The sequence below is a fragment of the Suricata suricatta genome, chromosome 5 (assembly GCF_006229205.1).
Source record: "Suricata suricatta isolate VVHF042 chromosome 5, meerkat_22Aug2017_6uvM2_HiC, whole genome shotgun sequence".
NCBI classification, from domain to species: Eukaryota; Metazoa; Chordata; class Mammalia; order Carnivora; family Herpestidae; genus Suricata; species Suricata suricatta.
The window spans coordinates 88,246,190-88,311,659 of NC_043704.1; the positions used below are offsets into that span (position 1 = coordinate 88,246,190).

Sequence of the window (65,470 nt, forward strand, 5' to 3'; positions counted from 1 at the left end):
AAAGCTACCACTTCTAGATGCCAGGTACACTTCGTAAATTACCTGTGACAGCGCAGCATCTTGCCATGCTAAGTCATCTGCTCTGGTTCTTGAATAACAAGCAAAGTAGCTAGCCAGAAAAGAGTCAGGGCTAAATATGGAAGGGAGTGGGTATAGAAAGGGAGAGAGCCGGAGAATATGTGACTGTGTGTTTGGCTGTGAATACATTTTTTTCTTGATTTCCTTGTTTGTATTAATAACATTCTATTCAACTGAAATTAGTGTTTAGTGAATGATAATCACGGGTCAACCGCTTGGGTAGTTTCTCGAAATGAAATGATAAACAAGGTTGCCATGGTCTCAGCTTTCAAAGAACACAGAAGGTTTCAGAGACAATACAGTGAAGCTTATAAATACCATAGGCATGTTCAGCCTTAAAGGCAGAATCCAAGAGGGGCACCCAACTCAGACATGGGAAATAGGGAGGGGCCAAGCCCAGAAGAAGGGTCATCTCTTGGTGGGGGGGTGGGGGTGTTGCTACCCAGTTGCAATGTTTTAATGGTAGTTGAATGATAGGAGGTTGATGGGCCATAATTTGCTTAAACACTCTCATTGGAGAGCTCTGGTGGAATAAGCTCTGGTGGAAAATTTAGGTTCCTCTCTCCCTCTTTCTCTTTCTCTCTCTCTCCTCTATTATAAAAAATAATGTTATTAACTAACCCTAGCAAGTCATGTGTCACTATAGTGACCTCATTTTTTGCTATCAAATGAGTGGGGCTCATGCTGGCATTGTTTATCTAGGAGGAGAGCTCTTCCATCACTAAAGTAATATGAAATGCAACTTCATGTACGTGATTTCACTTTGCAGATTGTAGACAGGCAAAAACACATCTCTGGACCACTTCTGACACATAGGTATTTCTTTCCTCCAGTAATCATCATATATACAAGGAGACCGAATTCATTGTAGATTCCATTTATGTAAAGCACAATGATGGCAGTATATTGTCATATAGTTTTATTTTAAAAATTATATAATGCATTCTAAGATCAAATATAAATGATTTGGGATTAGCTGCATTTTTAAAAGCATCTTTGCCATTGTTCATTGAGTAGAAATGGTTTGGGTATTATCTGTGGTTTGTATTATCTGTGCTTTTCTTCCACTGGGACATACAGTAATTGAAAGTTAGTACAGACTTTATGACTATGTTTTTGACTTGATCAAATCATCTTACAGTTGCTTTGTAAAGCTTAATTAATCCTTCTTAAATGCTTTAAGATCTTATTAAAAGCGTAGAAAGAAAGTTGTATTATGAATTCAAAAATATTAGGCTTCCACATTATATCTACAAAGAATATGAGGTTTCTTTTATGTCAAAATCTGCTAAAGCAAAGTAGGAAAGGAAAGAATTGAGGAGATGATCCTGTCCAAAATAAAACATAAATGATGACATTTTCACTCTGCTCCTTTGTACAATGCATTGCCTAGGAGAATCATTCCTATCTTCAAAGCTCCTGTAATTTACATCTTAGAATTCATAATGCCTGGATTCATTGTGTGCCATGCTTACCAAAAGATGACCTCCAACACTCAATCAGAGAAGTTTCCTATGCAATTTACTCAAAGCCTATAAGCATAAAGGGAAAAGAAAGTATGCTAAAATACTCTTCCTAAATCCTTATGTACAGTTTCCGCTTGTATGAAAAATGTGAAATAAAGAGATTCCAATTTCTTTGTTAATAATAGTTTCTTTAAGCCAATGAGATGCATATTCTTCAACAACAAATTAAATCGGCTAGATTTGATTATCAATTATGAAGAAGAAACTATTTAATTTTTTAAATTATTTGAAAAATAGACCATTCTTCTACCTGGAATGGGTAAAAAATCATAATAATAACAATTCCTTTTATTCATCCTATTCAAGATAAAGGTCTTTGTTGAAATGTTAGGCAACTATTTTGTTTTTGTCATATTCTTCTTTTATATGTAAGGCATTCAACAGAATAGTTGTTTAAAGAAATGACAAGAACATAATCTTTTGTAAAAAAAAAAAATCCTGGCTCATAACCATTTTGCTATGTAGATGTGTATGTAGTAAAGGCTTTTAAAAAGTTAATTAAAAACTGAATTGCTAAAAGGAATTCAAAAGCATGATGGTGATTCAGGAATATTAAATGGGAACATTTTCAATAGAGAAAACAATTAGTACCCAAAGGATCTTCACAGATCAAACTGTTTCTTATTTAAAATGCCATCCCCCCACCACTCACCAACACCCTAATATCCTCTCCAAGACAGGTCTAAGATATCCCTTTTGCTCCATAATTTTTTTTCAGACCTAAAGTTGGTCACTCCCTTCTGAGAGCCAGGCATGGACTGAGATACCAAGACCAATAGGGAACAGTCTCTGTTCTGCCCCTGAAATGGAGAAGGAAACCATAATTGGATAGGTACAGCTGAACAAAGAAAGTGATATTAGAACAGTATGATCAAGTGGGCTCTAGGCAAAAACAGGAACAAAAACAGGGTTTCCACAAAACCCTCTCTATACTTCTACTGTATCCATTTACTGTATTCAGATCAATGTGAAAACTACCCATTTAGTTTCTATGGATGAGGCACACCAAGCATCACCCTGATTCTGACCCAAAGTTAACCCTCTGCTATTATGTATGCAGAACCCAGCACAGGCCCAACAAACATAGTAGGAGCTTGATGAATTCTTATTGAATAAACCACAAATAATGAATTACTGACAAACAGGAGAGGCTTTGAAAAGTGGAATGCAAAAGCATATTCATTTGGATTTAACTGACACGGCTCAGGAAGCTGATACATACCTGGATGTAACGAATATGTGTTTTGGCCTTTCTCAATACCATGCCTGTACCTATAACTTAGTAGTCATTTGGGAAAATGTAACTTTTTAACGCTCTTTAATCTTGGTAACAATTGCAGAAAATCAAAGCAAAGTGAAAGAACCAGGAAACAGTTTGTAGGAGTTACTGCTCTCAGAGATTTAGCCTGAAATATGAGAATTTAAACATAAATTTTAATAATTTCAGGAAAATGTGTATAGCAGCCTTAACCATAATAGTTGAAGACAAGAAACATCTCAAATATCTACCAATAGGACGATGGACAAGCAAATTGTCATATCTTTATACCAAAATAAAATAAATAAGAATAAAATAAAAATAAAAAATAAAATAGAATAAGCTTCAGATGCAATGTAGCAATGCGCATGAACCTCAGATGCATTAACTGAAAAATGCCAGACACACAAAAAGGACATATTGATTGATCACATCTGTATGAAGTTCAAGAAAAGGCAAAAATAATCTCTTTTGATAAAATCATGGTTGCCAGGGAGGGTAGTGGAGAAACTTACTGGCAAAGAGCAAAGGTTACTTTCTGGGATAATGGAAATGTTTTATATCTTATATTGAGTGGTGATTACATGGCTACATACAACTGTCAAAATCCATTGAACCAAATCGTTAAGACCAGTGCATTGCATATAAATTATAACACAATAGAAAAAAAATCTTAGGAACATTGTACATGTTCTAATTATGGTTTCCTTTTCAGAATTTTTATTTAAATGTAGTCTTAGAATCCTCACCTTTATTTTGCAAAATTTTAAACATGCTTCTTAATATCTGTATCATTTTTGTAAATTACACCACACTATATACATATAATATGTAAAATGTTTCGGCAGATATGGCGCTAAGCCAACTAATGATAGAGCTTTTTGCCATATCAGATTCTGTTCAGAAACTAGAGGAATTGGTTTGATAGATTTCTCTTTCGTGAATTAGTTCAGATGGCAGCGGCGTGTTCTCTCCTTTATAAGCACTCAGGCAGATTACAGGGATATCTACAGGACAGTGAGTTTCTGCTCTTGGACACAGCAAGGCTTTGTGTGCTGACTCTTTCACACCCTCTCACCTGACCTCCCAGAACCCAGCACACCTATTTGTAAGGCAGTCGGTGAGGGTTAGGGATTTAATCTGTGGTAACTAGAGCTGAAGTTCTTGCTCACTAAGTGTATTTCACTGTATGGAAATGAGAGCCCTGACCTTGGCCTCATTAGCATTCTCTTCCAAACAGCTAAGTGAACCAGCCACTGACACATGCCAATAATAAGCTGAAAACATATTGGGTTGATGATGATATTAAGGTGCACATAAGGCCATCCTTTTCCCTTCAAGTCCTTGGTGATAGAAAGCAGATTCTCAAGCTCTCTAATACCCAGGGCCATAGTCCTATCATCACCACGGCCCTGCTTTTCACTTCTGTGCCCCAAAACAAATACACAAGTAGGAGGTGTGACTTTTACTCCACAAAGCTTTATGAGACATGTCACAATACTTCATTTTGTTCCAAAATCAAAATACATCTCAGTAGAAGCCTTCATCTTACTGAGCATCCCCAGGTTATACAAAAGCCCCTGGGAACTTACCTAGCTCACATCACTTGGACCAAGCCCTCTTGTTTTCAACCCATACCAATCATGTGTTCATTGTCTGAGCACTTCCAGTCCCTTCAGTTCAGAAAGCTGTGCTGATTCTGTGCAAGTTTGGCACAGAACTCTTTGCTAGAGCTGAAAGGCCCAGAGCCTAAAGTTCAGGCTCTCCAACTACACCACACAGCCATTCCCCTCCAAGCTCTTCCTCAGGATCCTTCAAGGAATCTGGATGTGGATCTCTGCTATGCAAAGAAGAACCTTTAGACATCCATTCTTTCTCAGTCTTAAAAAGTCTCTTCTATTCCCCCTTGTGATAGGGATTGAAAAGGAGAAAAAGGAGAAAGAAAAATTAGACAAAATATTTAAATTAAGATTTAAGATTAGGAGACATAAACTTATGTACATCTCCTAACCATATCACCTGTTTTGGTATACCAATCCATACAGCTGGTTTTGATTTGAAACTCTGTTGTAGATTAGCTGTGATAAATCAGACAAGTTACCTGATTACACAAAACCTCACTGTCTTCATCTGCACAATGGGCATGCACCTTAGATGTGTAAAATAGTGTATGGCCTTGCACCACTTACAGAATCTTCTTTCCATTATTAATTCATGTATCTTCTACATAATTCTTTTTTTTCTTCCATATAATTCTTAAAAGATGTGACCGTGTTGGGGTGCCTGAGTGGCTCTGACTTCAGCTTAGTCATGATGTCACAGTTCATGGGTTCAAGCCCCACATCAGGCTCACTGCTATCAATAGATCCTGCTTTGGATCCTCTGTCCCCCTCTCTCTGTGTCCCTTCCCCACTTGTGCTCACTGTCTTTCTATCTATCTCTCAAAAATAAATAAACATTAGAAACTTTTAAAATAATATGTGACAGTGTTTTATCATGAGCAAAGAATGATGTCCTTTTTAAATGAAGACCCCAATAATCCTATCTTAATATATTTTTGAAAGTTTCTTCCATGTCTGCTCCCAGCCACCATATTATATGCCCACATTTTATTAATTGTGAAGAACTTTACTCAAATTATGCTTCCATTATCTCCCAGGCCGAATATTCTGGATCATACTGGGACATTCTCTCCAAAGTGAAATATGTACCATCTATAACCAAAAACAGTTTTCACTATCTGGTTGGCCTCTGTATTTTGGAAGCAACACATAACATATTCTAAGCATGCTTCTCTGACCAGTTCAGTGTTTAACCCTTATGCAGCCAGAGTTGAGCACTGACAAAGTAAAAGAACTCTCAACTAGTCCAGTGTGTAGACTGTAGACTAATCCAGTGCAAGCTATGCTGCTACATGGGACTTAGGACTCAGAAGATCCAGTAGCTGGGTGTTTCTATGGTAAATAGGGATGCAGTATGGAGCCCATGACAAACCCCCAAAATGAAGACCAGGGTACATACCCTGAGGCTTTGAAGTAAAGTGGTGCCCACTTTTACAGATAACTATTCTCATTTTGAAAAACTGTTCCTGACTTTCTAATTGGACATTGTAGAGAACAAAACTCTGGCCTTGTGACTTGAGCTGCCCATGACTGACTTGGTACTGCCTGATTCATTAGGCCACATGATTTGGCATGCACAGCAACCCTCCATCACCAAGTAGAAATGACATGTGTAATATAGACCCAAGCATCTCAAAGGAACAAGAAAGCCACATGTGCTGATGGCTCAGGCTTCTAGCACACCCTTCTACTGTTTATCTATCGTCCCTTCATCCAATGTTAGAATTTTATGGAGATGTCCCATATGACGGAGAAATGGTCTGGATTACAGATGTTTTTACCTCAATATAGCAGCATATGAAGAATAGAGCTTTATAGCCATCATAAGGAATATGCGAGAAAAAACAAACAAACAAAAAATACTCAGGGAGAAAAATCTCTCAGTGGGTAGAACTTAAAGCAATATATCTTAATGTCTACTTTGACTGGACTGAGTGATGGTGCAAAATATGGATGAGCCTACATTGCTTCATGGGTAATAAATAATGGTTTAGCTAGATCATCAGGGACTTGGAAAGAAAGGATCAGAAGATTGTCTGCAAAGCAGTATGTAGGTGGACCTCTCGAAGTGGCATAAAGAATGAAGATATTTATGTGAATTTTAATTATGTGACTGTCCACAAAGGTATCTGCTGCAGACAAAGTTCTCAATAATCTGGTAGAAAACAGAATCTATCTGTCAGTTTCTTTCTCCAAACACTCAGGTTGTTGGTCAATAGGTTCATGTACATAAAACATGGCAGCAGGAATGGAGGCCGCATTTGGGCCCAACAACATGGACTTCCCGTTACCAGTTGTGATCTGGTAACCACCACTACTAAGTGCTCAAGCTGATAATAGCAGAAGTCAGTTCTGGCTCTAATTATGGCACCACTTGTGGGGGAAGGGGGACAATTCAGCCACCCACTACACAATGGTCTTCACTGGCATAGGCACTTGTTCCAAATACTGATTTGTCTTCTCTGCTTGCAATACTTTTGTGAACACAGTATCTCTGTTCTTATGGATTGCCTTTTCTACCTTCATGATATCACATACAAATTGCTTCAAACTCAGCAACTCATTTCATAGCCAAAAAAAAAAAAATGTAGAGCAATGGGTTCACACCCATGGAAGTCACTGGCCTTACCACTAACACTGAGAAGCAGCTGGCTTAAGAGAAAGATGACATGGCCTCCTAATGATTCAGCTATGGCTCTAGTTGAGGGAGCATCCTCTGAAGTGGCATCCCTCTTCTACAGGATGTAGTATATGCTTTAAGCCAATGACCAATATATGGTATTTTTCTCCCACAATTATAATCTATGAATCTGGAAATAAAGAAGTAAAAATCACCACAGTTCCTCTGTTATCCCTAATAATTCACTTACAAAATTTTTGCTTCCTATTCCCACAAGTGTGTGTAATGAACACTTGTTAGAGAGCTTAGTTCCAAAAGGAAGAAGGACAAGTTGAATTGGCAATTAGGAGAGCTACCTGGCAGTTTGGGTTCCTCCATATCACTGAACCAATAGATAAAGGAAGGAGTCACTATACATGGTTGGAGAGATACTGACCTCTCTTGCTTCCTGCACAATGCTGGCAGGGAAGACGAGGTTTAGACTTGAGAGGATTCTTTAAGGTATCTCTTAGTAATTTATTATGTCCAAAAAAGATAGGAGGTGCTAGGGGCAAGGGAGTGTGGAGAGACTAGAAGAAAGAAGAGATTTGTTTCTTCCTCCAGCAACTGTCAGCATCTCTCAGCACAGATCTCAGGACAGATGGCAAAGACCAGAGCATCTGTGGGCACCCATGACATCCACAGAGAACCCCCTCAGGGGCCTGGATGCCAGCCATGAGATGTCCTCTCAGAAGTCCCCGCAGCCCCAGCATTAGTCAGGAGATGCCCCCTTAGAGGCCTGAGCCAGCTGAGAGATGCCCTCAGCAGTCTGAGCTGCTGGGTGCAGCTAAGTGGTGACTCCTTCCCACACTCCACTCTGAGGTGGCAGCTCCTCAGCTCAGCTCCCTGGTTCTGGTATCTCTGCCTATTCCTTTTTGTTCTCTCATCTAAAGGGTGATGGCTCTTTCCAACTTAATAATTTCCAGATTAGCTCACCATCCTGGCTTTTTATTTTTTTCCCCTTCCTTCCAGGCTATTAATTCCTTGTATTGAATCCCCTCTGTTTAAAATACCTAGTGTGGTTTCTGTTTTCCTAACTGGACCTTTACAGACACTACCACATATTTTATAAGTTGCTTAATAAAGTACCTTAAAACACAGCCAAAATAAAAATATTCCATGTTTTTGAACATCTTTTACTAATCTGAGTTTTAAAGAATTTTAAATCTCCTCCAAAATCCAAGCTGTTTCTGTCCCTGGATAGTATGAAGCTTCAGTTTCCCTTGGGGTCACAGAACTATATGTCAGTCTACAGAGGCATTTTGCCCAGCTTCTAGTCTTCTTCCCCCAAACACAGAAACAGGATAGAGAGTCCCTCCTAGAGGCTGAGAGCAGAGATAAAACACATTATTTAGATGTCAATGTCAGGAAATTAAAAAAATGGCTTTTTACAAAAATTGCAGTCTCAGCATGTGCCCATTACACAGAATGTTTTCTACTTCTTGGTTCATGTGCGATAAAAACATAGTGATCCACTTCCTGTCTTTAGGCGGAGGGGTCATGTGGGTCAATCTTTAGGCTGACGTGAACTTCCTAGTTCTATCAAATGTCATAACGAGAACGAAGACTTAATGTGTGCCAGTGGGGACATTTTTAAAAGGACTGGCTCCTAGGAAAACAATCTCTGGGAACATGACATTTACAGGTTACCTAAACATTTTGTACAAGTGAGGTAGTTTCAATATAAGACAGTGAGCAGAACAACAATGTGTTCCTCCTTTGCTTTCCATTTTATTTCTGTGACCCACCCCCTGCAATCAGTGTCTGTATATAGGACATGTAGTAAGTTTCCATTTGGGATTCTTTGTAAGCTGAGGTGAAAGAGGGTCTCTAGAATAAAGTGAGGGCTACCACTACCACAAGGCATTGAAATTCTTATAATAATCAAGGGGTGACCTTTCTAGAAATATGCTTTTCTTTTTTTATTATTAAATTTTTTTTTAGTTTCTACCTATTTTTTTTGAGGAAGAGTGTGTGTGTGTGTGTGTGTGTGTGTGTGTGTGAGCAGCATAGGAGCAGAGAGAGAGAGAGAGAGAGAGAGAGAGAGAGAGAGAGAGAGAAAGAAAGAAAGAAAGAAAGAAAGAAAGAAAGAAAGAAAGAAAGAAAGAAAGAGAAAGAGAGAGAGAGAGAGAGAGAGAGAGAGAGAGAGGAGAGAGAGAGAATCCCAAGCAGGCTCCACTCCGTCAACACAGAGCCTGAACTGTGAGATCATGACCTGAGCTGAAATCAAAAGTTGGATGCTTAACTGACTGAGCCACCCAGGTGCCCCTAGAAATATGGTTTTCTATCACTCATTCAGTTCATCTTACAGAGGCAGAGAAGACAACTTGCCATTGCACTGGGAGACCAGGACTTGGGTTTAGTGTCATCCTAGCTTCTACAGATGGGCAAAAAGCACATACACGATGATGCGTTCTTTCACCCAGCCATCATGGGTCTACTGTGAACCTCTTCCCACCCAATTCTTAGGTTAAAGAGGTTCTGAGCCTCATCTACTTTGAGTCATATCACTTGTCATACCAGCTTGAATAATTGTCAGGCTGTAGGAAAAAGAGAGGACAGGGGAAAAATTCAGCCATTTAAAAATATTTTTTTATAAGCAAACAAAAGGAGACAATGGTATCATTCTGAATGTGAATTACTGTTTATTATAAAAATAGTCATTTTGGTTGTTGCCCTACAGATGAGATAGAAGAGGAAACCACACGGGAATATGGAGAAAGGGTTCTATTGTTTCTTGAAGGGCTAGTCTTTCTAGAAGTGCTTCACCTAAATCTTCTTGATCCAGACCACAGGGACATAATACACTGACCCACTGAGAGTGGAAATTTATAACTGGAGAAAACTAAAAGAATCTTTGGACCCAATAGAAATATCACCTATTCCAGGGAGAATTAATTTCTCCTTCTCTGTACTCTGATGTTCACATTGGTTGTAATTATTTGCTTAGATCTGTCTCTTTGCTGGAAGGCAGGAAACATGTCTTACTCACCTTGCTGTCTGCCCAAATCAGCCAGTGGCCGGCACCGAAGGTTCAGTGAATGTTTGTAGTCATGATTGAGTAAAGGAGGCATGCTTGGAAAGCACGTCTAACATTAGCCTCAATAATGAAATGCCAGATATTCAGAATGAAATTGTTGACAGAGATTGGTTTAAAATATTCTTAAAGCACATTTCCCCAAGTGTCAGGATTTTAGCAATGAGGTAAGGAATGATAAAGGACATGGAGGCCCCAGATCAAGAACATGATGAAGGAAGGGGGAAAGCAGTGGGAACGGTTTCCTGCTGACCTGATATGTCCCATGTGCCCAAGACCTTACCTCCAGAAGCCATCTTTCACCTCCCTCCTTCGGAGCCTTAGAATGTCAACCTCAAAGATAATCTCAAGTATGATTCTTTGTGCACACACACACATATTTGCACATTTTTTTGTGTGTGCCAAATATAATGCCTTTGTGTCAAGGAGTCAGTCTTCTGGCAATGAAAAATATTTCTTAATGTAGCTACCAACAAAGAAAACAACAAAACAGAACAAAACTCCAAGAAGCAAACAGTTGGGGGAGGGGGGAAGGTGAGTAGTTGAAATCTTGAAGCAACACCGATTCAAAATGACTGACTCTTGTCTAGAAAAAAAGAAACACTCTTTAGGCCGGAGGCTGCTTTTCTGCACTATTCCCTTCAGTCTCGTGATACTAACTAGGCCTGGGACTCAAGGCCCCAGGGACCAGCAGGAGACTGCAGTGCTACCTGAATATTTGAGATCACCCCAGATCATGTTCCCTTGTCTCAGGGCAGGCTCTGCTTTAGCTGTGATCATACTCTTGCCAGCTTCTCCCTCAGGCATTAGAGCGCGTGCCTACCTCAGACAGGCGATTAGAGCCTTCTGAGACGGTAACCAGGCTGCCTGACATCAAAGCACCATCCTCTCTGGAGTCTCCATTCTTTCATCCTGCTGCCTGTACCTGTCAAAGATAAGGCACAGAAGAAATCAAGAGAACTGGCCCACTAATGAACAGCAGATTAAACAAACAAACAAACAGACAAAAAGCCTAAATAAGATGGCAGCCAATCAAATCTAGCACTGGATTGAAAAGATACACAAAAGATGAGAAACTGTAAAATGGATGCCCTATACTGCAACACCAGAAACCACTGATCAGTCCTGCCATCACTAAAAAAGTAGGACAAGAGTTTGTATGCCTCCTACTATGGTACAAGAATCAAGGATACAGCACCACCTCTGAAATAGTCTCGCCTTAAAATTTGAACTTTAGTCTAAACAAGCCTCCAGGTCTAACTCCAAGGGAAATGCAGGGGAGACTTGTCAAATATCTTACTGGAATTAAATCCCATAGCGTTGGGGCACCTGGGTGGCTCAGTCGGTTAAGCACCCAACTTTGGCTCAGGTCATGATATCATGATTCATGGGAGTCCTACATTGGGCTCTGTGCTGACAGCTCAGAGACTGGAGCCTGCTTAGGATTCTGTGTCTCCCTCTCTCTCTCTGTCCCTGCCCCACTCATGCTGTCTGTCTGTCTGTCTGTCTGTCTCTTTCTCTCTCTCAAAAATAAATAAACATTTTAAAAAAACAGTGTTCCCAGTGTTCCCAGTACACTAATGATCTCAGAATAAAAATCAGAGGCTTTATTGAAAACAGTGTTTATATTAAACATCTTGAACTGCCCTAAGATAATTAAGTTATAGCAATTGCATTTTTATATAATTTCTATTTTACAACTCTACATATATATGTCACAAAGTCTGAGAAAATACAAAAATGGAAGCAGCTTTTACATGGTAGGAGCTTCAGGAATGTATTCTTTTCAGTGTTTGTGGTGATGTTATAAAAAATAAGAAACTATGTAGTACATTTTAGAATAATTTGTATCCAAAGCAAATTAAATTGTTAAAATTTCAGTAAAAGGGGTGGCTCCAGTTTTCCATACACACAGGTAGTCACAAATGCAGTGCTTCATGATACTATTTTCATGAAAGAATGAGAGATAAACCCATAATTTTCTTAATCAAATATTAAACAAATTATTAGGAAATGGGATTAAGTTTTATTCTAATTGTACTCTGTACTCATACTTCTAATGTACCCTGTACCGATAGTTCTGAAGTACTAAAAAGGCAAAAAAAAAAAAAAATTTTTTTTTAAAGAAAAAAAAGAAACACTAAAAGGATCTGGATTCTACAAACAACCTTCTAAATTGCATGTTCTCTGAAATTCTGTCATTGAGCCTGACACTTCAGTTCCATTTGTAAATCAGATTGAGCTTCTCTCCTCGAGTAGATTTGGTTTATTTTCAGCCTAATTATTAAATTTGCATGGTAGATATAAATGTGCCTACAAAAGGGCATTCCCTAAGAAAAGTTAAAGTTTTATAATTAACCTTTAAAAATAAGCCCCAGAGATAGCTAGAGGCACAGTGCCCAGGCATTCACACTAGCACACCCAATTAGCACGAAGACCACTGTGACTTCAGAGGGAGCTTGGCCTAATGAAGGTCAGTGGGACTGCATGGTAAATGAAGTGCAGGAATATTATTCAGCATTTAGGATGATTGACCTTCCTCCTACACTCAGTTTCCTGCATCCTTGAAAATACAAAACTATCTTTAAAATGCTTATTTTCCAAGTGACCAGGGTAGACTCAATACAAGACGATCTTTGACTAGTGTGAACTGACAGTTGTATGATACTGTGTTCTACATTCTTCTAATAATAGAATGCAGGGGTTCGAGTTCTCATATAATCTAAATTAACATATCTAATTTCTGCATAAGCTGTTGCACTGCTGTTTTAGAAGAATAGGTTTTACCCAATGTTTTCTCATCTCTTTGACATAGGTCCCAAACCACTGACTGAAGAAATATATAATACTGAAAGTAAAATTTATAATACTGAAAGTTTCAACTTGAGCCAAGTTTTGAAATACCATAAGACCTACATTAATAATAGTATCGTTTATTCATTTAATTCCAGTTAATTCAAGAGCTACATGATATATCAAAGAGCCTAACAAACTGCCATTTTTTAAGTATTCTTACAAAATGTTTGATACATGTTACATTGGTATGCAAATATACAATTTTAGAAACTCAAAGAAAAGCACAACATTTAGCCTGTACTTCTGTGTTTTATTTTTTTCTGTAAGAAAAATCTAAAGTAGAGGGGGAGTTGCTACCCTAAATGATAGGATGTTCTTTCAGTTGTTTTAGGAACTTTTGGTTTCCTGCCAATCTAAAATTTATTAGAGGTGGAAAAAATGGACACAAACTACAGTGAATGGAACCCAGTGTTAATATCAATAAATTCTTTTAGAGTGGAATGATTATATCTATTACCAGGGTGTTCACATTTAATTTCTAGTCACAAAACTTGAGATAAATAGTCCTTTCCAATTGGGTACCAACCTTCCTAGAAGGATTTTTCCAGAATCTATGGTTGTATCCATGTTCCTTCTTTCCTGAGCTCCAGATCCATATTTCCACCTACCTGATCATTTCCATCTGAATTACCTAAATCTCATGTACAAACCTAGCACTCACTTTCCCAGCCCTACAGCTAACCACTTCTTCCCCTGAACTCCTGTAAACTCAGAAAACAGCATTGCCATCCACACAGTCATAAGGTCATGAGGGATAGAAATTTCCTCTGGTTACCCATGCTTATTTAATTAGACACCAAGTCCCATGACACATTCTTCACATTGCCAATGGCTTTGTCCTATTCAGGTTATCCTTTCCTCCCAAGAATAATATTTTAAAGGACTCTAAACAGACTTCTGTTTCTGGCTAACATGAAATAACAATAAATGAATTTATCCTCCCTCTGGAAACAACTACACAACTGAACAGATACATGAAACAATGGTTCACAAAACCCTAGTCATCAGGCAACAAAAGACAGTGATTCTTGAGAGATGGGAAACAAATAAGGTTAGCCCCATGATTGCCTTAGCTTTGTGCCTAGAAAAGGTTTCCAGGTTTGGCATAGGACAGGGAAAATCAAGCAGAGCCTGACTCTCTCCCTGAGTTGCAGACAGAAATGTGAGCGTGAGAAAGCCAAAGCATCTAGAATTCACAGGGCAGATTACCAGAGGGAAAAGAACTGGGCACCTATAGAGTGACCGTTGGTGGTTAGCTGAGGGCTAATCAATGCATTCAGGTGTGGAGACTACCTGAGGCCAGGTGGGAAAAAAAAATAAAACTGAAAATATTAAAAGGAACAAAACCCTAATCTCATGGGGAATGAAAAAATTGCCTATTCCTGTTAGCCAAACTAGAAAACCTTATGATTCAAGAGGGCTTCAGTTAGATTACTAAAAAAAGGTGAGCACCAGTAAAGGGGAGAAACTAGTCCTAGATGAAACATTGTTTTGGAACTGCTTAACAAAGGTTTAAAGCCAGACAGAAAAGGAGCTACTGTTGGGGCCTCTGGGTGGCTCAGTCAATTAAGTGTCAGACTTCAGCTCAGGTCATGATCTCGCAATTTGTGAGTTCAAGCCCTACATCGGGCTCTGTGCTGACAGCTCAGAGCCTGGAGACTGCTTCAGATTCTGTCTCCCACTCTTTCTGCCCCTCCCCTGCTTGCTCGCTCTCTCACTCTCTCTGCCTCAAAAATAAACACAAAAAAATTTTTTAAAAAAGAATATTTATAGGAATATAAAAATATCCAAGATAAAAATCACATGTCTGGCTCCCAACAAAAGTTTACAAGGCAAAAAGTGAAGAAGGAAAACGTGACCCATAATAACTAGGACAGTTGATCAAAATTGACCTGTAATTTACATAGCGATATGTACAGATGATATATTTAGTGAATAAGGATAATAAAACAGTTACTATGCCTGTATTCTATATGCACAAGAAGCTATAGGAAAGATTAAATGTGTTCACTAGAGACGGGGAATATACAGACTCCAGCTGAAGCTCTAGAGATAGAAACTGAAGTGTCTAAGATGAAGAATGTTCTAGATGGAGCTGATGGCAGATTACACACTGCAGAAGAACATATTGATGAATTTGAATACAAAACAAAAAACTGTCCAAAATAAAACAGAGGGAGATTTTTTTTTATTTGAAAAAATAAAAAGAGCTTCAGCGAGCTGTGGGGCACCTTCAAGAGGTCTAACATGCCTGCAACTGGAATTCCCAAAGGAAAGGAGAAGGGGCAGAAAATATCTGAAGTCATATTATAATAATGGGTATAATTTTTCCAAATTTGATGAAAACTATCTACCCACAGATCCAAAAACTGAAAAGACCCATGAATAGGACTACAATTTTTATACTCCAATCACTTAAAACCAGCGATAATTAGAAAATCTTAAAAACAGCCAGTGACAAAAGACACATTTCATGCAGAAAAACAAAATACATAGGAAAGCAGATTTCTTGTTGGAGACAATACAATCTAGAAGCTAAAGTACTGGAAGAAAAAAAATGCCAACTTAGAATACTTAAGCAGTGAAAATACCTTTCAAAAAAACGAAGACAAATAGAGACTTTTTCAAACTCAAAAAAAGAGGTTCAAAAATTCATTCTCAGCAGACTTGCACTACCACAAATGTTAAGAGAGGCATTGCAACAAGAAAGAAACTAATAGTATATGGAAATAAATGTCTGCACAAAGAAATGAAGAGCACCAGAAATGGAAACTATGAAGTATAAAGAAATTTTTGTCACATTTTAAAAGTATCTCTAAAAGATAACTGATCGCTTAAGGCAAAAACAATCGCACAGTGTACTCTGAGTCTAAATACATGGAGGTCTTACATGTCTGACACCAAAGCGGGGAGGCTGGGAAGGGAGAAGGGGGGTGCGCGCACTCTATGGGAAGCGGGATAACACCACCTGAAGGTAGGTGATGATAAGTTATGTGTACTACACTACCCATAAAGAAATCACTTAAATAACAACAGAGGAATACAGCCAACAAGCCAATAAAAGAGAGAAAATGAAGCCATAAAAAATCCTCAATGAATTCAAAGAAGGCAGCAAAAAGGGAACCAAAAAAGGATAACAGTGGGTTTCAAGTTTTGTTAATTTTTCTTCTCAGCAAACCCTCGTGTGTGTGTGTGTGTGTGTGTGTGTGTGTGTGTGTGTGTGTGTGTGTGTGTATAGTGAACCGTATGTCTATAGCTAAGCAGAATAGAATGAGCAGATACCAGTAAGCCCTCCCTGCGCATGCCCCGTGTGGCTCCTGAGGAAGAGCAGCCCCCGGACCCCTGTGTGTTGCGTGCTCCCGCCTTGGAAAGCCTCCTTCCCCAGACGGAGCCCTGAGGACAAAAGGACTAAGCGACACACACAGTTACTGACTTGGGACTGAACACTAGGTGTTTTTCCTCACAATTAACTCCACCATGCTGCTGAGGATAGAGAAACAGGAGAAAGACAGGCACATTGTCAACTGTTAACACAGAGTGTGGAAATTTAGAAAAGCATATTATGTATATCTTGACAAACCTAACCATTAATTCTTTTTTTTTAACCTAAGATGAAAGCATGTATTAGGTATTTGATCTGGTATTTGCACTAATGCTCATTAGTATTTGTTTTCCTCAATCCCAGTGGGCCTTCTTTAGGTCTATATGTGAAGACAACCCAGGCCGCTAAAGGCTGAGGGGATATATCATTCTTTTGAAGGGGGTCTTTCTCCCTTTAATTTTTCTAGTGGTGCAAAGATGGTATAATTAATTCTGAAACAATGACCTTCCTCATAGCATATCGAAATCCGATGTTCCATTTTCAATGTTTCAGGTTTTAAAAAATAGTAAAGAAAACCGAATGATACAAAGGACACACTTTCAAATAACATGATAGATGTATTTCAATATGACAGGAGTCCTAAAAATAAACACAGCCAAATGTACTGCAGAACTCTGCTATAAGTTTCAGTGGATGGTTCCCTAAACTATAGCAGCAGGAATCATGTCTCTCAGGTAAACATTTAAGTGTTGAGCTGAAAGAACCATTCTGTGAACACAGGTACAGTTTAGGATGGCAGCAGAGCCACACCTGTGGGTAGATAGGGAAGCTGTCATTCTCCAAGGACAAGGACAGGCGTGGGTTCTGACCAGTGTCAACATTTCCCCCCAAGCCAGTGCTTGCAAATGGTCAGGCCCCTATTTGGTGTCTTACTGCTTCATTTCTGTGGCTCTCATTGAGTTCTACGGTTATGCAGCAGGGAATATTGCATAGATTTCTTTATTAGAGTAGGCTAAATGAATGTAAAAGCAATATTATCAACTTTTTAAATTAAAATTAAAAATTATAGTCACTATATAAAGGGTTTCATTTAAAACTCTTCAGTCTAGGGGTGCCTGGGTGGCTCAGTCAGTTGAGCGTCCAGCTTCGGCTCAGGTCATGATCTCATGGTGCATGGGTTCCAGCCCCGCATTGGGCTCTGTGCTGACAGCTCAGAGCCTGGAACCTGCTTCAGATTCTGTATCTCCCTCTCTCTCTGACCCTCCTCTGCTCACACTGTCTCTTTCTGTCTCTCAAAAATAAATAAAAACCATAAAAAATTTTTAAAAACACTCTTCAATCCAATATTGCTTATGCCCAAACCAAGATTATTTTGAAAGCATGAATAAAGTGGAATGCAAAATCAATGATGTCAATGGGCTTATTTTGCTTTCCAGCATGTGTGAGGGTATGAAACCTAGTCCTGTGTATAAATTTTTTTTTTTTGAGAGACAGAGAGAGACAGTACGAGCAGGGGAGGGTCAGAGAGAAGAAGATATAGAATCTGAAGCAGGCTCCAGGCTCTGAGCTAGCTGTCAGCACAGAGCCCGACGTGGGGCTGGAACCCACAAACTGTGAGATCATGACCTGAGTCGAAGCCAGATGCTTAACTGACTGAACCACCCAGGTGCCCCTAAATTACTTTTTTAAAAATGCATAATAAGGGAAAATACTTAAGAATCAGTAATATTAAAGTGGAAAAAATAAAACGTTAGTTTTCAAAATAAAGCTGTAAGCAAATAAATCATTTATGTGATTCAGGTTTAGTATTATTAGAAACGAGGTTTATTACTCAACTCTTTATGGGCAAAGCTTTCCTAGCTCTTCTCCCTAAATCAGTAGAGAACATACTTCTCATGCCTATGATTTGAAAAGAATCATTACAAAAATTTTTTTTAATGTTAATATTTCAGTGAGAGAGAAAGACTACAAGTGGGGATGGACAGACAGAGAGGGAGACACATATTCCAAAGCAGCTCCAGGTTCTGAGTGTCAGCACAGAGCCCAACACCAGGCTCAAACCCACAAACTGTGAGATCATGACCTGAGCTGAAGTCGGATGCTTAACTGACTGAGCCGCCCAGGCACCCCTGTTTTGAAAAGAATCTTAATCAAAATTTAAAAGAATGCAAGTCTCTTGAAATCCATAAAGTACCATAAAAAGCATTAAAGTATGATTAAAGCTATTAACTTTAATATAAGGATTGCTTGGACATCCTATCAATATTCAGGAAAACATGGAGCTATAAGAAAAACTTAGTCACCTATCTTCAGGTGAGTAAATGTCTAAACTTCTTACCTCTCAGTAGAGATGAGAGATGGAATACAGAATAAGCTCAAAACATCCTTTAAAGTCTGCACATTCCCTCTTTCTATCAGGAGAGGAACAGGGGAAATGTGAACGCTTGGAAACACTCCCTGGCTTAATCAGAATGTCAATTCCCTGACCCTGTTAAATCCATTCCAAAGAACTCTGGTCTAACCGTCTTTACTATGATCTCTGCAAATAAAGTTTCAATAACAATAATGCTAACAACAAAATAATGGCAATGTCTTATACAAAATGCCACTTTGCTATTTATAAGACCCTTTCATTTAATTAACTCATTTAAGCTTCACAACAGCTCTATGAAGTAGTCATGGTTGACATTATCACTCCATTTTACAGCTGACAAAAATGAGAGCCAAAGAAGTGAGGTGCTTTCCCCAGTTTCAGCTGTCTATGCTTGAGCTAGACATTGAAGGTTTTCTGATGCTTGGTTTGGCTCTCTTTCCCTGCACAATGCAATTTCCTATGCAGTAATGAGATGATGCTCCCTAAATTAAAAAAGAAAAAATGCTCTGACTTAAATGCAGGTTCACTTTTTCATTTAGTTCCTTCTCCTATCATTCCAACTTGACAGAATTTCTCTCTCCTACCACAAAATGTGAACAAAATATAGATTTAAGAACACTGTTAGACAACCAAGCAAAGAAAGGGGTGTGACCTGATGCCATTTTTCAAAATTTGATGGCTGGGGAAAGAAAGAGAAGATTCTGAGAGAAACAAGAGAGAGCTGGTCTAACTCAGTTATTAACCCTAAGATCAGTCCTTCAAAGTTATATGAGCATCATAAAGTAAATAAAAGAGAAAGTACTTAGCTTCAAACCCTTCCTCAGAGAGAAAATCACATTGGGTTCAGTGGGAATCAAGTTAAGAAGTCTTCCACACCATAACAGAGGCAGGATGGGATAGAACTGGCCAAGAACAGGAAGAAAATAAATGCCATGAAAACTCTGAAAATATAACATAGGGGAAGAAGAAAGAATGAGAGGGAAGGAAAAAGGACAAAAAATCCTAGGAAGAAACCATTAACATTTGCTTCATGCCATAGCATAAATTAAGGAGAATATGAACTCAATATTTTTAAAAAATATTTTTTAATGTTTATTTTTGAGAGACAGAGCACAAGCAGGGGAAGGGCAGAGAGCAAGAGGGAGACACAGAGTCAGAAGCAGGCTCCAGGCTCTGAGCTGTCGGCACAGAGCGCGACACAGGGCTTAACCCCATGCACCATGAGATCATGACCTGAGTCAAAGTTGGACACTTAACCCAGGTACCCCCTTAATAATTTATTAAGCATGAGCACAAAGATGATGAGACAATAGAATAAGAGTAAAAGGCAGACTTGACCAAACATTATCATCATAGGACTAACTGATAGAGATAGCAAGGAAGCCTAGACACCATTGAATATGAAATTGTAAGATAAACCATGAATCCATCTAGAATAACGCTGATGTAGAGAAAGAAATATTAAAATTTCAAATAATGGTAATTGGTATTTCCATGCTATAGCAACTACAAAGGAAACAGAAGGTGTAATGAAAGATCAAGTAGCAAAAAATCCCCAATTCCTACACCCCAGGTGAAGGAAAAAACCTGGATATGCAAATCAGTTTCGAGAAAATTTGAAACAGAAGGCTCAATACAGACATTACCTAGGTTAGCTATTGAACATCAAAAACAAAGAAAGAATGACTTAGATGTCTAGGAAAGCATATCACCACTATGATGGTTAATTTTATGTATCAACTTGACTGAACCATGGTGCATCCAGATATTTGGCTAAACATTGCTCTGGTTGTGTCTGTGTTTCTGGATGAGATTAACAGTTGAATTGGTAGATTGCCACATCCAGTCAACTGAAGACCAGAATTAAAAGGCTGAGTAAGAGGGAACTCCTGCCTGGCCACTGAGAGGAAACATTCATCTTTTCCAACATGCAGACTTCGGCTCTTCTTGGATCTTGAGACCACTGACTTTCAGACTGGACTATACCATCAGCTCTTCTACTTCTCAGGTTTTCAGCCTCAGACTGGAACTACACTTCTGCTCTTGTGGGTCTCCAGCTAGCTGACTATAGATCTCGAGATTTCTCAGTCTCCATAATCACATCAGCTAATTCCTTATATTAAATCTCTGTGTAAATATCCTGCATGTAGGAATGTAGGATGATGAACACACACACACACACACACACATACACACACACACACACACACACAATTGGTTCTGTTTCTCTGAAACTCTAACACATCTATAAAGATGAAAAATATTAGATTGGCCTCATCTCATATGTCTTCACAATAACATGCAATAGCAGGAAACTAGAGAAATAGCCACAAAATTCTAGTGAAAAGAAACTGACTCAGGAGCATTGATTCAGTCATGATACCTTTCTAGTATAAAAACAACAGATTTTTTTCAACATGAAAGAACCAGGGAATATGGTGCCAATGTGCTCCTTTTGAAAAAAATATCTGACAATGAAATTCAAACAAATAAGAGATGAATCAAAGTAAAGATCAAAGAAACTATAGTACAAAGACTGGTGGGGAACAACACTTTCTTTTAAACAAAGTTATACTAATATAACAGAATTATAATTACAGAATATAGACATTATAAATCTGAATAGTTTTAAATTAACAATTGCAGTTGAGAGACGGGCAAAAGGGAGATGGAATAGTGACATTGTTAATTTTCTCATTTTATACCATCTAAAATGGTTGGGTGGGGTTGTCAATGTTCTTTACAACTTCTTTTATAACCTTAGAGGGATTAGGAAATATACTTAGTGAAGAAGAAATATTTACTTCAAGTTCGACAATTCCTCTAGTTGTGTTTTATTTGATTTTTCATCTATTAAATTCAAAATCTTCACTGAGAAATAGTGCCTGTATCAGGATGCCATCTTTATATAAAGTCTACCCGTAGAAAGGCACATGCCCATCCAGTACTAACAGTGCTCACAGTGGCAATTTCTGCAATGGATTCTGGGTGAGTCACTTTTACTTTTCACTTTTGCTTTCCTACATAGTTTGAATTATTTTTAAAACAATAAAAAGTTTCTCTTTAAAAGAAAATATTAAAAAATTAATATGCAAAGATCTTAACCATAATTCTTTACATTTTTAAAATAAACTTTTAATTTCTAAAAATTACAAGTCATTCCCTAGCCATTGTCTTGCTATTCAAAAGTTGACACAGGGGCGCCTGGGTGGTGCAGTTGGTATAGTAGTCTGTATGCAGACTCCCTCATTCTCTAGTTGTGTGCCTTTGGCAGGTCACTCTTTCTGATTCTCTGGTGATAATACTACTGAGCGTGGTATGTGATGGAAAGAATTAAACACAGTGTGTGTAGACAAATTGGCACACCTTAGGTCGTCAGTAAATGGTAGCTATTACTACTTTCAAGATAATTAATTATTCCATTTAATCAAAAGGGAGAACTGGAAGAAGGAGCAAATTGGGAGACACTCTAGAAACCTCTAGAAAGACAGCTTTTCCCATCATGACTCCTAGTACAGGAGCAACTCGTGTCTTTGGTGGGAGAGTGAGGGACCTTCCAGGGGGGTTGAGCATGGCAATTGCAACAAGGAAAAGTAGTAGAAGAGCCTCTTTCCTCCTCGGCACACCTTAGCCCACCCTGATCTCATCGCAAAAGGGGATCTCTACTCATTCTCTCATTTCGTGGTATCAGCTCTATAGCACATATCTGGACTAATTTTTATGAGGCCTTAGAATATATCACTTATCAAGTTGCAAAGTGCAATCAGGCTGCCTGACCTCTCAGAAACCAGGTCTGTGAGATAGTGCTGAGCATTGCCCGGCGAACGAGTGATCGAAATGAACACCCCTCCTGGCCCTTCACTGAACCATGGCCTCCAGGGTGTAACTCTGCTTACATCGCTAGGTCACAGAAATGCTTTACAGGCCAGGTCTCAGAGGGTGCGCATTCCTCCTCGTCTGTCTCCTTTTGGAGGAGGGCGTTTATAGGGCTCACAGCTGTCCAAAGAGGAATAAATCCTTAATAAAATAGGCAGTGTGCCTTAGGCGTGGCTTTGTGAGAGAAGGATAAACACATGCTTCGTGGAGATTAAAGATAAGAAAATACTGTTTTCTGGCTACAGGTCCAAGTCCAATCTTTTATGTTCACAGAGTCCATCCTCTGAATCATATGCACAGAGTTTACCAGGCATAAGGGCATTCTCTCCAGCTCTGAGCCTAATCCTGAGTCAGCCTAGACAGCAAACTCTCTTCCCCTGAGGAGCTGACAAGATATATTTATATCAGGTTCATAATTACCGGAATTGTTTCTCCCCCTTCAACTTGGACTTTTGTTTTCTGTTACCACGAGACAGTGTATGAGCAAGGTACAAAAGTAGTTTGTACCACTCTATTAGGTACCATGAAAAAACTTTGAACTCTGAATTCTGTGTCGAAACCAATGCGGGCCAGTCCACAGGCATAAATACTAAAGACCAGGAAATACTTTCACAGGCATCTGCTTACATTTCTTCCACAATCTACATCTCTCTACAGAATTGTGGACTCTTCAGAGACACAGTCACCATTTTATTTCTCTTTAAGCTGTACAACGCCCAGCACTAGCAGGGGATCCATAAATGTCTGGTGGATAAAAGAATAAAGGAATTTATATGGAGATAATTATAATAACTTTCCAAATGAATTCCTTATTCCCAGTCTTTTCCTTCCAAGTTATTCAATATTGCATTGCCTGCTTCCTCTCTTCCAAATTCTTGACTCCCTCATTCAGAAGTCCTCACTGGATTCTACATGTATAGAAGAGACCTAACTCCTTAGGATGGCAATCAAAGGCCAAACCTTTTCCAACATAATATTTCTATAATTCCCTTGATGTTTCCTGGGTACTTACCCCTCTCGCCCACTCCCTCCCACATCCCTATATACCTCTATGTGCTCCCAGCACAAGTTGCTCTTATTAACCAGAACCCCCTTCACTCTCATCCCTACATATCCGAATTCCACCTCACTGGGCTTTAAGGCTTGGCAGAAAGAGGCCTCTCAACAAATAATGAACAGTGACTGAAATTTGTGAAATTAACTTCCCTCTTATTACACTCTTCGAGGATAGGGCTATGTACAGCAACAGCTTCCATGATTTAAGAAGAGCTCTAAGTGGGCAATCTCTGTGTAAAGTTTCGTTGTAGGAATAGCTTCTATATTAATTAGGGTTCTCCACAGAAACAGATTTGACAGGACATATGTATGTATGTGTATATATAGATAGAGAAAGAGATTTATTTTAAGGAATTAGCTCATGAAGTTGTGGAAGTTTGGTAAACCCAAAATCTGTAGGACTGGCCAAAGACCCAGGAAAGAGTCCAAAGGCAGTCTGCTGGTATAATTTCTTGTAGCTCAGGGGAGGCCAGTCTTTGTTCTAGTCAGGCTTTCAAACAATTGGATGAGGCCCACCCACATTAGAGAGGGTAATCTGCTTTACTCAAAGTCCACCAATTTAAATGTTAATGTCATCCCAAAAGACCTTTACAGAAACTTCCAGAATGATGTTTTACCAACCCTCTGGACACCGTGGCCAGCCTAGTTGATATATAAGATTAATCATCACAGTTTCTAAACACTAGTATAGCTTCCTCCCAGTATCATCATTACTAACCGCAAAAGAGGGGAATTTCTCTGGGCCCTTGGAATTTTCTCACTTTTATTCCAGAGCCACCTTGAAACTAACTCCATAGATGTCAGGCTCCTCCCATAAAGTATGGACACAGAAAGTCAGAGGGTTTGAGGGCATGTGGGATGCACTGGAAGTTTCTTCCAACACAGTTGAAATATGCCCTTGCCTTAGAGAAAAAAAAATTTTGTGTGTTTATTTATTTTTGAGAGAGAGAGCATGGAGGAGAGGCAGAAAGAAAGGGACAGAGAATCTGAAACAGGCTCTGTGCTGACAGCAGAGAGCCCCATGTGGGGCTCAAACTCATGAACTGTGAGATCATGACCCGAGCCAAAGTCAACGCTTAACCAACTGAGCCATCCAGGTGCCCTGAAAATATTAAGAGAAATAAAAGGAAATGATCACAGAAAGCTGCGACAGCACAAGTTGCTAAGTTCCCAAAGAACCTATCTGTGGTTTAGCATTGTACACTCCTTCACAGTTGTCTAGGCCTGGCCGCACCTGACCCGTGCCTGGGAATCAAACAATTCTCACCCAAACAGTCCCTTTTTTTTTAATTCCTAGAGTTGTCGGGGCGGGGGGAGCAGCTTTTTCTCTGCCTCTCCCCCTTGGAAGAAAGGCTAAAACATCTGTAGACAGATTTTCCTGGGAAGGCTAAGTAGTTGGGGTTTCAAGTCCAGCCAAAACTCTCCTCCTTGTCTCACTGAGACTTGTCATATAAGGAAATAGTCCAGGCAAAGAGATGGCCTCTCCTCCTCCAGGTTATCAGTTATTTTCTCATAGCTCTTTTCTAACCAGTATTACCCTTAAAGTAGGAGCTCCTGTTGACCCCAGGCTTGAACAGACAGACCATCGCTTACATTCTCTGTGGTGTGAGATGGGAAAGATCTGGCCTCCTCGAAGGTAATGGCTCAATGGAGTTTCCATTAATGTGCAATCACTCTTGTGATGGAGTTGAGTAAACCTTCAGCTACTGTGGGCTTGAGGGTTCTGTTGACAGACCACCAGTGCATAAAACAGAGTACGAACCTATAGGGTTTTCTGCCCAGCACAACTTTTCCAAGAATCGGTCCCCTCCCTACCTATATTCTCATAACCCCTCCACACATACATTTTGCCACAGGAGCCACCATATGTATACATTAGGGCCCAGCTCCCTGGCTAGTATTCATCCAACCACAGGCCAGCACCAGACTTAAGCTGAGCCACAGTCCTTCTTTGCAGCTTGTGGCCTTCCTATGAAGTACAGGTTTAGATTACAAGTACTTATCTCTCTCCAATAGCTCCACATTTAAATATAAAACTCAGGTACTTCTGGCAAGCATGTCTTCCACAAAATGGAGAAAGCTAGTCTGAAATGAGACAGAATGAAGTCAACATCCAGAGAGGCCCATGAGACTGAGAAGAATCCTGACTGACTTCTTGCCCCTGGCTTGAAGTATTTATAACACACTTGTACCTCTGGCTCTCCCTGTGTCTTGATTATTCAATGCTTTCTAGAAGTCTGTGGAAGAAAACAGCAACAACGATAGAAAAAAACACACCATTATTCTTCCAATAAATTGCCTTTCCTACATAAGGTAGTTTAGGGTTTTTCACATTTGCAACCAAGATGTCCCAAACATTATGTAATGTGGAAGTCTTCAGGGCCACATTGTCTACTGGAAACAGTAGTATCTGACTGCTGAGAGAATTAGGTGATATGATTAACGTAGAAGTGCTCTATCATCTATAAAACACAGTGCATGAAGGTGATTCTTCTGAAGTCCTTATAGTCAATTAACTGGGAATTAAAATTTCTGCTTATAGAGTAGACAGTTGCTCAGGCTTCATGATTTTCTAACTTTCTGATAGTTTTTGTAATCTATTATCATTCTGTGTGATCTTGAGGGTTACCTGACATAAAGTTGTCTTTAGATTAATAGAACTTTGAATACAAAGGCAATGTATATATTTAAACACAATAATAGCATCTGTAAAATGGCCTATTATACATCTCAGTTTTATAATACCTGAATGCTTTGGGATCTGTGAAGTTAGCAAGACACCCTGGTGTTATTTTATATATTTTCAGGCTTCTAAATATAATTTTACATGTACCATATATTTATTTATACAAGTTAATTATAACATCTGATTTCTTTGCTTTGGCCTAAAATTATGTCAATTCAGTCTGGTAACTGACTAAGTCATGTTGCTCAAAAATTCTGATTGCCTCTTGATGATACCATATGCATTTGTCTGATGAAATCAGGGGGTCAGACCATTAAAGTGCCATTGAAATGTCGTTTCTTTGGTTCTTGAATACTTTTTGCTATCACCAATACAGATGCTCCTGAGAAGAGAAACAAATTAGGCCAAATTTCCTGAAGCACTTCCAGGAAAACACCTCTAATAGCAGAGCAGGGTGAACTGACCCTGGGGATCTGAGTGAATTAAGCCTGAAGCACCTCAAAGCCCAACATTTAAATCAAGTATCCTGTTGGATTTGGCATTCATACAAATTATACACCTTACCCCATCATATATCCAGGTTTGCTTTCATATAAAACTGTCCTGAATTGCTTAGAAGCAAATAGAACCAATACTGTAAGAAGATGCATTACATTATATCCTATGGCTGTAGGTGACCCTGTATCACTCAGTCCCACCAGATGAGGAATGAGCCCTGGGGAAGAGACCCTGGTAAGACCCCAGGGAGGAAGTCAGAAGAGGAAAGGCATTGAAACTGTGGTAGGTGAGTACCAATGTAATTGTACAAGTCCAGGGGATATGCTTGTAACTGTGGGCAGGCTCATTCAAGCAGCTGTCCCCACATGCTGCAGGGAGTGGGAGGGGCAGAGCTGGGGAAGTGGGGCTGTGGGAGCCTGTACTTGATGAGGCAGAGTGGTTCTTCCTCAGGAGGCTCTTGCTCCCTCCACTTCCTCTTTCCTTTCCTGTTCCTTAACCTCATTTTCATTACCCCTTCCACTCATTTTCTTTATTTCCTCCACCACCTTCCCTTTAATCCAAATGTAGGGTTTACTATTGTCTGTGTGTTTGTGGGAGTGTGGGGGGGAGGGGAAGGACCGGGATCAACATTATATCCTCTCTCCATGAAGAAGGAAACATTTACAGTTCCTTTAATTTTATGCCAAAAGATCTAAATGGTTATGAGCACAATGGGGAAGGGGGGCGGGGGGGAGAACATTCTGCCACATTTTTTCCACTCTGTACTAACTGGTATTGATGCCAGTGTTGGAAGTGGCTTTCAACATTATTAACCATTAGAGATTCTCAAGCTTTTGGAATTGAAGAACTCTTTTTCAAATCAATTTATTGGGGAAAACAAAAAAATAGTATTATTTTTAGTGTATAAATTTAACCATTATGTTCAATATTCAGGGCCCATGAAAAGTGACAGAAAATAACTTTATTTCTTTCTCCCTGCTGCTCCTGCATGCCATGTCCATTCTTTGGGGCTAATGTTCCTTTTCCTTTTCCTTTGGATGCGATATAGAGCCAGTCTTTTCTGGTCCTTCCCAGAGTTAACCAAAAAAAAAAAAAAAAAAAAAAAAGGAAAAGAAAACAAAAGAAAGTCTTTTGCTCACTGTATTCCTCCAAACCATTTCAGGTCAGTAGTTAGTCTGATGAGTCCAGTCTAACCAAAATTCTGAATGCCTTCCAAAGTTTATGCTTTTCCCTCCTGCTCTAAGCTGGGCTCCAATAGCAGGGGAGGAAATTTGGGTAGGCTAATTCTTTAGCTTCCAATCTGCCTGCCTTCTTCTATCTGGCCCCCAGCTATTTAATGAAGTTTCTGACATTTCCAGTATTAAAGGGTCAAGAGAAAGGGGAGAGGCCAAGAAGCAAGAAAAGTTTTACTCAACAGGTGCCCAGATGGGCCTAGTAATTATGTAAAGTTGCCTCTTTCTCTCCTGGGGTGTTGTCATAAGTTCTTGGGAGACTCTTACTTCTATGAACTTTCATTTGCTGTTCCCGTGACAAAGGTAAGTCAATGTCTCTCTCTTTTTTTTTTATGTGTATTTATTGTTGAGAGAGAGAGAGAGAGAAAGACAGAGTGTGAGTTGAAGAGGGGCAGCGAGAGGGAAATACAGAATCTGAAGCAGGCTCCAAGGCTCCAAGCTGTCAGCACAGAGCCTGATGCAAGGCTGGAACTAACAAACTGTGAGATCATGACCTGAGCCGAAGTTGAGGGCTTACCAGACTGAGACACCCAGGCACCCCTAATGTCTTTATTTTTTTCACTTTATTTACTTATTTGTGTGGCGGGGGGAGAGTCAAAGAGAGAGGGAGAGAGAGTGAGAGAGAAGGAGAGAGAGAATCCCATGCAGGCTCCATGCCATCAGTGAAGAGCCCAAGGCAGGGCTTGAACCGTAAGATCATGACCTGAGCCCAAATCAAGAGTAGGACACTTAGCTGACTGAGCCATCCAGGTGCCCCAAGTCAATGTCTTTAAATTTTTTTTAATGTTTATTTATTTTTGAGAAAGACAGAGAGCAAGTGTGTGGGTTGGGGAGTGCAGAGAGGGAGACACAGAATCCAAAGCAGCTCCAGACTCTGAGCTGTCAGCACAGAGCCTGACATGGGGCTTGAACTCATGAACCATAAGATCATGATCTGAGCTGAAGTCGAACACTCAACAGGCTGAGTCCCCAGGCCCCAAGTCAATGTCTTTGGACTGGTAACTAATGAGTCTTCCATAATCCCTACCACCAGGCTCTTCTACTGAAGTTGCCTTGCTATCCTAGGTAGCTTTTTCATGCAGAATCTAAGGCAACCCCAAGCTAGCTCTTTCTTTCTTACCTTCATCTGGTCCACAACAAGATGCACCTCTTGTGTTTCATTCAAGGAAGTGCAGCCACATCCTAACCTGTAGCCTCCACTCTACCTGAAGTACCTCAGCCAGCTACAGCGCTAGGTCTCTGAGGGTGAATAGAGGTCCAGGGGGTCTCCTCAAACTTCAGGAGATACAAATCAAGTACTCCAAGTGATCTCCCTGAAACCCTGCTCACTGATCATGGGGTGAGGAAAAAGCACCCACCTTTACCCACTCTATGGGTAAAGAATATTAACAGCATACTGACAACTCTCTCTAAAAAAAAAAAATCTTTCAACTCCCATCCATCTTTGGCCTCTTCAACTTTGTTTTGTGTTCCAAATCAAATGAGGGATAAATTTTGCAGAACCAGTGTTTAACATCTCTTTGTTGGTTCTATATAGCAGTCTGGTTTCTCCAACAATACATTTTAAGTTCACACTTACCACAGTTGAACTAAGATGCTCTTTACGTGAACTCAGAAACTTGAAAACTGGAGTTAAGAATGGTCACAGATCAGCCTTTGCCTCCGTGCCATCAGTCAGGCACCTGCAGAACCTTTGAAATGCCTACATGAAGCCATCTTGCTGACAAACACTGGTCTGGTCAAGCTCTTTCTATTAGAAATGAGGAACCTGAGGCCCAGATGAGTTAAGAAATTCTCAGGATCACACAATTACAGGCAGCAAAATTACAACCAAATCACAGTCCCTTGATGTCCACTCTGGTAAGTGTATCATCACACAGTCTTGACTGGCTCTTGTGTCTCTTGGAGAAGCATTGGAAACTTGTTCGGGTTGGGCAGCCCCATAGCTCTACAGTCAGAAGCCTGGGCTCACATCCTGGCTCCTCATGGACGCCCTGGTGATCCTGGGCAAATGTCTTATCTTCTCCTCAGGGTTTCTATCCATAAAATGACATTGACAATGGTATGAGGAACATAATGGATAATTTATGGGAAAGTACTTTCTAAACTGCTATGCCTTGAGTCAGTGTCAGCTGTCATTATTATGATGCGAGGGAGGTGGTAATCATAGTTCGTTCAGGATAAACTTAGTCTTAAAATTATTACAAGATTTGTAATTCATGACAGTGGTTAGTCATAAGAAATGCCTGATCCCTAAACAAGTTCCAAAAGCTTTTCTTATAACCTTTATGCAACTATAAGGCTATCTATTATCTAGCCTATTAAAAATATACATATTTTTAAAGAGAGTAGTACCCATGTTATACTAATAGTGTTAAAGAACAAACAGCAAATGACAAATACATTTAGTCTCTATCCAAGAGCCATAAAAACACAGCTAGATAAACAAATGAAGGGAGATTACAGAACACCATAGACAAAGGCACAGGCAACCACAAAGCCATGGGTAACACCTGTCCAGAGCAAGAAGACTTTTCCTCCCAAGTCTATGAAAAAGGAAATGGTCTTTCCCTGAGGAATCGTTTAGTAACATAGCACAAGGCACCCACTTCAACACTACGTGCTGCCTGATAGTCTTTCTAACACACAGAGGAAAAACACACACAAAGGGCCTCCCTCAGTAGGAGTCACTGGACCAAATCAAAGTCAATGGCACAGAAAATGTCAGGAGACCTCAAGGAGTGTTTTATGGAGGCTCAGAGGGAAGGCTGTTGGCACTGGAGGGTTCCCCAAGCAGGAAACTCCACCCTTTGTCCTTGCTTGATCTCTTTGGATTGCAAAATATGTGCAATGCTCTTGTATGACCTAAGAACCCTTCAGAAAGAGGAAAGGGGGCAGGGAGAGAAACACTTGGCAGAGAAATGAACTATCATCTTCACTGTCACTGTGTTCTAAGAGAAGGGAAACGTTAAAAAGAAAAGGGTTACACTCAGACAGGACTACTCCAGTACAATTTCAGCCTTCTTATGAGGAATTATAAGGCCAAATTTACCTTTGTTTTTATTGACATTTATTGAAAGCAAGAAAAGCAAGTTTGGGATTAGCCATGTGTAAGCAAAGCACTGAGCTACATGATCTGTAATTGGGAGACTAATGCCTGAGTGCATCATGATATAAGGTGACACAGGGAAACCAAAGGTCACGGTGACCTAGTTAACTCCAACAGGCAGCTCGGATCCATCCATGTCTGATACCTAAAACTATATCATCTTGCATCTGTTCTCAACATAACCATACATGTACATGCTAAATCGCTTGTGTTTTCTACTACTATTTAAAAGAACATATTCAATGGAGGCACACCAGCTTTATTCCTTTACTTCAAAGGTCATTTTTCCTTTAATTTTAGGGGATAAGGGCTCTGGGGACCATCACTCTACTGGTCTATGGGCCTAGTCATCCCACGGTGAAAGGCCAAATTGGGCTCAGCCCTGAAGAGATACTGTGCAATTTACACAGGGCACTTGGGAGACTCTTGATCATCCAGGCAAGATATTCCTAAGTGCGTTTACATGGGGAATGGGAAGAGATGGGAAGAGCAATAAACATTTTGGAAAGTGGCCTTAAAATGAAAATCTCTTAAGTTACAATATAGGTTCAGTCAACATTCACTTGCCAAGTTGGGGGCCAGTTATGGATGCCCTCTGGGTTTTTCAGACTTACTGAGCCACAATCTGCCTTCCGTGATCTTGTGACACAAAGTTTTAAAAGGGTATGTTCCCACAGGAAGGAACACAATACTAGCTCAAAGGACATTGAACTGTATGATCATCAAACCCTAAATGTATTTTTTACCTAACCATGCCCTCTTCGTTTATTTCTTATCTCCCACAGGGGTTGATGCTGTACAGGCAGGAACTAGTGAGTGAGTGAATGAATGAATGAATGAATAGGTGCATTAATTAACGCATGTCATCTGATTATACATGAAAGCATTTGTCTAGCTTGTGAACATAATAGTATTTTCTTCTCCAGTGCTGTTTGCTTGAAAGTGGTGTCATTATTTATTATGATAAATGCACTTTTATATTTCTAAGACTTTGCGCTAGTTACAAAATGCTTTCGTATGCATTATCTTATTTAATCCTCATAATGCTGCGAAGTAGACGTTATTATCCCCCACTTTAGAGAAGACAGGTGATCTTGTTCAAGGTGCACAGTGAGCACAGAGCTGGACTTGAATTCAAATTTTGCCACATATAATTAGTAGTCTTTTCCCCTGGGTTGAAGCGTGAGTAGGAAGGCACAAGTTATATTCATTTGTAAACAGACACCTGTTTCTGAAGATGTACTAGTATGTAAAGCCCAGATAGGGGAAGTGGCATCTCTAAACTCTGGCAAAGCTCTCCCACAAGGCATCTGGCTTGCTGCTGCCTACGTCTGTTTTGGAAAGCACAGCAATCAAGTGCCGGGCCACTCAACACAGCTTACATTGGATTGTAACTACTTGCTTCTAAAATAACTAGTGCAAAGGGAGGAAATTTAGACAATTAACCAGTTATTATTTTGTTTACATATTGATAAACAATCTTCAGGGTAGATATCTGTCTTTGTGTTGAGTTGCTACATTCACGGAGATAACCACAATTGTTTCCTCTCCAGTTAAATGTCAGCCCACAACAGAGAAGGGGGCTTGTACAGCAGGAGTCAATATTAAACCAAAAAAACGAACAAACAAAAACAACAACTAGGCCTGCATCCTAAGTCCCTGGTACTCTTTTCTGTGCTAATAATCTATGTTACTGGCATTGCTGCTACATAAATGTTTTCTATCCTAGAGCTGTAAGGACCTTAGAAATCATTTAGTGTGGCAGTTTTCAAACATTGAAAAGACAGTACTTAATACTTTATTTAAATGAAATGCAGTATGGAAGCCCAGTGAGTAAATCAAATCCAAGTAGAGCTGCTTTGGTTGAAGAGGAGACTGTGATGAGCCTAAGGGTCTCCTCCCAACAGAACTCTTAAAGGAGGGTAGCCCTTGTTTTACATATGAGGAAAAGAAACCAAGAAAGCAAAACGTCAAAGGTGAAAAACTAAGAAACCCACTCACGTGGTTCTACTACATTCAGATTTCTCCATTCCCCATCTCCATTTAGCTTTCATTTCTCTGCCTGGTTTCCAGTCTCCTCTCACACCCCACCCACTTACACCCACTGACTGTGCCCAGAACCACCTCAAGAGTCTACATGTGCCGCCAACACTGAGAGAACGCCCTCCTTCCCAAATGTGCCTGGTCACACACCCTTGTTAAAAATGCAGATCCTGGGGCGCCTGGGTGGCTCAGTCAGTTAAGCATCTGACTTCGGCTCAGGTCAGGTCTCACATTCGTGGGTTCGAGCCCCACGTCAGGCTCTGTGCTGACAGCTGGCTCAGAGCCTGGAGCCTGCTTCCGGTTCTGTGTCCTTCTCTCTCTGCTCCTTCCCCTCTCATGCTCTGTCTCTCTCTGTATCAAAAAATAAATAAAACATTAAAAAAAAATTTTTTTAATGCAGATCCTTAGGGGTCCCAGGGTAGCTTAGTTGGTTAAGCATCTGACTCTTGCTTTTGGCTCAGATCATGATTTCACAGTTTGTGAGTTCAAGCCCTCCATCAGTCTCCTCACTGACAGTGCAGAGCCTGCTGTGGATTCTCTCTGTCTCTCTGTCTCTGTCTCTGTCTCTGTCTCTGTCTCTCTCTCTCTCTCTCTCTCTCTCTCTCTTTCTCTGCCTTTCTGCCACTTGTGCACTTCCCCTCACCTCTCTCTCTCAAAATAAATAAACTTAAACACATTTTTTTAATGCAGATTCTTAGATTCCCTTTTTTGCAGATCTGATTCAATCGGCTTGGGATGAACCTAGGTGATTTTTTTAGCAGGGAAGTTTGGGAATCATTTGTTGGATGGAATGAGTCAAGGATGTCCTCTTACAGGGGACATAAGGAATATACCGAAGTGGGCTATTTATCACCCGTAAAGCCAGAGGAGATCTAAGTATTGTCAGAAAAGTTTTCTCTCTTCTCCATAACCAAAGAATTTCAATTCACAGGCAAAAAGGAAAAATTTGAACCAAAAAAATATTTCCATTCACTTTGGAGACCACAAGTTTTTGAAGGTACATTACTCTAAAATGTCACCCATGACTTGCATTGGTAGAAAGGCAGATTTCACAATGTGATCTCTGCCCCCTCACTGACAACTACCTCCTGACTGCCTACTTCTGCTCAGGTACTCCTGTGCCACTTGCTCTCTGCCCATGGGGTCTACTCTAGGTCCTTGTTTTCTTCCTAAATCATAGGTGTGCTTCATCTAACACGTCATTCTTCCCATGCAGCCTGGACGCCGGGATCAGAAAACCTACAGTGTACTCACTTAGCCATCCTAGACTTACCATGATGTCTTGTCTAAGTGTGTTTATAACCCAGGCATCTGCTCCCTAGAAGTATCTCCTCCCTCTAGTAAGCTGGTTTGACCCTTTCTTTTAAGATTTACACTTACCCTTCCAACCTATATATGATATATGTCCCCATTTTGTCTTAGACAAATAGGTATTTATCTTTCAAAACCTGGGGCTTGTCTCATTACCTTTCTAGGAGCCATGTGGCTGTAACCTGTGTCTCCACTCTATGTGACTAGAGGAACTAGAACTAGTTCCGCTACTAGAGGGTCTAGAGGAACTATAGGACTACTCTTTTCCTGTGCAATAATGCAGCCATTGGTGAGGCTAGCCTCCAAGGATGGGGTCACAGAGACCCAGGCTCCTCAGTGCCACATCATTACTTAACTCCCTATGTCACTATTAACACAAGGCTCCTATGTGAACAGACTATAATGAAGAGTGGGGGATATATATTAGAGGGCATGTATATACACACACACACACACACACACACACACACACACACACACAACTGGATGCTGAATACAATTGTTCCCAGAGTCCAAGGAAAGAGAACTTTAAATTCATGATAGAGTTTGTCCCTAGTCTTGTTTCTGTCTCTTGAGGTCTTCAGAGAGGTCTCCCTCCATATTCCTTCACTGTATGAATAATTAGATAGATTAATTATACTTTATATGTATATTATATTATCATATTTACTGTATAATTTGTCCCAGCTACACCCACGTTGCTCCCCAACACACACACACATACACATGCACACATGCATGCATGTGCATGCACACGCACAAAGACTTATATGCATGTACAACAGGATGATTCATGTGATAAATAATCCACAGCAGCACTCTGAGAATATCACACTGTAGAGTAGGAGACACAAAGACAGTTTGGGCCAGGCTCCAGGCTCCATATCCTGTTTACTACAGGGTGACTTTTTAAGTGTAAGGTGAAGCTAAACCTCTGTATTATCTGTCTCTACTCCTGCATATCTCTGGTTCACCTTTGAGAAACACATATTTGCATGCTCCCAAGAAGAAAAAAAACTCACCTTACCAAAGCCAACCTAATCTATAAAATTTTCCCAACCTCCCCCCACCGAATACCCTTTATACAATTATGCAGAGGAATTACAGATCCCTTTAGCCCAACCTCCTTGTTTGAGCTCATGTCTTCCTACCTACAACAATCAATGAGTGTATTGCTCACACAGCATATTGGTAACATTACAAAAATGTGATTATAATCAATCCTATGCATTGTCTATTGGGTTATGATTTTTATCTTCTCCAAAATACTGTGAGGTAGATGGGGAAGATAAGGCATGTCACTAGTTATTCTTCAATATTTATCCTCCCCGTTCAGAGCAATAGGGTTTTACCTGATCACATGGCTTCTTAGCTACAGACCTCCACCATACCTAGTATGAGACCACTGGTTTCAGCCAATGGAATGTGGTTTTTCCTTCAACAGACTAAATAAATGCTCCTGGCCCTTTGCTTCCTTCCTGCTGGATATAGGATGGCTAGAACAAAAACTAATGCCTTAAACCCAGATGTGGACTTCCTATCTCTGGCCTTTTGCAGAGAAGGAAATAAGCATCTATTTTGTTTAACCAATGTCTTTGGGGTACTGTTTGTTACAGAAGCTTAGTGGACCCCTGTCAAGTATAAATCTTCCTAGATGCCAAGTTCCTTAAAGGTGACATAACCAGTAAGAGGCAGAACTGAGCCTTGGCCCCAGTTCTCTAAACACAGGGCTTTCCTCAGCCATCCTAAAAGTCTTTGCCAGAGGGTGCCTGGGTGGCCCAGTAGGTTAAGCAGCTGACTTCAGCTCAGGTCAGGATATCATGGTTCATGGGTTCGAGCCCCACATCAGGTTCTGTGTTGACAGCTCAGAGCCTAGAGCCTGTTTCAGATTCTGTCTCTCTTTCTCTCTGACCCTCCCCCACTTATGCTCTCTGTCTCTCTCTGTCTCAAAAAAATAAACTATAAAAAAAAATTTTTTTTTAAAACTAAAGGTCTTTGCCAGAACTTGGACACTTTGTACAGAATAGAGATAGCATAGTATGAAATGTGACATTTTATTCCATGTCCTTTTCAAGTAGTTCCCTTATTATAATTTTGTTTCTGCTAAGATATTGCTGTCCAACAATCACCAACATCCACTGTAACAGCAGCCTCCCTGTAGCCTGGGAGCTTAAGAGTATGGCACTCATTTGGAAGCAACGACTTCTTCCTCTTTAGTAGGTTTAGCAGGGAATTCTAGCCTTGAAACTTAAAGGCAAGAAAACTTATAACCAACAAGGATAATAGAGGCTTTACAAATAAGTAGAGGAAATGGAGGGCCTCATAATGACAGCTAATTCCTAAATATAACTCCCAACAATCCTGCTTAGACCCACAGTGGATAAAAGTGAAATGACCTTATCATTGCCAACAAAAACACTGGGAGGCAGAAATTTAATTTTAAATCACCATTCCTCAACCTCACCAGAAAGAATAAATCACCATTTGACAACCACACACTAAATCCATCCAAAGAATGGATGCTATTAACCCTATTTTGGGATTTGCTTTGTAACTAATAGCAAACTCATGTAGCATTTACTATGTACCAATACCATTCTATGTGATTTTCACATACTAACTCTTCTAATTCCTACAAGTCAGTAAGTGCAACTGTAGGTACAATTGTTTTTCCCATTTTACAGACAAAGAAGTGAAAGACATGCTTTGCTTGTGAAAGTAAAATATGAAAGACATGTTTTACATGCTTGTCAGCAGACTAGCTATGCTTTAGTGGGTGTGGAAAATGCCATCTTGTAGAGTTTTTGTTGTTGTTGATAGTATGCTGAATGATAATTGGTGATGAAGTATGAGTATTTACAGTTTCATTCATCATCTCCCTTCCCCCACTGAAATTAACCTGCCTCCTCAGAAGGTAAAAACAAACTATCTGACTATCCTGAATTTGTACCAAATAGATTATTCTCAGCTAGATCAGCTGTTCTCCTCTTCAAGAAATTGTATCATCAGGTTTTACAGAGCACACATCTCAGTACTGAAATTTTTCATGTTTTCCAATCTATTTATTATCACTCCACATTTTTTTCATAAGAAAATCTGGTTTATTGGTATATAAATACCTATAGAAATAAAAATACTAATACTTATGTTTCCTTTAGAAAAAAATGAGTATATAAATACTTATCTTTCAAAATCTGTACTTAATGAGAATGAGCAGTTAACAAGGAATTCACAAAAGGTACAATAAATTGTGACTATTTTAGTTATAAGTCAGCTCTTCCAATGGCATATATTTGTAACTCCCTGTTTGAATAATTCCAAAGATTTTTATAACATGTTAGTGTCAAGACAATACTATTGTGTTGTTGCAATGTCTTACAGTATCCAATTCTACCACCAATATGTTGAAATAGTTTGTTTTCCTGCTTGCCAATTGAAACAGTCCAAATACCTTTTCTTCTTTAAATAATACTAATTTTTGTCTATGCTATATAGGGCAACAATTCATAATTTTCTCCATTCTCGCCTTCTTCCATTTGGAACACCAAGTGCTTGACCAAAAAAACAAACTCACTTCATTTTTTACCAATATCCCCTTGCAGATAGAAGCACCATGTGCTCTGACCAATGACATAAATGGATGTCACTGGTTGGGACTTAGAGGAAACCTCTTTAAAAGTGTCAGTACAGACACAGCTAACAAATATTTTCCTCTGCCCCTTACTTCTTCTTAGAAAGGAGCTGCAATAGCAAAGGCAGTGTGGTGTGCTTAGGCTCAGGAGGCATTAAGCACCCATTAAGGACAGCTGAGCAGAAGCACAGATGGGCCTGGATTACACTGGGAGTGGGGACCTACCATAACAACCCTGCAATGCCTAGCTCCAGACATCACATAATGTGAAGAAATAAAAACCTTCATTTGTTTAAGCTTCTGTTTTTCTGGTTTCTGTTACTCACAGCCAAGAGCAATTTCTAACTTCTAAGTGATTAGATTAAACAGTAGCAGAGAATATAAAGGTTTTCAACATCTTGAAGCTTAAAAATTGGGAGAGGTCTACAAAGCATGGTTAAACATTCTGTTATACAGCCATTAGGTATTTTCAAACAATATTTGAAATCAAATCATCTGTTGGTGAATCAGATCAATCATTTGAAAATATGATTCAGTTATTAAGAAAGACAAAAATACTAATGCTACCATCCATCCGCCATTTATTTCAGTAAAATAAATTTGAATAGGAGAAAAACATGCAGTATAGTGTTTTTCCTTTGGAGGTTGATAGGAATTACAGAAGGTATGGGGGTTCTTAACATGAAAGATTCTTGTGCTCAGGATATGCATATATGTAGTAGGAACTTCTAAATTGTAGAGTTTTTTGGAAAGTATTAATAATAAATTATATATGAAGTATGCATATATATGACATTTACATAAATATGACATATACATGTATATATACATATACCCACATATATATATTATCACAATTATTATATATAATCACTACTGTCACATATATATTAGTCACATGTGAATTATGACATGTATATGTATGTATGTCATATATGTGTGTTGTGTGTATGTATGTATCATATGTATATATGATTTATGTCATATGTGTGTCAATATATATATGACAATAGTGATAATAGCCTCCATTTAAAATGTGTCCATCATGGGCCAAGATCTGTAGGAGGTCTTGGGACTCTGAGGCAGGCCTTTTCACTAACCCTAAAATCTGGGTTTTCTTTGTGTAAATCACTAGTCAAAACATAAGAATTCTATACCTGAAGAAGACAGGTGTTTAATGGATTCAATGACGTATTGTTTAGTTTTCTCTCTTCTTATCCCCTATCCCTGAGAAAGCTTCCACTCCCAAAGCAAATACAGAGTGAACAGATTTGGAGAGGCATTTTATGTGATTAAAAATTCTCTCAATGATAGCTCCTAACCACAAGTGTATTAGTTTTCTATTTCTGGAGAACAAATTATCACACATTTAGTGACTTAAAGAATACCATTTGTCACCTCACATTTCCAGTAGGTCAGAAGTTCAGCAGGGCATATCTGCTCCAGGTCTTACAAGGTTAAAATTAAAGTGTCAGTCAAGCCACATTCTCATCTAGAGCTTGGGATCCTCTTCGAAGCTCACTCAGGTTATTGGTATAACTCAGTTCTTTCTGGTATAGGACTGAAATCCCTATCTTCTCACTGGCTTTCAGCCAGAGGGATTTAGATTTTAGCCATGTGCCCACCTTCTCTCACAACTTAGCAATTAGCTTGTCTTCAAGACCAGCAGGAAAACATTTTACAGGTGCTTTACCTTCTTTTAAAGAGCTCATTTGATGAAGTCAGGTCCACCCAGGATAATCACCCTTGTGATCAACTCAAGGTCAGTTAGTAACACAACCATGGGAGAGGTACCCCCTCACATTCCCTGTCCCCACCCACACTCCAGGGAAGGGGATTTTAGAAGGTCTGTGCACCATAGGACAGAATCTTGGGGCCCTTTCAGAATCCTTCCCACCACAACAACCAAGAGCATTTTGTTGCTTGAAGAAGTAGCTACAATGGTCACTTTTACTTCACAGCTCTGAAGAAGGAGGCAATACCTACGCTCTTACCTAATCTGGAAATATCATTGTCAATACTGTACTGTCACCACCACTTTGAAATTCGGTTTTCAACACTTCAGGATGACTATTCCTTCAAACTAGAATTTTTTAAAAAAAAAGATTAACTGCTTCTATTCCATTCTTTAGTACATAAGCGATAAGCAGTGCACTTTGACCTCCATCCATTGGGTTGGAGCCCAAGAGTTCTCCTGCAAATCTCTTGTGCTGCATGGTTCTGAAGCTGGCAGCAATAATGACCATTCCCTCATTAGGCTCGTTCTTTAGTGTGACTCTGCCCTTTACTTATGGAAACTTAGCAGTTTTCTCTAGCCTTCCCAATTACCCAGTGAGCTACTTAATATCCTTTATTAAACCTATTTCAGCTAAAAGTAGCCAGAGTGAATTCCATTATTTGGAAACTAGAACATCAACCAAAATAATAATTAATTGCAGATGTCCTGATGCACAACAGATTTTTTGGGAAATGAGAATGTATGGCTGCTTATCATACGTGGTCAGGTAAAAAGGCAGTGAGAAACCAGATCATGACAGCAGAAGAGAGAGAGTTACTTAAATTATCACTTGATCAAGGATGGCTGAGGAGCCTACCAATGGCAGGACTTTGGCAGGGACCAAGTGACTACTGGATTGCAGTTGTACAAGAGTAGGCAGGCATGTGGAATAAAAGACTGACGATCCGTCCAGATACTTCTAATTGTGATGGGAACAAAAAGACAGTGTGATGATGGTTAATTTTATGTGTCAGCTTGACTGAGCCATGGCACCCCAGATATTTGGTCATTGTATATGTACATCCATTATACGTATACACACATACACAGACTCTCTCTCTCTCTCTTTCTCTCTCTCTCTCTTTCATTTCTGTTTCTCTCAAGAACTCTAATACAGACAGGCTTAAAGTTTGACCATGACCTGGATCAAGTTACAGTAACAAAACTATATATTCCCTTAAAAAGAATGCCTTATGTTGCCACGGACTGTTATAACTGAAAATATAACACACAGGGGTATCCTATGAATTGTTGAATTACACCAGCTGATTTCACAGTCTCATCACTTCTTTTATATAAAAATGAAGGTATTTAGGGAAGAATAGTACCTCTCCTCAGACCACTAATAATTAGAATGAAACATATGGGAGGGGTCCAATGATTCACCATATTCCAAACTCCCTAATTTCATGGAGGCATTTCTGATCTATCTAACAAAACAGTTCCTGCCTTTCTTAAATTCCATGTAATGGCCGGGACAGAGGCAATTATTTTATAAGGGAAATCTAGTACTCCTCACTCTCCTCCCATGAGAATCCTCATTGCCTATAGGCTTATAATTAGAAATTTCCAGAGGCCTATTACAAAATCAAACCAGAGAAGAGAGAGCTTACACACATGAATATGTACACATAAAAGTAAGCAAAAATTTGCTAATTTGCATCATCCAAAACCTTGGAAATAACATGTGGGAATGGATTTTGACTCTGCTTGAGGTAGGCAGGTTTTCCAAAGATGGCAGGACATCCCATGTGCTCTCCTCTGATGCTCCTTTCATCAAGAGCTGAATTCTCTTGTTCCTTTCTCCTGGATATGAGTGGACTTATGGGAAAAGTGAAGTTATATAAAGTTATGCAACTTCAAGGCTGGGTCATAAAGAGCAATACTTTCCACCTGGCCTTGTTTTTGGAGTTCGTTCCCTTGGAATCTAGACACCATACTGTGTGAAAGTCCAAGAAACTACATGAAGAGGCCACATGTAGGGCTCCTAGCCCATGGCCTCAGCTGAGGTCCCAGGGAGAGGCTTAGCATCAATCACCAGACAGGTAAGTAATCAGGTCTTCACTCAGCTCCCTACCACATCCCAGATTTCGAATCCTTCCAGGTGAGGCCTCAAACCGTCATGAAATAAACATGACCTGCTCCACCATATACTCTCTAAATTCCTGATGTTCAGAATCCATGAGCCTAACAACAAACTTATGGCACTCAGTTTGGAGTAGCTTGTTGCCCAGCACTGAAACTACATCCAGGCCAATGAACATGAATTCAGACCGGTCTGGGTTACTGATATGAATATACCTATTATCGATTCTAGAGTCAGATGCTAAGTCAGGTAGTTAGAGTTCAGAGTTTTGCTCTACAGGTTCACTGAAATCTGAATTCACTAGTGGTCTTCCCTAAATGAAGATGTAAAAGAAGTTGTCTGAGATTGTAAGGAGGAAGAAATATAAAGATTTGGAATAAATAAGAATGTTGGTGAATATTTATAATTTGCAAACGACACACACACACACTGTGACCCGTGAAAGAGCTTCCCAGAAGAAACCCCTTTCACCACACCATTGAAAAATGCATTGGAAAGCCAACATCTTTGAAAAGCATTATTCTCTGTGGGCAAGGGACACTATCATGGAAATGGGCTCTCTGATTGGCAGATCTTTGGTAAATCTAGCAGTAGTTCTTAACTTCAGAAGAAAAAGTGAACATGGTTATGGTAACAAGCAATTGGGCCAGCACAATGATCACATGATTCATAAGAAAGTGACCTTTGACAGTGCTCAATGAACCAGACATCTCCGTACAAAAACATAAGAGCAACTCACTATGTTCCTTTTTGATTTAAAAAAAAAGTAAACAATGACAAAACAATAAGAGCTTCAGAATTTTGAAGAACATAAGGCATAAAACGAACTGTCACCATAGAGTCCAAACCCAACAACCAATGCCCGGATCTAAATAATTTCAGACCTGGAACCCTATCAATGAAGGAGAGAGCTCGAAAAACACTTGAAAAGAGACCCTAAAATGGCCTTGCATGTAAATGATGCATAAATCTTTTTTTCCATCATTCTCCAGTGGGATCTGCAGCCATTTTGCAAGGATGAGAGAAAGAAAAACACAATTTTAGGGATTACTGAACACTGGCTCTGAGCTAGTTAATCAATGACGACGGCCCACTGGTCAGAATACAAGCTAATGGGAGCCAGTTAAGATAAGAGAGTTTTGCAGACTTAGTCACTCTTAAAGTGGATCTGGGACTTCCACAAAACCATCTTGCTAATATTTCCCAGTTCTCAAAATAGAGTTTGAATAGAAATACTCAGCAACTGGAAAACCCCCTATATTGGCCTTTGGCCTCCATAATAAAAGTTTAAATTATGGTAGAAATGACCAAATGCAAGCCTCAAAAGGTATCTGTACCCCCAAAATGTTGAATCAAAGGCAGTACCGTATACCTGGAGTAATCACATAGATTAATGTCATCATCTATTATCATATTCTCATCGAGTTTACCCATCTGGCCTTTGCAGAAGAGAGATGGATGATGCACAATGACAAAGAATTATTTTACATTTATTTGGGCTGTCACATGATAAGGATGCTATAATTTGGTAGAGAAAATCAATCCAGCACCTGGATTGTAGCTGGAATGTAGCTATTGATCTGACCAGTGCTTTTTTTCTCTGTCTCAATGAACAGAAAATACTAGGTGTAGTTTGTTTTCACCCGGCATGGACAGATGCACAGCCTCACTGCCTTCACTACCTAAAAGCAATGTGAACTCACTGACTGTGCCATATTTAGTCCACAGAACGTCACACTGGTCTATGAACTGACAACTTTATGCTAATGCAACTCAGTGCACAAGAAGAGTAAGTATCCTAGATGCATTTATAATATACCACATACCTATCAAAAAGATAGAAGATATGAAAAACACAGACATCTATTACTTTGGTGAAATTTCCACAGACCAGTGATCTCTGAACTTCTTGAAATGTTGCCACCAACATGAAAGAAAAGGATTGCATTATACATCCCCTATCACTAAGAAAAGGAAGCTGTGCTTGCTCAATTCTTTGGTACTTTGTAGAAAATACATATGACATTTGGTTATGCTTCTCGAAGTAATTAACTGGTCATCTGAAAGTCTTCAAGCTTTGAGTGTAGTACAGAGCAATAGAAAATTCTCAAGAAGATATATGCTATAGTACATTTCCTCAAATTTCAAAGTACAGTATCTTTTTCAGTTAGTAACTATAGTGTTTTTCCTTTGAGAAACTCTTGGTTTGCTATTAGACCCTGGTACAGACTGAATGTTTGAGACCGGAATACCGTGTGACTCTAGACATTAAGCTGCCCACCATGAATACGTGTTATCTCATCCACTGGGCTAGAGTCAGCTATCCCCTAAAGCATTCCATCATCCCTAGGAAACTTTATATTTGAACAAGCTCAAGTAGGTCCTGAAAACACAAGTTCCAAGAGCAGATGACTCATATTCTCAGTGCATCTACTCCTGCCAACCTGCTATTATTCTCTCAAACCACACCTCTGCTTCAGCAAGAAATCTCTGTGATGAGGTAACTGAGAAGAAAAATACCCTAGTTTTCTATCAACTCCACTGGACATGACAATACTAAGGAACACCCTGTAGGAACCTCTATATTATAGAAGTATTCTTCTAGCCCACATCATGTAGCCATATTTCTTTGTCCCTTTTCACGCAATTCAATCACCTCTCCTGTAGAAGTGGACTTCTATATCATGACAATCTCATTCAGGGGTGACCTGATGCTCAGTGTAGAAAAATAAATATTCCCAATGGCCAGGACTTCAAACAGTACTCATTATGATCCATTTATCTGGCAAGGGATATAAGCTACAGGTCTACATTAATTTATGGACAATAATTAATAATTTCATCTGAGAGCTGGGGATTCGGGGAGAATGAGACTGGAGAGTTAGTGATAAAAGAAAGATCAGAGAAAATGCCCATCTAGACTTTTAGGCTATGTTACAGTTTGAGAAAGTTTATGTGCCCTGTGAATACACAAAAAGACTGACACCTTATATAAAAGGTGTCAATAGATGGTTGGACAAGATGACTTGCCATGTGGGTTTGTTAACCTCTTTCCACAGTCACTCAGTAATTATTGAAATATAAATATATATAAATATAAACAAATATCTCATGATAAAAAGTGGTCATTGTTTCATGCATAGCTTAACAACTTAAATTTCCTCTCCCCTAGATGTCTAGATATTACTTCTCCTGAGTGCCCAGTTTGAAAGCAACAGTGAACAAACATGAGCCCTGCCATATGGTACCATAGCCCAAAAGGAATAACCAGCCACCTGATGGCAGGTTAATTACATAGGGCCTCTTCCAACATGGTGAGTGTTGGAATCTGTCCTCTCTGAAATTGATACATTCTAGATATAGATTTGTCTATCTTGTCTACCGAGCTTCTGCCAGCAACACCATCTGTGGACTTACCAAATGCTCACTTGCTGTCACTATAATTCGCATAACATCACTTCCAACTAGGGATCTTATTTTATAGCAAAATTATTGGGACCTTAGATTGATGCATTTACAATACATTAAGATTTAACCAGAAGCAGGTGGATTCATAAAGCAGTGCAATGACTTATTAAAGATTTAGTTTTGGTGCTTATCGGGGGATACCTTACAAAAGTGAAATGATCTTGTAGAATACAGTATATGTACAAAATAGTCACCAGTATGTAGTGTTTTTTCAGCCATGGCCAGAACATATGAGCTTGGGAACAACGAAGTGCAAATGGGAGTGGCATTTCTCACTATTCCCTTAATGGTGCACTATTTTCTTATATTTCACATCCTTGCTACTGCCAACTGCACTGGGTTAAGGATATTAGTACTCAAGGAGGAATACTTTTACCAAGAACCACAACAGCTTCTCAAACCACTTAACAATGCGGACAAGAGGATTACTATCTTGGTTGCAGGGTTAAGCTGGTTTAAAAAGGAAGAATCACTACTACACAACATAAACATAAAATAGTATTTCCTTAACACAAAGATTCCCATGGGGTGTCTGTCTCCTTAGTATTTCCACATGCATTAGTAAATATTAACAGAAAACTAGAACACCCTCATAGAAGCAGAACCAGCAGGGGCACAAATCCTAAGGAACAGGATTCCCAACTAACGAGCCCCAGTTAACTGAGCCAATACTGAGCTAAAGATAAAAGTAATTGGAATGTTGTTGATGAGGAAAGTTACACACATCAACTGAAGATAATTTGCAGAAAGTATAACAGGTTTTCTTTTTTATCTTTGCTTTATTTTGATAGTATTTACTTCATAATTTAGTCCACATATTAAAAATATCAAGGCACATGGCTCAGTTGGTTAAGAGTTGACCCTTGGTTTTGGCTCTAGTCATGATCTCACAGTTCATGGGACCGAGCCCCACATCGGGCTCCATGCTTACAGCACAGAGCCTCCTTGAGATTCTCTCTCTCCCTCTCTCTGTCCTTCCTTTTCTCTCCCTCTCTCTCTCTCTCTCTCTCTCTCTCTCTCAAAATAAATTTAAAAAAATAAATTTAAAAAACCACTTTATTTAAAAAAATATATATATATCAAGGCAGAATTGAGGAAATATAACCATCATTACATATATTAAACCTAGAAAGGATTGTTCTAAATAATCTGAGAGTCCCCTCATCTGGAAAGAAGGTGCAGATTTTGTTTGTATGAGAAACTGTTACCTTATTAGGGAGGAACATAGTTTTTGTTCTATTGTTGTTTTAAATCTGGAAAATGGATGTATATCTAAATAAAGGGTGACATCCATCTATCTTGACGGCTCAAAATACTTTCAATATTCTCCTTGCTTTTGGTTGTTTCCTATCTTGTAAAACCTTACTTTCCCAGGTGGAATCCCCAAAACTACATCCTTACAGACTCTTTTATAAATAGTGTGAGCTATGTTATCTGGTTTCTACCATGTAGGAAAATAGGATCTGCATGGGGAACTCATTTTTTGATTGTGTAACGGCACCAGAAGTAGAGGTAGCGATCGAAGTTTTCTCTCTAATCTATGAAATATGACATGGGAGTCAGTGGCAGTGACAGCTTCCTTCATGGAACAGATCCGTGGCATGGTTCCAGTGTCCATGGTGGTGACAAATGACAGCTTCCTCACTAGTCCAATTCTGTGGTGTGCCTCAAGGTATCATTCCTAGAAGCTTAATCTATTTTTCCAGCTCTCCCCACAACCCCATGTAAGGGATCCTAGAGTTTGTCATTTGAACTAAAACACCTTTGGGAGGGAAAGGGGACTCTGTTAATAATGTCAAGGATAAACTAGAATTACACTGAACAGATGAGTTATACAGTAATGCTAATGCTGTGATTTACTTCAGACATTTTGCTGATTGAATTAGTCAAAACAGACTTGTTTTTTACCAAGAACCCTAATCAAGATACTACTGGATTTTTAAGATTATAAAATGAATTAACAATATAAGTGGACCCTATGTACTATATTATGCCTGTGTAATATGGGGAGAATATTCTATTTTACAAATTCATAAAGCAAGTTCAGATTACCTGAAATTCATAGTATATATTATATTAATATTAGTTGACTTAATGTAGCCATATGCTTTTTGCCTTAAGAACCATGACTCACATTGATGTTTGTTATACGTCCTTAATGAAGCCTAGGAAATGGAAATAAAGTATCTTGTGATGTTTCTCTAAATAGTGACTCACTAACATGTAGGTGAGTTAAGATCATTAAATGCAATATTACTAGGATATAATATATACTTTAAGAAATGTTGAAGTCAATGCCCATGTTAAATTTGTCATTATCTTGTTTCTATATAAGTTGATATTTTATGTTGTAGACATATAGTTAAATGCATATTGTTCTATGCTATAAATATAAGTATTTATACTATAATACTATTGATGTCAGAAATCCCAAAAGAAACAAATATCAGTTTCATTCATCATTCCAGTGTCTTCTTTCAAAACACCTTACCGAACAGTTACTGCCACTTTACTTAACTCATTCAGCAATTCATATAGGCACTAGGCTAGCAGCTGAGAAGACAGTGATGGGCAAAACAGACATGATCCTAAAGACATGAGTCTAGGTGTCACAAACAGGAAATGCAGCAGCCAAATCATAATACAAATAAATATATGGTTACATGTTGAAATCAGTGCTGCAAAGGAAATGCATACAATGCTCTGAGGCCCAGGGTATGTGGCGAGTCAAGGAAGATCTTTCTGAGGAAGTGGCATTGAAACGGACACCTGAAAATGACAAGACGATAACCAAGAGTGGGAGCTGGTGTGGGCAAAGAGGCAGCTCTAAACACAGAGGAAGTGTGGCTATGAGGCAAACCTGGGCATGCACTTCCTTTCAAAGCACTGAAGGGAGGTCTGTGCAGCTGGAGCTGAGAGTGAGGGCAAGGGGGGCCCTGGGGACACTAAAGGCAGTGGCCACCCTCACAAGGCCCTGGGGAGATGAACAGGAAGGAGGCCTTGCCTGAGTCCCTTCTCTATTCTAGTGCATTGGGTAGATCAGTAGCACCATTAAACAATACCAGGAGCACGAATAAGGTTCTGAGAGAAAAGCTGGTGGGGAAATTCTACCTGAAATTGTAAACAAGCAGAGAGAGATGGCGAGGGAAACTCACACCAAAGTCCTTGTGGGAAAGCCAAAATTAGCAGTCCAGACCCCAAATCATCAACACCAAAGATGACATTTAGTTAAAGATGCCAGACTGAAATTATATCTACCAATCCTCTCTTTCCCAAATCCCTCAGCCTACAGAAAAGAAAAAAAAAAGAGAAGAAGAATTTTCATGTATAAAGGATAATTGTGCTGAAAAACAAACCAAAAAATTCATATCATCACCTAACCAGAAATTCGAGGAAGAACAAAGTAGATGGGGAATTGAAGGGGAATAAGTGCCAGGAAAACCAAAACAAAATAAACAAAAGCCCTACCCAGCCTAAAACACAAACAGGAGAAAAGCATCTAAGGACATTTGTAGTTTATAAAGATTGTTTATAATCAAAATTGCCATTGAAAAGAGCTTTATCTTACTGTACTTTTTTTGTATATTTAAACGTAGTGCCTTATGCATGCATCATGTTGGAAATAGTTTCAGGAGGCCAGAGTCTTCTAGGGGGTTAGAACACCTGAAAAAACAGCCCCAAGAAATTGATCTCCAATTCATCCATTCTTACGGTAAGCACTCAGGAATGTGCTGGGTGTCGGTTTGCATCTGGTGAACATTAGAAACTTAACCGAAGTCTCCGGAGCAGTTGAGAGTGATCAAAAAGGAGAAAAAACCTCTGAGGAAGAGCAAAAAGACCTCTTAAAAACCCTTTGGAGTTCTCTCTGTCAACAGGTGGAGCTACCAACAGCCAGACACTCTGGTGGGAGGTGACAGTCAGGTAGCTGTCACTCCAACAGGGAGACTGTTGTTGTGCCTTTTGCCCCCAGAACTGTATGGACAGAGTGACATATCTTTTCTACTCCTAAGTGAGGAAGTTGCATTGCATACCTGAAATTTGGTTGTCTTCCAGTCAACCAGATCATCTTCGTAAAAACTGCAAAATCACCTATTAAAAAAATAAATGAAAAATTATCCTCAAAAAGCTCTTGAGAAAGGGCCACCTTGCAGACAACCCAAATACCTCTTAAGCATCCAGCACAAGTGATTTTTCCTTGTTGGAACAGAATATTTCCTTGGTTAAACCCCTTACGTGTAGAAGCCATGTGGTAAAAGAAGACAAAGTTATATCTTTAATCATTATTGTCACAATAAATGCTGTGAATGCTTTACTACAAGAGGTGTATGGGTGCCAAATATAATGGAAAGAACAACAGATTTACATTTCCCATCTGAGATTTGCTCGTACTGGGGCAAACCTGCTTGAACAGAAGGATAGGCAAAATCATCTGCCATATTTAAAATTTTGTTTTTCTTTCTGTTTCCCTTACAATGTCATTGAATTCTGGAAAATTAAGTATGAATATAATATAACTCCACTGCAAAAATAAGACCCATTCCAGAGAGACCCTAAGCTTAGAGGGAAGAAAAATAAAAAGCGAAGTAGCTTCCACACAACTGTCTAAGTGGTTCATTAAATTATGGTGTTTGGAAAGCTGTACGAGTCAGCTCTTCCTTTTCCCCTGAAAGTGGGAAAAAGTGGCTACTGCCGTTTGCCCCTGGACCACCAGCACCAACAGCAAACAGTGTGCAGTGAGAGTTAGAGCTGGAGAAAGAAGAAAGGCAGTGAAGTAACTCCAAACCCCCACACTGGCAAGAGAGAAAGAAAGAAAAAGAAGGGGAATAGATAAATCAGGCACTTGTCTCCAGTACAGAATTTTTAGATGTTGATCTAGAAGGTGGGTTTTCTAACTGGGGCCAGAAAAGCAGTGAAGAATGCCAGATAACTTAAGCTGCCAAAAAGTGAGAGGGAGCCCTGCCCTCACATCCAGAATCAAGCCATTCACAGGGGCGCGCGGAGGAATAAATCACTGAAGCATCTGAATGGTGATTTCGGCTCGGGTCATGATCTCACAGTTCATGAGATTGAGCCCCACGTCCGTGCTGAGCCTGCTTAGGATTCTCTTTCTCTCTCTCTCTCTCTCTCTCTGCTCCACCCATGCTCATGCACATGCTCACTCACTCTTGCTCTCTCTGTATCTCATAATAAATAAATGAACTTAACAACAACAACAACAAAATCAAGCTATTCACAGACTGCCCAGTCACATGTTCTGCCCAGTCCTCAAAGAGCACTGACAATCACTAAACATTTGGGAAAACAATGACCAAAAATCAACTTAAGGAAAATTACCTTTCAAACAAATAAGAAATCTTATAAGTTAAAATACATCCTTAGCAAATGTTCTAGATATCTAATGCCATAACAAACTACCATCCTGTGGCTAAATATAAGCATTTTACTATATTTCGCCATTTTGTGAGTCAGGAAATTGGGCAAGTGTCAGTGGGTGACTTTTCTGTTCCTTGTGTCATCAGCTGAGGTCACTTAATTATACGCAGCTGATGGACAAACTGGGCTAGAGTTTTCAAGACAGATCTATTCACATGCCTGCTGGGGGTGGCTTGAGAAATGGACTTAGCCGGAATTGTCAAACAGAACACCTACAAGTTGCCTCTTAACATGACAGCTTCAGAGTAGTAAAACTTCTTACAGGACGGCTGGCCTCCCCAGAGCAGACGTTCCAATAAACCCCAGTGAAAGAGCTGTAGGACCTAGAATTTCTTTGGAAATCCCAAACTATCATTCTGCCCACATTCTAATGGTCAAGCATAAGTTAGGCCATGCCAGATTCAAAGGTAGAGATTAAGAGTCCACTTCTCATTGGGAGGAATAGCAAAGAATTTGTGACCATGTTCAAGCTATCAGAGGCAGATAGTTTCCACTTATGGCCATGATGGAATATATGCAAAGTCAATATACAGAATTCACTTGCATTTATATGTATTAGCAACAAATAAGGAAACGAAACTTAAATAACATCATTTAAGTTAGCATCAAGACACAAAAATATACTTAGTGAAGTATATGTAAGACTTCTATTTTGAAAACTATGAAACACTGCAAAGAGAAATTAGAAAAATCCTAAATCAATGGAGAGATATACAATGTTCATGGCTTGTGAGACTAAATACTGTTATGATGTAAATTCTCCTCAAAATTATTTACAGGTTTAATGTTTTCTCAGTCAAAATTTTAGCAGATTTTTTTTTTGCATAAACTGATATACTGACTCTAAACTTACATGGAAATGCAAAAGACCAAGAATAATCACAACTTACAACTATTTTGAAAAATAAAATTGCAGGACAGACACTACCTGATTCCAAGACTTACTATAAAGCATAAGTATGATATTGGCATAAAGATAGATGTAAAGATTAACAAAACAAAATTGGAAGTCCAGAAATAGACCTAAACATATATGGTCATTTCCATTGTTACAAAGGTGTCAAAGTAATTCAATAGGGAAAGAATAGTCTTTTCAACATATTTTCTGAAGTGATGTTTCCAATTGGGGAGAGAAAAAGAACCTTGAATAATTCCTTGCATCACACACAAAAAGCACCAACCATAGAAGAAAAAAATTATAACTATTTCATGAAAACTAAATTTTCTATTCTTCAAAAAAATAGTACTTTTTAAAAAGCACTAAAAAATAAGAAAATAAAATAGTTAAGCCACAGTCAGGGAAAAGCTATCTGCAACATATATAAAGGTCTTATAACCAGAATCTTTACAAATCAATAAAAAGACAAATGACTCAATTTAAAAATAGGCAAAACAGTTTGAACAGGTATCCCAAGGAAGACATCTGAATGTCCACAAAGCACAGAGAAAGATGCATGACATCATTACACATTAGGGAAATGCATGTTTAAACCATAATGAAATACATGCCTATGGGTAAAACTTTTAAAAGCCTGAAAATAATAAATGTTGATGAGGACATAGAGCAAATGTAATTCTCATACATTGCTGGTATGAATGCAAAATCATAGAGCTACTTTAAAGTACCATTTGGCAAATTCTTATAAAGTTAAACATGTATTTATCATACAACCTAGCAATTTCACTTCTTGGTATTTACCTAAGTGACATAAAAGCATATATTCACACAAAGACTTGCAAGTAAATATTCATAGTAGCTTCATTCATAATAACCTCAAACAGGAAATAACCGAATGCCCATCAACTGATAAGGTGATAAAGAAATTGCAACATATCCATGTGATGGAATACTACCCAGAAATAAAAACGAACAAACGACTGCTGTATGTAACAATATGGGTGAATCGCACAGACGTTATGATTAGCCAAAAAAAAGGCTAGAGGCACGCCTGGGTGGCTCAATTGGTTAATGGTCCCACTCGTGATTTCAGTTCAGGTCCTGATCTCACAGTTGTGAGATCAAGTTCTGCATCAGGCAGTTCCTGCTTAAGATTCTTTCTCTCCCTCTCCCACTCCCCATCCTCCTCTCCTGTCCTCTCCCTCCCTTCCAGTCTCTCTCCCTCCCTCCCTCCTTCCCTCTCATTAAAAAAAAAAGATTTTAGAAATAAAAGACTATATAGTATATGATTCTGTTTATGTAAAGTTCTGGAACATGAAAAACAAACCTATATTGATAAATTGCAGATAAATGGTCGCCGGATATGAGGAGAATGGGGGAGTGTTGACTGCACCATGGCACAAGGAAACTTGGAAGTGATTGAAATGTTCTATACTCAATTGGAGTAGTACATATTCTATACACGTAAATATATATGTTTGTCAAAACCCATCTAACTACTTAAAATATGACTATTTTGTTGTATGTACATCGTATCTCTATAAAGTTGATTTTTAAAAAACAAAAACCTTTATTTTATGAATGAGAAAAGTGTGTCTCTGAAATTAAAAGTCCAATAGGTGGAATAAATATGGAATATAGACTCAATCTAAGATCAAAACAGTGAATTAAAAGATCAAAAGCAAAGTTTCTTAGCCTAAAAGTTCATGGCAATCTCAAATGCTATAGAGTGGCAGGATATTTTGGAAAACTAAAAAGTTCTAGCAGTCATCAACAGAGTTCTATAAAGAGGAAATAGAGAAGAATAATTTTTTTAGAAGAAAAATACAATTTCCCAGGGCTGAGGAAAGTCAAGAGGCTTCACACGATAAGTACTACTGGCCGTGGAGAAATCAGGACAAATGAAGACAAATTATTTTTTAATTCCAACATAAATACTGGTGAAATTTTAGAATTCTCAGAAAAACAAGATTATTCTAAAAGCTTTTATACCCAAAACATCCTACAAAGGAACATGGATGGGTTGGAATCAGATTTCACATTGGCAACACAGATTGTTAGAAAACAATAGTGTCTTTATATAGTGTGAAAAAAAATGATTTGTAGTCTAAAATTTTGAACCAAGTCAAACCAGCATTCACTTATGAGGGCAGACTATTTCAGACACACAAGAACTCAGAAGTCACCCTTGTGAGGCTTTTGCTGAGTACCGCAGATCTCTTTCCGCTTATTTCCATTTCCCCTTGATTTACTGCTGCCTAGTCTCTCTGCCTCTGGTCCTGGACCATCCCATACCTTTCTCACTTTGCAGCTGAGATAATGTTTTTAAAAGGTAAATGTCATCATTTACTCCTCTAATAAAACCCCTCACTGAATTTCTTCCTCACACTCATCTCCAGCCACTCTCCTTTTCCTCCAACTACTTCTGGTCTCCTGGGGAGCCCTTTCTTCTCCCTCAGTTCTAGCTGAGCTATAGTCTCTAGAATGTACCATGTAACTTCGATTACCTTTGCTGGGAGATGCTCTTCCCTTGCCTTGTTCTTCATCTTTCATGGTCTTGGAATTAGAAAAGTGTTCATGTGCTCTATTTCCTCAGAAAAGTGTTCCATGGACTCTCACTCCCATCCCTGCCTCTCCAGGAGATTACATAGTGATCCTAACAGCACCTGTGCTTTTAACTTATGATCATAGTAATTATATAATACAGCTATAACTAAATATGTGCTTGTACAATTGTTTGTTTAATGTCTTTTTTCCTCCCAACAGACAGTAACCTCTACTGATGTAGTCTCATTTTCCCTCCAGCTCTGTGGATGAGGATGCTGTCTGTCCCTAATATTTGTTCTTCCTTCACTAGGAATAACTATATTTTTCAGCATCCCTTGGCTATGTGCCTAGATTCTGCCTAATGGGATATGAGCACAACTTGCAGGTTGTACACTTAAAAGAAACAGGCTTGATCTTCACTTTCCCATTTCTTCTTTCTGCTTGCTAGGAAACCATCATAAACCTAACTAAGGTCAAAATATTGGGGACAGACAATCGACAAGGCAGGAACAAGTATCCCTGACTCTGACGGGTCACCTCATACCAACCCTGGAATGACAGTCTTGGACTGTTACGTGAATGAAAAAATAAAAATACTCAATTAGATTGCCAGACCCCAGTATGAAAAGTACCACTCCTTCTCCCAAACAAAAAACTCTAGAATTGCCTCTTGTTTCACTTATGATTTCTTATACACTTTCTCCTTTCACTCATGGGCACCATAAATATTTATTGTATTCAATGATCTATTTATACAATCTTTGAATTTTTTATTATCCAGTTATCTAGATGCCCTCTATAAGACTGACTGCTTGCATGTTATCAATCTTAAATTATAATGGTGAAAGAGGCTGTAACTGCAAAATACCTTCTTATGAGTTAGATTTGGAGTCCTAAATGTGTCCTCACCACAAGGAGATTTTGCCATGCCAAAAAAAGCAAATTTGAAGTCAGTGTGGGAAGGTCTTAACTGTATCTTGAGTTTTAAGGGACAGTGGCAAGAACACGCTCACACATAGATGTGGCAGTTGTTTAAGTGTAGATATCCATGGAGGACTGCACTAGTCCTTTAATTAATCTACGTACTTCCACTGTGAACACTTCAAATCTGTCTGCCAAAATGATCTTTCTAACTGAAAATTTGATCATGTCACTTCCCCTGCTCAAAACCCTTCACTGGGTTTCCATTGCTCTTGAGATAAACACCAAGACCCTCAGTGTGGTTTGTGAACCTCTGCAGGACCCTCTCTCTGCTTCTCTAATCTTCATGCCTCCTTCTCCCTTGCTCTCTGAGTGACAGCCACATTCGCCTTCTTCAGTTCCCTCCAAAGCATCAAATTCTTCCCCCTGAAGAGCAAAGTTTGCTTGAAATGTTTTTCTCCCTTGTGCCTCATCTACTAATTTAACTCCCACTGCACCTAGGAAGAGTTTTTTAAGTGATTGTGAGCAAAGCGATGAGTGGTACTTTCAAGCCATGACGGTTAAAAACAGGTGTCTTATTCTCCTTTACCCCATATCTGAGAATCTTCTGGAAGACTCTGATCCACTGCCTGGAGCAGAGCACCTCCTCCAGTTCCAATCCAATGGTTCTCTTTGTTATGTGAGTGTAAGATGGAGCCTAGGAGTTATTTCAAGAGGGCTTCATTACTGAGAAGCGTGATGAATGACTTTATATTTAAAAACCATAGCTTACACTATAGATTCATATTAGACTATTATGGAAGCAAGAAACAAACTTCTATTGTTATATCACTAAGAGTTGGGGACCATTTTTCAAGGCAGTTAGTGTACTCTAACACCCAAGGAATAGGCCAAGCACTCTGATCCATTTATGTAACCCAGTTTCAACTAAGGTCTCCATGACCATTGTAATCCAGACATGCTGTTCAAGTCTCAAGTCATCCCCCAAGGTTCCTGGGATGTCTGTGAAAGTGTATTCTTTCTTTTTTTTTTTAAGTAGGCTTTATGCCTACCCCAGAGCCCAACATGGCACTTGAAGTCAAGACCTGAGACCAAGACCTGAGTTCAAGAGTTGGACGCTTAACCAACGGAGCCACCCAGGAGCCCCTGAGAAGGTGTATTCTTATACTTACCTCTGGCACTGATCTCTTGGCTCTGCAGAACTAGAACTTACTCTGACCATTTCTCAAGTGCTTTCTTTATTTTCAGTAGCATCAACTAACATAAATGCAACCTCTCCTTGATGTCCACCTCTTTCCCCTTGCAAATTCCACTCTTATGATACTTTCATATCCAGCTGACTTTACTGAACGTGGGAGCACAGTGAGACAATACAGGCATTTAGCTTGTACTATCCACAGAGCTTCAAAGAGAACAGCAGACAGTCTGTTTGACATTCTCTTTAGCTCTACTCCACCTAATGAAACTATGAGAGATAATCCACAACCTTACTAGAAATTTTTTATTTTTAACACTCTGACTTTGACTGCCCCAAATGTGAGAACATCATTTCCCCCCCCCACCCCGCCACTGAAGTATGTACTTTAGCAGTTTTAATTTCATGAAATTCATTTCTACAGTCTAACTCTCAGGCCCATCTTTGCAATGTCAAATCCATTAAGGTCATTCTCATTGCAATAAGGCTGTCTGAGTTTCAAGATCCTTTTCACAGAAACACCAAAAATACATGCTCACTCCCATAGGAGATTTATAGTCTCATGGAGAAGAAAAACACACAAATAATTATAAATCAGAGTATATGATTACACTTCACAACTAGGCTAATTCGTTCATACCCCACAGGATTCTGGGAGGAAGGAGCAAAGCTAGCATGGTTCCTCTCCACTCTGTTCACTAACAAAGATCTCTGAGCTTTGGGGGAATTAAAAATCATTTCCCCTCACAAAAGGAGAAGGACCTTTGGCCTATAGCTTTTTAATTTCAGTCTTCCCTCTCCCCATGGAGAAAGAATTAAATTGTAACTCTCCACTCCAACTCTTCAAATAGTAAATTGAGGCTATAAAGACAATTCCAATTCAAGGTTTCTTTTTGTAATGTGAACTTAAATTGGAGCCCTGGAGTTATTTTAATGATACTTTCTTTGCTGAACAGTATTGTGAATGGCTTTATGTTTAATACTAGCTTTGTTATTGAAGCGATAGATAAATGACTCTCAGTAATAGTAACCTTTGGTGCTTCAGTTCTGGGATCCTACATTTTAAGTAAAGTGCAATGCAGAAAACAACTCAGCACCTTAATGGTTTGGTTTCAGCATATTGCTGATTCTGGGCCAAATGGTTTAGTGCATCAGATGATATAAATTAGAGTCGGAGTGCAGAAGAGAATATTGAGCACTTATAATCACCCATTATAGGGCTGATAGTTGATAAAAAGCATTAATTCATTTTCATTGTGAGTAGCCCCTGAAAATGTTATCACATCATAGTAGTATGATATAGATAATATCATAGTAATATGATCTCTGAATGAAAGGCTCATATTTTTATTAGAATCTCATGGTTAAACATGTCTTAATTGATAAATTGAAATAATAAACATTTCCCCTTAAGAAGATATATTTTTAGGTCTCAAAATCCTTATTTTCTCTTTTGTCCTTTAACTATTAATAGATATAATCTTCATTTTACTGTAGTTATAAAGAAAAACTAAATCCTATTACTATTTACTTTTAAAAACTACTCAGATTCACTGGTTTTATTTCTTTTACATGGAAGATGTAAAGATTAATATGAAACAGGTGAGTTAGAAATATTTTATCAGCACTTATTTAAGGATGAAAAATGAAAACACTACATATGCTTTCTAAGCCTTCTATATTAGCCTCATTGAATTGATATTCAAAACCAGCTGAAAACAGATCTTAGATGAACTGTGTGTGCTAAGTTATTATTGGATGACTGTACCTTTGAATCAGTATATTATGTTTTACTCTCCCTGAAAGAGCTGAATTTCAATAAACCTTTTATGTTAGCATATTCCCCATAGAGTTAGAGTGTTGGACCTGCCAACAGTATGTATATTTTTCTAGCATCTATAAGACTATCTGAAATAAAATCATAGATTTTTCAGAACTGCACATGACTTTGGACTCTTCAATTATTACTTAGACAGCCCACTTGCCATTTGCCAGATGGGATCTGTTAAAACACCAAGAAAAATTTTAATCAGGCTTTGGAAAAGAATAAAATGGAATTTTTAAACCAATATTTTAATAAATTAAACAATAGGTAAGTCAATAAGAAGCAGCAGAAGTGCTATTATTTTATTATCTTGGTTTAAACGCATTTTTTAAAAATGATTCAAGAACTTTTGTTTTTTAAATAACTGAATCGCCCAGTTTTCCTTGTGTTATTACACACAAACTGCCTGTATGTGGGGAAAACTGCATGGGCCCCCGGGAGACAAGGAGGGGAAAGGATGAAGTAGCTCAAGCCAAGGAGAAGCCTTGAGAGATGGCCTGTTTTTGCGGGCTGCAATGCATTGGAAGTACTCGGAGCATTTCTGAAAATGCAGATTCCCAAGTCTTGCTCTGAAGATGTAGATTCAATAGTTCCAAATAAAGACCTGAAATATATGTTACATTTCTCATGTAACTCATAATAAGTTGACCTGTTGTACCTCATCTTAGTCCAGTTCCCCATTTTAGAGTATCTCAAAATGGTTTTGATACAGTAATTAAAGTTGAGATTTAAATCCAACTTTCTCTATCCCATGGATAGCAATTATTCTAACTGGTAACTAGAATTGAGATTGATTCAATTCCCACATTCATGTTCCTTTGATGTCACTGTGCTTACAGAAGAGAGGGATAAAGTTACCATAGGATGAACACCAAGCACAGAGCTACATACTTGACCCTTGGATAGTCCTAGTATCTGCTCTAGAGGATTTGATTCAACCATTGCACTGGGATTAATGAAGACAGTGGCAAATTAGAAACATCTTAATTAACCAACAACATGATATTTGGTACATTAATTACAATACATAGTATGGCACAAGGGAAAATATGTATCTTTAACAAAGATAATGTAGAGTATACTTGGGATATGAAAATATATTCACAAAGCATATGCATACACAGAGAAAACTTGAAGGGCATACACCTAAAAGTATTGACAGTGATTTTCTCTATGAGTGGTCTTCTCAATCAGTGGTAATAAAATCATGGAAATTTTTCTAAAATTTGCTAATCGTAGTTCACATATTTTGACAACAATCTCATATTGATTGTAATCAACACACATAAAACACACATACAAATCTTGAGGTTTTATGGCTATAAAGGCAACATGTCATAGTTCAGTGATTCTGTTGACAATGTTCAGTTCAACCAGAATAAAGATGATGAAAAGGTTGTAGGTTTTTTCCACTTTTCTGTGGGCTATTTTGTGTATGTGTCCTGTAAAACTGAAATAAAATTATGCATAACGTGTATATTTACATGAACTGTGTATTTGTTGAAAGTCTGTGTTTATGTGAAGACTGTTCCACAGTTCCTAACATAAATGTTAGTATCACAATAAATATTAGTTTCCCTTTCCTTTAGGAATTTGACTGGTGGTTTAGAAGGGGATATAATAATACAAATGTACAGCAGCTTTTTTTATAGGAGGAAAGGAGAGGGATTCTGTAATTGACCTAATATTAGATCTATGGTTCTACCAAAGACCTTGCCTTCTACTGTGTTTATTAATAATTTAGCTATCATGGTGTACAAAGGAAGTGGAGTGTATTTACAGCAAAAATATTGAAACCTCCGTTGAAGATAAGGTTATACAGTCTAGCAATAAAAATGTGTGCAAGTGTTATATATTACTATCTTTTCCGTGTTGACTGCAGCTCTACTAAGTCAAAGGTGACTATTTCTTCTATAAAACAGGGTGTGATGGAAAGAGCATTTGCTGATTTCATGATTTTTTGTCTCTGCTACTGACTAGTTCTGTGATCTTGGGTAACAGATAAATGTTATGTTCAGGGTTGAAAACAAATCTAACACCTCCATAGGGAGTGCCACATTTAGATGTATGTGCATCTCCATAATTGCAAGTATATGTTTACATACGCAGTATGTATCCATAAGCTAAACACACAGTCCTTATAATATGTTCTTTGTTTGCTGTTTGTTTTATTTAAGTAACATCTACATCCAACATGGGGGCTCAAACTCATGACCCTGAGACCAAGAATCACATGCTCTTCTGACTGAGCCAGCCAGGTGCCCCTCTTATAACATATTCTTAAACTGAGAATTTCAGAACCCATAAACTAGACTTACCGCTCTTTTATAGGCCATCTAAAAATAGATCATTATCTTCAGTTAAGTCAGATGCCCTGGAACATGAAAAATTAAACATTAAAAATAGAGGGGTGACAACACAAGGTGCTTTTCATAATCCCTACTTCTTATTGCCTTAGGACTTTTCTGCTAGTTTTCTGACGGTAAGTACACCATGCTGAGGCATGAGGCAAACTGCTAGGTTGGGGGTATAATGCAGTGGTATTGGTTCCATATTCTGAGGGTAAGCTTTATGTACCCCAAGGCACCTGGGTATATTCCCGGCCCATGGTCCCAATGCTGATAATAACTAATATTTACTAAGTGCTTATTGTTTGTCAAATCCTGTGCTAAATATTCTATATGAATTAACTCATTTACTCTTAATTTTCCTGATGAGAAAATGAGGTAGTAAAAGGTTAATTAAATTGCCTAAGTTTACTCAGCTAATGAGAGGCAGAGCCAGGATTCTACCTTAGGGCACCTAACTCCTTAACCATCCCCTTAACAGTCTCCTACAGACTCTTCCATACACTTTTTTTTTTAAAGTAAGCTCTAGACCCAGTATGGGGCTTGAACTCATGACCCTGAGATCAAGAGCTGCACATGCTACTGACTAAGCCAGCCAGGTGCCCCCCTGCACTGTTCTGATATTACAGCCAACCTCCAAAGGCCAGATCTCTCTCGTATTCTCATTTTATTCACAAAGCCTGCTGCTGGGTATGTATTCAAGAAATATACCTAAGTAATGAATAAATGATATCAGTGTTTCTCAAATCAGTTGCAAGGTTTTTGCAAATGATTTGTTTCAAATGGTAAAGTACCAATGTTTCAAACTGTCAGCTTTCAAAAAATAAAAAAGAGCAGAATCAAGGTTGTAAGGGGGAAAAATGTTGTCATTCTTAACTGATTTGCCTTCTGATGTCATAACAAACAAGCCCAAATATTTTGTGGCTCAACACATACGAGTTCGTGTCTCACTTACATGTCCAGCGTTAAGTTGAGCAAGTCATTAGAGCATCTGTCCTCCTTATAGGGCCTCACTACACGCAGACTGCTTCCACATGGCCCCACCAGCGTGATGTAGGACTCAGAAAAAAAGCTGCTAGGCCAAGCAGGGCTTTACACCTCACCCTGAGGTGACATATAAATTATTTGCCACTTCCACTCAGAAGTTATTGGCCAGAAACAGTTACACAGCCCCAACTATCTACATGGGACCTGGTAAGTACAGTTTTCTATGTACCCAGGACAGAACTGGACACAGGTGAGCCCAATAATGTCTTCCATAGAGAGAGAAAGAAACGGGTATGGAGTAGGTGCTGGGACTGCTCATAACCTTAGAAAGGCCCATTGAAACGGGTCATGCTGACCAGTGTTTCCTCAGTGGTAAGAGAGAATAAGGAGCGGGGAAACATAACTAAAAAGGCACAGGGGAGAGGATATATTATCACGTCTCCTTCCTACTCATGAGCTGGAAAATTTGTACACAAATTGCCCTACATACATACAGAATGAAGGAAATTAACCTTGCTGTATACAAACAAAACATTGTCAGTGGGTTAAAGAGCTAAATGTAAAAAGAATTCTATACAAGTATTTGCAAACATACAGAAACACATGAATGTTTCCTTAGGCTAGGAAGGCCTATCTTAAGCAAAACAGGATACAAAACATATAGAGGAAAAAGACTGGTTTTTTACCACCTGAAAATTAACACTTTGCAGAAGATACTGCAAAGTTGAAAGAAATTTGATATATGGGGAGAATGTACCTTTCCAACCTGTGCAACAAAAAAAAAGAATTAACAATCCTAAACATAAAAAGAAGACCACCAACACCACCACCGGCACACTGGAGAGGAAATGCCAAGTGCCATTAAACTTATGAAAAGATACTTTACTTTAATAATAATCAAGAAAAACAAATTAAAACAGCAGTGAGATATGTTAAACTAATCAGATTGGCAAAAATCAACATGATTAATAAGAGTCCTAGAAACACAGTACAGAAATATACCTTTCTGTATAATGTTAGTGGAATGTAGATAGCAGCATCTTCCTGAAGGCTACTAGTAGTAGCCATTGAAATGTACTGTCCTGGGTGCCTGGGTGGCTCAGTCGGTTAAGCATCTGACTCTGGGTTTGGGTTTAGGTCATGGTTTGTGAGTTTCAGTCCCATGTGGGGCTTTGTGCTGATAGTTCAAGCCTGGAGCTTGTTTCAGATTCTGAATCTCCCTCCCTCTCTGTGCCACCCCCCCTCAAAAATAAACAAACATTTAAAAAATCTACTTTCCTTTAACCCAGAGGTTCTACTTCTAGAATTTTATCCTATACAACTTTGTATGTACAAAGGCTGCATGGGCAAAACGTTTATTAAAGCATTATACATAGTGGGAAAAAAATGAAAACAACTTAAATGTTCAGCAAAATGGGAACATGAAATAAATTATAATGCATCTTTGTCATAGACTCTCACACACAGCAGTGAAAAAGAGTGAGATAAAGGCAAATAGAAACACCAAGAAGAAAAGGCAAAACAGGATTCCATAAGAAAAGGTCTGATGCTAATATTTTTAAATATTGCATGATTTTGAGCAATTGGTAGACTAGAATAGGTAGAATTCAACTGTAATATTCTGTCCCCACTGTTGTGACACTGAAACAGTAGAGAAGGAAATATATAACATTGTTTATCTCTGCAGTGAACAATATTTACAGTCATGATAATATAAACCCTATTTGTTACTTTTCATCTTTCAGAATCAACTTATACAGACTTAATTACTTCATTCAGGTTATAAGAAATTCAAAAAGCTACCAACAAAAAAACCGTTACTGACCATCACACTATTACAATAAAAGTGACCCTGGCATCAGGTGGTTGGCAGAAGGGACTGGAAGCAAGAGGATGGCAAGCGTTCGTCAGCTAAATCCCCTCTCTCAGAGAAGAAATGCTACCTTAGGGGCTTCTGCTTGGTCTGTATGTTTCAAATTTTTTGTAATGTGAATGTATCATATATTCTTTATGTACTTAATAAAAAATTAAAAATTTTAATTTAAGAAAAAGAAAAAATGTGGGAATAATTTCTCGAAAGCCCTCAGACCTTTTAAAATATCTAGATATATCATGAGTGTATTTTTTATCTAATTATTTGGGAAATATTTTCTATTTTTCCACATTAGAGTAGAATCATTGTTGAAATCCAAAACACTTTAAATATCTCCTAATATATACATATAAAGAATCCAAAGTATTGTCTTTAATTTTCCTATTTAGATCAATGTGTATTAAGTAACACATTTGAAATTCCTATAATATTAATTCCAAATTAAAAAACTGGACATAACATCACCCTAACATAATTTTAAAGGTATTTAAGGGGCACCTCGGTGGTTCAATTGGTTGAGCTTCCGATTTTGACTCAGGTAATGATCTCATGGTTAGTGAGTTTGAACCCCACATTGAGGTTCTGCTAACAGCTCAGAGCCTGGAGCCTGCTTCAGATTCTGTGTCTCCTTCTCTCTCTCTCAAAAATGAATAAGCATTTAAAATCTTTTTAAATAAATAAATAAAAGCATTTAATTATCCAATATAATTGCCTCTTAAGCCCAAATTATATTTTATATGTGATTAATATTACATTATAATTATATGATTATATTATTACCTTTATTATTTATATATTTATAAATATATTTATATTAGAAAGCTGTAATTAAGACAGTATGGTGTTGGCACAAAAAAAGATGCATAGACCAATGGAATAGAAAAGAGAACCACAATTGGACCCACAAATGTATGGCCAACTAATCTTTGACAAAGCAGGAAAGAGTATCTAAGCCTCTTTAGCAAATGGTCCTGGGAGAACTGGACAGCAAGATGCAGAAGAATGAAATTAGACTTTTTCTTACACAAAAATAAACTCAAAATGAATGAAATGTGAGACAGGAAACCATCAAGACCCTAGAGGAGAAAAGAGGCAACAACTTCTTTGACCTCAGCTGCAGCAATTTCTTGCTTGACAGGTCTCAGAAGGCAAGGGTATTAAAAGCAAAAATGAACTATTGGGACCTCATCAAGATAAAAAGCTTCTGCACTGCAAAGGAAATAATCAACTAAACTAAAACGTAACCGATGGAATGGGAGAAGATATTTGCAAACAACATATCAGATAAAGGGCTAGTATCCAAAATCTATAAAGAACTTACCAAACACCACACCCCAAAAACAAATAATCCAGTGAAGAAATGGGCACAAGACATGACTAGACACTTTTCCAAAGAAGACATCCAGATGGCCAACAGACACATGAAACAATGCTCAACAATGCTCATCATCAGGGAAATACAAACCAAAAGCCCACTGAGATGTCACCTCACACCAGTCAGAGTAGCTAAAATTAACAACTCAGGAAACAACAGACATTGGAGAGGATGTGGAGAAAGGGAACCCTCCTGCACTGTTGGTGGGAATGCAAACTGCTGCAGCCACTCTAAAAAACACTGTGGATCTTCCTCAAAGAATTAAAAATAGAACTCCCCTATGACCCACCAATAGCACTACTAGGAATTTATCCAAAGGATACAGGAGTGCTGATGCATAGGGGCACATCCACCCCAATGTGCATAGCAGTGCTTTCAACAATAGCCAAATCATGGAAAGAGCCCAAATGTCCATCCACTGATGATTGGATACAGAAGATGTCGTTTATATATACAGTAGGATACTACTTGACAATGAGAAAGAATGAAATCATGCCATTTGCAGCAGCATGGATGGAACTGGAGGGTATTATGCTGAGTGAAACAAGTCAGTCAGAGAAAGA

At 38.8% G+C, this 65,470-nt stretch overlaps 1 long non-coding RNA gene across 1 annotated transcript; it reads right to left on the reverse strand.

The window, feature by feature from the left end:
* Positions 1-4,407: 4,407 nt before the first annotated feature.
* On the reverse strand, positions 4,408-60,699 carry LOC115292740. Its single transcript, XR_003909112.1, has 4 exons — positions 60,643-60,699; positions 49,537-49,594; positions 11,004-11,105; positions 4,408-4,767 (listed from the first exon to the last, which is right to left on the reverse strand). It is a non-coding gene; the product is annotated as an uncharacterized LOC115292740 (long non-coding RNA).
* Between the last annotated feature and the right edge of the window lie 4,771 nt (positions 60,700-65,470).